This window comes from Bos indicus x Bos taurus, chromosome X (assembly GCF_003369695.1).
Source record: "Bos indicus x Bos taurus breed Angus x Brahman F1 hybrid chromosome X, Bos_hybrid_MaternalHap_v2.0, whole genome shotgun sequence".
Lineage (NCBI taxonomy): Eukaryota > Metazoa > Chordata > Mammalia > Artiodactyla > Bovidae > Bos > Bos indicus x Bos taurus.
In genome coordinates, this window is record NC_040105.1 from 133,265,423 (window position 1) to 133,337,511 (window position 72,089).

The window sequence follows — 72,089 nt, forward strand, 5'->3', positions numbered from 1 at the left end:
CTTCCCAACCCAGGGATTGAACCCAGGTCTCTGGCATTGCAGGCATATTCTTTACCAGCTGAGCCACAAGGGAAGCCCAAGAATACTGGAGTGAGTAGCCTATTCCTTCTCCAGGGGATCTTCCCAACCCAGGGATCGAACCCAGGTCTTCTGCATTGCAGGCAGATTCTTTACCAGTTGAGCCACAAGGGAAGCCTGGACATTGACTTAGGATTTCACAATTCTAGGAAAATATACAAATTCGACCATAACAAGGATCCAGGCTTAAACTGATATACATATGAATGACAGAGAGCCTTGCTACTGCAAAGTGCCTTATAAGTGAACTTTCAGGGTTAGCTCCTTGCCTTTGAATTATAGCTTTAAAATGGCTGAAAGAGGGGACATTATATAGAAGAGAGTAGCACTGAGAAGTCTTAGGAAGCCTTCAAAGTTCCTTGAACTGCTTTAAGTAGGTAGCTACCTGAACCTAGACAAAAAGGGATGAAAAGTACAAGAAGGTGTATCAGCACATTGGGTGCACCAAGAAAGGAGCCAGGGTCCTTTCTTAAAGGGATCAAGGTCAAGTGGGTGTCTGAGTTCAAGACAGATTATAGGTGAACAGTGAGTGAAAACAACCAGGGTTGGGGAAGAGATGAGCTGGACAGTTCCTGAGTAGGAGGCCAATGACATGGGAACCAGCTTAATGGAAGCTCTGAGAGAGATAAATCAAGGGGGCAGGGTCATAGCTTGGGAAAATACTTGGATATTAGGTGACCTTCAGGAGTTAGAACAGAGGAAAGCAGATGGTGGATGTTAGCCTAGCAGTTAGGAGCCAAGAATCAGAGAGTTTCAAACAAGTGAGTCAAGTAGAAGACATAGTTCACATCACCAGTGACATGAGACCAAGCCTTGAGTCAGCCTATGACCTTTGATATGTTTTCTACAAAGGGAGAACCTATTTTCTAAGTCTGAAAGTGAAAGTTGCTCAGTCGTGTCCAACTCTTTGCAACCCCATGGACTTAGTCCATGGAATTCTCCAGGCCAGAATACTGGAGTGGGTAGCCTTTCCCTTCTCCAGGGAATCTTCCCAACCTAGGAATCGAACCCAGGTCTCCCACATTGCAGGCATATTCTTTACCAGCTAAGCCACAAGGGAAGCCCAAGAATACTGGAGTGGGTAGCCTATCCCTTCTCCAGTGGATCTTCCTGACCCAGGAATTTAACTGGGGTCTCCTGCATTGCAGGTGGATTCTTTACCAACTGAGCTATGAGGGAAGCCAATAAGTCTAGGTGTTGACACAGGATAATTGAAAGCTGCTAACTGGAGTGAGGAATGAACAACTGGAATGACAGGTAGTTCTTTAGAGCTTGAGTTATCTATTTTGTCTCCCTTCCCAAAAGAAAAATGTCCCTTTGTCTAGTGTTTGGTACATAGTGGGTGTTTGTTTGCTATGCTAAGTCACTTCAGTCGTGTCCAACTCTGTGCGACCCCATAGACGGCAGCCCACCAGGCTCCCCTGTCCCTGGGATTCTCCAGGCAAGAACATTGGAGTGGGTTGCCATTTCCTTCTCCAATGCATGCAAGTGAAAAGTGAAAGTGAAGTCGCTCAGTCGGGTCCGACTCTTAGCGACCCCATGGATTGCAGCCTAACAGGCTCCTCCGTCCATGGGATTTTCCAAGCAAGAGTACTGGAGTGGGGTGCCATTGCCTTCTCCGAGGGTGTTTGTTTAATGTGGACTAAATAAATGGTCATTTTATGAATAACATAAAGATGTAAAAATAAATGCATCTGCTTTAATTACAAGAGTTATTTTATTTACAGGTGATTAAATTCATGAGGCCAGGTCCGTGTGTGCCCATTGTGTCCCTACTGACTTGCAGAGGGTCAGGCTCATTGTATGTCCTAGATGAATATTTGTTACATGGATAAATGTACATATGTATGAAGGTTCCAGTTGGATCTCATGGGCTGAGGTGAAACTTGGCAACTGTTTAAAAATATTGGACCATATCCTTGATCTTTTCTTGATGTTCTGCTAGTGTCATAGAGGGCAGGAAAACATAGGGTTCTCTAAGTTGGAAGTTTGGATATGGGAAGAGTGCCTATTTTATCTGGGCAGAGAAATAAGACTTTTCTCTGGGGCACAGTGCAGAGTTGTACTGTCTCTAAATCCAATTGCATATAGTAGCTTTGATGATGGCAGACAGGGTGCTGTGGTAGTGGCAGGTAGAGTCAAAGTATGATCCAGTTTATGAAAGTTTGATTTGCACAGAGTACTTTAAGAACATGACTATGGCGACCTCCATGGTGATCCAGTGACTGAGACTCTGTATTCCTAATGCAGGTGGCTCAGGTTCGATCCCTAGTCAGAGGACTACCTCCCACATGCCGCAAATAAGAAAGAGTTCCTGTGCTGCAATTAAAGATCTGATGCAACCAAATAGATAAATATTTTTAGAAAAGAATATGGCTATATTGTAAAACATTTCATACATTTGGATACAACATTATGGATAATGTTTCTAAGGAACTGAAGTCACTTTGTAATTTTGATTGGACCTTCATAATGTACCCTGCTGCTTAGAAGCTAAACTATGATGTGGGAGAACCTGGGGATAAGATTTCAACTTGGGCCTAAACTATTTTAAGATATGCATGTGCTTGCTTGTTCAAGATAGCAGGCAAACGTGGTATACTCATTTTTTTTTTCCCTCAGCCCTTTGCAAGATAAGGGGAGCTGGGACAGGGGGAAAATCTCTGCAGTCAGCCAAGTTTTTCTTGGAAGCTTCAGCCTTCCTATTTTGCTCTCTTTGCCCCTTGGAGTACTCTTCTCCTTCAAGTTCTCAGTGCCCTGCTGCTTTCTACCTTCCTCCCTTAATTAAGCAGGAAATAATTTGATCATGTTACTTTCACTGCATTCCTGTGATGCTGATTTTCTTATGCCAGGTGCTCTTTGCAGTTCAGTTCAAATCAATGGCTACTGAGCATCTACTGCATTTGAGGTACCAACTGGGCTAGATGTGGCGGATATAAAGGCTAATGGGTCATGGCTCCATCCTCAAGAAATTAACAACTTGATATTGAAATAGAAGAGATGAAAAGCAGCTAACAGACAAGACTATAAAATGTGCTATAAACAAAAATCAAAGTATAACAAGCATATGTGAAAAAGGGGTTATTCTTAGCAGGTTTTTAATTGGAATTTGGAAGTTTATTGCTGAGCAAATAGGGATATTGGAGACAGGCATTATGAGCAAAAGGACTCGCAAGGGAAAAGTCCACTGAAAGCAAAGTGCAGGGCATGTTCCAAGAACAGTAAAGAGTTTTTTGAGGGTAGAATATAGAATACACAAAAGAGTGTTATTTGATATGATACCAAGACATTTGAGAATAGTTTCATAGATTTCTTTCTTTATGGAACAGTGAACCATCCGTTGTTTTTTAAGAGAGGAGCACTAATTTAGGAAGGTCAGTCTCATGGGAATATGAATTTCAGATTGAAGTCAGGGAGACTGTAGGATGAGAAACAGTTAAGCTACTGTAATTGTTTAGATGATATGTGATGATGCCCTGGACCAGTCTACTGGCAGAGACATGGAAAGATGGGAAGATGGAACAGATAAAAAGACAGAAGCAGGAAGATCTACAAAATTTTAGTGACTAACTAGAATTGATACATAAGGGGGAGGGAGGATTTAAAGATGAGACCATTTTGTGAGTCCTGATCATCTGGGAGAAGAGTAATTTTATTAATCAAATTTGGAATCATTGGCACAGTTAGAGGAAGTAGGTAATGAAATCAGATTGTGAATGCTGAGATTAGTTCTTCCTTGTATTTCAGATGGAGGTATTCAGGAGAGGGCTAAAAATGTATGTAGTGTGATTCTCAGGAGACAGTTCAGAGTGAAAAAAATTGGGGAGATATTGTCTGATATGAATAATTACTCTATAGGACTGGTGGCATCACACAAAAAAATGAAGGCTAGTGTGAGAAGAGAAGACTGAGGACATCTCCTTGAACTCCTGTATTCAGGAAATAGGATGAAGGAGAAGAGCTCCTGATGGATGTTAGAGCAACAGACTTTTGGACTCAGTGGGAAAAGGCAAGGGTGGGATGATCTGAGAGAACAGCACTGAAATGTGTATAGTACCATATGTTAAATAGATGACCAGAACAAGTTTGATGCATGAAGCAGGGCACCCAAAGCTGGTGCTCTGGGACAACCCAGAGGGATGGGGTGGGGAGGGAGGAGGGAGGGGGGTTCAGGATGGGGGACACATGTATACCTGTGGTTGATTCATGCTGATGTATGGCAAAAACCATCACAAAGTTTGAAAGTAATTATCCTCCAATTAAAATAAAGAAATTAATTGAAAAATAAAAGCAATGGAAAAAAAGAGAATAATCAAACATAGGTGATAGTGAGATAAGTATGTACTGACTGGCCCAGCTGTCCTTTGAGAAGAAGAGTTTTGTTGTATTTATTATTCTTTTGTATTCATAATAATTGCTGAGGAAATTCTTGCCAAATGAATGAATATTACAGAAGCCAATGTGGAAGACCACTTTTCATTGAGGATAAAAACTGACAAATGTGATCTGAAGTTGAATAGAATTGAACCCTGGGGATGGCACTGGTCATAGTGATAAAGAGATCATTTATTGGTAATTTGGTCAGAGCAGTATCTGGAGAGGTGAGGGTAGAAATCGGATTAGAGCAATTTGAGTAGTGAATTGGAATTGGATATAAAGAAGCAGGACTGAGTATAAACTATTTTTTTAACTAAGTTTTGGAGTGCAGAAAATGAGAGTTATGGGATACTTTTTTTTTCCTGGAAAGGATTTTTCACAAGAGGTTTGATGCCTTTAATAAATATGCATTGATTGTCTATTTTCTAGACACTTTGGTGGATGCTGGAATGTTCCAATTAAAGGAAGATTTGAATAGGTTTGCAGGTCAAAGAGAAGGAATCGATGCAAAGAAAAAAGACTGAAAATGAAAGAGGCAGAAAGGCTGAACTCGCAGACCAAGGTATTAAAGGAAGTCAGAGAACTGAAAGGGACAGATTCATAGATTAGTCTCCAAAGAGGTGGACCCTTTTTCCTTTGAGACAAGAAGTAGGAATGAAAAGAAATAAAGGTAAAAGTATAAGGAACTTTTGTGATTGGATCACTGAGAGCTGAAAGAACTCATATGAAAATTTTTTTCCCTCACAAAAGTGGATAGAAGAGGTCATCTGTTCAAGTTTCAGGCTTGGGGGACTTGAGAAAAGTGGAATATCTTTGTATGCTTGTGTGCATGCTAAGTCGCTTCATTCATGTCCAACTCTTTGTGACCCCTATCGACTGTAGCATGTCAGGCTCCTTTGTCTGTGAGATTCTCCAGGCAAGAATACTGGAGTGGATTGCCTTGCCCTCCTCCAGGGGATCTTCCTGGTGCAGGGATTGAACCCATGTCTCCTGTGTCTCCTACATTGGCAGATGGGTTCTTTACCATTAGCATGACCTGGGAAGCCCCATCTTTGGTGTAGGTACCTTGAAAAATTCTCCAAGTAGGCTGAAGTGGTGAAAAGAAAAGCACTGTTCATAGGCCCTGAAAGTCCAGTGTTTGTTGGACAGCAAGTGTTCATGTGAAATACCCCATCAGGGTATTCATATAACTTTCCCCAGCAATGCTTAGCCCCTAGAAGTAGGAAGAGTAAATGAGTATTTGAATCAATTTTATAAACAATTTAATTTTGGGGTTTTGTTGAAACACAGGTGTGAAATACTAAGGAGTGAGCATTTTGAGGGTAAGAGAGAAACTGAATGAGTATATATTTGCAATTTATTGAGGATCTTCCAACTCGAATTCACTGTAATAGATGCTTTTCTTGCATGCTCTGGTTTGAATCCCATCATATATCTGGAAGATGAAGTGGTTATTATAGCATCCAGTTTACAGGTAATGAAATCATGGCTCAGAAAGTTTTTCTACAGTTTCACAGCTAGTTTGAAGGGGAGCTGAGATTCAAACCCTTTGTCTCCAAATTCCATAAATTCTAAGTCTTTAGCAGTAGAGTAAATATAATGTCTTCCTCACAGTTAAAGGGTGAGAGGGAGGTAAGGGATTAAGAATATTTGGGAGCCAGGGAAGCCTTCTTTCTCCTTTGTCCATGGATGAGTTAAACACCTCTCTCTTGTTCTCTCTGAAGGTAGTTTCTTTACGCATAGGTGCCCTGGTTAAAGAATGAACCAGTTCTTATAGTTGTCCTTTAGTTTCCATTTGCTATACTGATATGTTTTAGAATGCTTCAATTTTGAAGTTAGGGTGACCTAGATTTGAATCTTGCCACCGCATTCTATGACAAAACTAGACAGCATATTAAAGCAGAAACATCACTTTGCTGACAAAGGTCTGTGTAGTCAAAGCTATGGTTTTTCCAGTAGTCATGTATGGATGTGAGAGTTGGACCATAAAGAAGGCTGAGCACCAAAGAATTGATGATTTTGAACTGTGGTGCTGGGGAAGACTCCTGAGAATCTCTTAGACTGCAAGGAGATCAAACCAGTCAATCCTAAAGGAAATCAACCCTGAATATTCATTGGAAGGACTGATGTTGAAGCTGAAGCTCCAATACTTTGGCCACCTGATGCAAAAAGCCGACTCATTGGAAAAGACCTTGATGCTGGCAAAGGTTGAGGGAAGGAGGAGAAGGGAATGACAGAGGATGAGATGGTTGGATGGCATCACTGATTCAATGGACATGAGTTTGAGCAAACTCTAGGAGATAGTGAATGATAGGGAAGCCTAATGTGCTGCAGTCCATGGGGTCACAAAGAGTTGGACACAACTTAGCGACTGAACAACGATCACATACTAACTGTGAAACCCTGAGTGAGTTATATAACCTTTTGGGGCCTTAGTTTCCTCTTCCATGTAATGTATTCAAAAACTGCATCATTGAATTAAGCCAGATGGTATCTATCAATCCCCTAGCAGAGTGTTACATGAGCTCAGTCCACCTATCATCATACTGAACCATAATCAGTAATGTTATGTATTTTACAACTTTATTCACACTGGCCTTATCCTCTCCAATAGCTCTGCCCTATGAAATTAAAAGACACTTACTCCTTGGAAGAAAAGTAATGACCAACCTAGATAGCATATTGAAAAGCAGACACATTACTTTGCCAACAAAGGTCTGTCTAGTCAAGGCTATGGTTTTTCCAGTAGTCATGTATGGATGTGAGAGTTGGACTGTGAAGAAGGCTGAGCGCCGAAGAATTGATGCTTTTGAACTGTGGTGTTGGAGAAGACTCTTGAGAGTCCCTTGGACTGCAAGGAGATCCAACCAGTCCATTCTGAAGGAGATCAGCTCTGGGATTTCTTTGGAAAGAATGATGCTAAAGCTGAAACTCCAGTACTTTGGCCACCTTATGCGAAGAGTTGACTCATTGGAAAAGACTCTGATGCTGGGAGGGATTGGGGGCAGGAGGAGAAGGGGACGACAGAGGATGAGATGGCTGGATGGCATCACTGACTTGATGGACGTGAGTCTGAGTGAACTCCGGGAGTTGGTGATGGACAGGGAGACCTGGCGTGCTGTGATTCATGAGGTTGCAAAGAGTCGGACATGACTGAGCAACTGAACTGAACTGAACTGATGATTCTCAGATGTTGGGGAAAATTCCTCCCAGAACTGTGATCATCTTCATTTCCAATACCTGAGGCCTAGAAAACCATTCAAAATCTTGTGGTTCAGAGTATCAGGTGCCTAGGACATCCTGCATCCAGGTTATTTGACTGAGTCCCCTAAGGTTTGGGTCCAGGGCATGAGAGAAGCCAGGCACTTTGGCTGTTAGTGGGTGAAGGACAGAGAGAATTGGTTCTGAAGCAAAGTAGGGAGGACCAGTTGGCTTTAGGGTAAGCTCAGAAGATAAGGGCTCAAATCTGAGACCTGAGTTTCCATTAGTTTGTAAGTTTCCATTGAGTTTCCATTAGTAAGATGATGATTAAGTGTGGTCTGTATCAAATGTCCACAATGAGGCAAAAGAACTAAAATTACAAAGAAAATTGATGAAGGCATCACTCAATTCGTTCTCTCTTGATCTGGCTCTTCTGAATTTTCAGGTGTTATTCCTACTTCCCAGTTAATACTCCCACAATGATGAGCTGCTTGCCTCTTCCTCATATACATTCCACAAAGCTTTGCTGTCACTGTCTTTGCTTCTTAAGTCTGTTGACTCCCTTTCTCATCCTTTCATTTCTGCACTCCTACTTCTACATTAAGAATCGAGTATCACCTCCTCCAGAGACAATTGACCCGTCACCCCCAACACCAGGTTGGGCTTTCAAAGCACACTGTGCATATTTGTACAGCAGTACTTCTAAATCATCCCATCACTTTGTCTCCACCCTGTGGACTTTGAGCTCCTGGAGGGCCGGGATGGCATCTTATTTATCTTTGTTCTCATAACATTTAGTGTGGCATATAGCATAGAGTTAATATTCAGTGAATATATGTTTATAAAAAACGTATGTGTTTGCATGTAGCATAGTAACAATTATGTAGGTCATTTACTGTGCATTTAATGACATCTTTGTTGCAAGTTTTATTGGATTACAGCAGTGATCTCTCTATATGTTTGCTCAGTCTTCATAGTTTATTGCTGATGTAGCATGACTGTCTGTTCACAACTTAAACAAATTACTGGGAACACTGCTTACAAGGCACACATTTTTCTTTATAGTCCTTTGTTCTTTAACCTCTGGGGATTTCTGAATTGCTGTATACTATCACATTTGAAACAAAATCCCAAAGAATGCAGCATCCTGCAAAATAAGTTAAAAATACACACAATATTTCAATGGCCGTATTTAACTGTATAGGTAAGAGCCGATTTACCTGGCCTCCTATCACCAGGAATTTTCCATTTACTGTTCCCTTTCCCCTCTCACTATTCAGAGAGAACTCTGATGCTCATAACATGAACCCTGAGACCCTGTGGCTTCGTGAAGTGACTTCTGAACCATCAAAAGAAAGTTGAAGCCCTCTTCAGTGTTGTTTCCATAAAGAATATATTTTCTCTTCTCATGCTTTGAAAGTTGTCTCAGGCAGAATGGTAATTATCAAGTAGAATCTTAGATTAGCTATGTCCCTTGACCATACCAGAAAACAGAGTTCTGTAAACAGGTCTGATGATAGTAATTGGATTCTTGTATAGAATTTCAATAGCACTCCAGGTGTGATTTCTATGTTAAAAGTTAGGCAAGCGGATGCTGTTTCTTTTCTTTCAGGGAGAGTTATTCTAAGGATTAATTAACTGATACCTGAATCACACCTCTGGCCTTTCCGAGAAGGGTGCTAGATAAGTGTAATACCACCAAATGAAGCAGGCATTGCTTCTCCTAGTCTATAGAAAAAATCTTACAGTTTTCATCTAAGTGATGCAGATGCTTTTCCTCTTACAGTTAAGGTCAACCATCTCTTGTTTCAGTAGAATATAGAATTTTGAATTAGTGTCTTGCCAAGTTTGCTTTTTCTCAGCTCTGTGACTGACATTCTATTTTGTTGTATCCTAGAATGAAATGAGTGCTTCCTAATTAAATGATCATGCCTCCAGATTAACAGGTTAATGTCGTTTTTTGAAAGATTGATGATTTCCTTGTAGGCAGTATGCTTATAAATGGTAGCTATAACTTTAAATGTTATAGTATGTCCTTTGGCTCAGATGTCCAGATTCTTTTCCAGCCAGCTGAGTGCAAGGGATAACAGACACAAAGCTGCAGGTGCCCACCTCCAGGAGAACAGTTTTTAAAGATTCGTATATGGCCTAGCTGACACCCCACATGATACCTACTAAAATCTGTACAGCACAGATTAAGTCAAATACATTTTTCTTTCTTGGGAAATTGGGATCAGGACCAAAGATTCTAACTCATGTCTTTTGGACACTTGAACTGGGACATCATACATGGTTGAGGCTGGGGGTAGACTTCTTTTGGTTATGTCCACATGGAACAGAGAAAGTCAGGAAGAAGAGAATGAGAGAGTTTGTGTTCCCCTCTTAATTTATATGTTGATACCCTAACCTCCAATATTATGCAATTTATAAATAAAACCTTTGACAGCTAATTAGTTTTGGGTGGTTACAAGGGTGGATCCCTTTGATGGGATTAGTATCCTTACAAGATAACACCACCAGAGCTCTGTTTCTGTCTCCACTGTGTGTGGACACAATAAGGAAGACGTCTGGAGGTGAGAAAGAGAATCCTCTCTAGGAGCCATTTATGCCAGTTACTTAATCTTGGACCTCACCACCTTCAGAACTGTGAGACATAAGTGGTGCTTAAGCTGCCCAGTCTAATAGTAACCTGAGCTGACTGAGAGACGGAGAGAGAGATGGAGAGAGATGGAGAGAGATTGGGAGATTAAAAAGTGACAAGATACCATTTGTTTCTGAAGAATAAGAGGTAAAAGAAATCTTTGTTCTGATCAGCTATGTAGTTCCTGGTTCCAAACCTTCATGAAACCTACCTATGCTCCCTAACCTAGGGTTTTTGACATACTCCTGTATTCTTGCAATAAATTCCAACACCTTTTTTGGACTTGATAAGTTTGTCTTTTTGCTCTGGCTCCCATATGAACCCTAAATAAGATATCTACTTGTTATCATCCTATTTACATGGTAGAAACAAACAAACAAAAAAACAAGAGCAGAATCACTGAATATATATTTTTAAAATTTGATGGATATTTTATATTAGAAATCTACCCAGCTTTTATGAGGATAATATAAATAACTGACCTTTATGCATAGACCATTTTCTAGAAAATCTTAAAATACATGTTCAATTTCATTTTTTACCTTAACAATATTGAGAACCATACTGATTTTTTCACATTTCGGGGGATCAGTGCATCTTTAATGGGATAGTACATTATATGTATGTACACACACACACAAAGTTTTCCCATTTACATCCTTAGTGGTGATATTTAAAGGTCATGTTGCCTTTATGATTTTTAGCACACTATTGCTAGAGACTGCTGATCTTTAATTAAAAGGTCAGATATCTCATCTTCCTCCAGTGACTTATGATTATTTTCATTACCAATGAGCTGAATTTGTATTATTTAATAAATCTGGATTCAAATAATTATTTAATCTCTGGAGCTGTGGAAAGATTTATTAATTCTAAAGGCTAAATTGAATTCAAAATATCCCATTTTGTTCAAATACCCCTCCATTAAAGAGCGTTGTTAGAAATCTGCAAAGAATATTTTGATCAGCACCTTTTCTCTATCCCATTTGGACTCTTGAAAGCCATACCATCTTGTATTTCTTGGTTCTTTGAACCAAGGCCAAAGCATATTTGGCTTTGGTACCCAATTCATTCCCTTGAAGCAGAATTTCACTTCCCATTTCAAGAACCTAATACCTTCTGAATCCTCCTGGCTACTGTAGTTGTTGTCTCTCTCAAGCTTTTTCCTCCTTCCACGTGTCAATATTTAGTACTTGCTACCGCATATCTTCATGTAGAATTGTAGTGACTCAAGTTTAATTGTACAAGAGCTCTGTTGTATCTGCTATGATCCTGGGGGCAGATCAATAGTCATGATGGTGTCCATGACTACAAATGATTTGATAGACTCTCTACCATGGTGCAATTAAAATTAGAATTGGAACTCCTGTCCCAACATGTAATGACTTAATGAAAATTTTTGGATTTGTGGTATGAAGTGTTCCAAGGTAGGTTCCTATAGGATTTCCCACTTGACATGGTAGGAGGCTCTGAATCTCTTGAATCCTAGTGTGGACTCTGGGAGTTGTTGTCTTTATCAGTCACCAAGTCATGCCCGACTCTGTGATCCCATGGACTGCAGCACACCAGGCCTCCCTATCCCTCACCATCCCCTGGAGTTTGCTCAAGTTCATGTCCATTGAATTGGTGATGCCATCCAAGTATCTCATCCTGTCATCCTCTTCTCCTTCTGCCTTCAGACTTTCCTAGCATCAGGGTCTTTTTCAATGAATCAGCTGTTAAATAGCCTTTTTGTCTCTCTCTGGAGACAAAGATAGAAATGAACTCATCGATGTGCAGGAAGAAAAATAGAGATGGGTCAGCTGGAGATTCTCTTTTTCTCTGACATTCTAGTGAGGTCTTTGTTCTGCATTAATTAATTCATTCATTTGACAAATCTTTATTGAGCATCTACCCTACTTTATGAGGCCTAGGGCTAGCTGTTGTGTATAAAACAATAGGTAAAATGCTCACTTTGCTCTCAAGAATCATGCAACTAGGGAAGGAGCGAGAATGTACACACATTTTCATGTTAAACATGTCATGTTCTTATTGATGTAAATAGGGAAAACATAGAAGAGGGATACCTAAACCTATACCTGGGTATTCAAGGAAGGCTTCTAAACAAAGTTACCCCTAGGAGAAGCTCTAAAGCAGTGGTCCTCAACCTTTTTCAAACCAAGAACTGGTTTTGTGGAAGACAATTTTCCCATGGACCATGGTTGGGGGGATGGTTTCAGGATGATTCAAATGCATTACATTTAAGGTGCGCTGTATTTCTACTATTATTACATCAGCTCCACTTCAGATCATCAGGCATTAGATCCTGGAGGTTGGGACCCCTGCTCTAAAGGACAAGGAGGAGTTAGCCAGGTGTGTCTGAGAGAGAAAGAGGCAGAGAAGAAAGGTATATTGGAGTTAGTGGGAAGTGTGTGTTGGGGGAAGAAAATGTGCAAAGGCTTTGAACTCTTTCAGAGAATAGAAATTAATTTGGCAAGGTTGGAGCATAGGTAGGGAAAGGCGATACAATAAGCTGAAAAGAATTGCAGGGCCCAGAATGTGCAAGTCTTTTTTCCTCATACTGAAGGGTCTGAAATTATCCTGAGGACAATGGGAAACCTCTAAAAATTTTAAAGGAGGAATGTTGTATCATCATTTCATTTTCAAAAAGTCACTTTGGGTGTAGTAGACAGGATGCACTTGATTGGGGCCAACAGAAGAATGTTTTCATTGGCCAAGTGATGGCAGTGGGGGTGGAGAGAAGTGAATTGATTCATAATACATCAGAGCTGAAGTGAACTCTTGAAGACTATCTCTATCCAATGTCAACAAAAGTAAGTAGCACAGGGTAGGTATTCAGTTAATATTGTCTTAGTATGCAGGTCAGGAAGCAACAGTTAGAACTGGACATGGAACAACAGACTGGTTCCAAATAGGAAAGGGAGTACGTCAAGGCTGTATATTGTCACCCTGTTTATTTAACTTCTATGCAGAGTACATCATGAGAAACGCTGGACTGGAAGAAACACAAGCTGGAATCAAGATTGCCGGGAGACATATCAATAACCTCAGATATGCAGATGACACCACCCTTATGGCAGAAAGTGAAGAGGAATTAAAAAGCCTCTTGATGAAAGTGAAAGTGGAGAGTGAAAAAGTTGGCTTAAGGCTCAACATTCAGAAAACGAAGATCATGGCATCCGGTCCCACCACTTCATGGGAAATAGGTGGGGAAACAGTGGAAACAGTGTCAGACTTTATTTTTCTGGGCTCCAAAATCACTGCAGATGGTGACTGCAGCCATGAAATTAAAAGACGCTTACTCCTTGGAAGGAAAGTTATGACCAACCTAGATAGCATATTGAAAAGCAGAGACATTACTTTGCCAACAAAGGTCCATCTAGTCAAGGCTATGGTTTTTCCTGTGGTCATGTATGGATGTGAGAGTTGGACTGTGAAGAAGGCTGAGCGCCAAAGAATTGATGCTTTTGAACTGTGGTGTTGGAGAAGAGTCTTGAGAGTCCCTTGGCCTGCAAGGAGATCCAACCAGTCCATTCTGAAGGAGATCAGCCCTGGGATTTCTTTGGAAGGAATGATGCTAAAGCTGAAACTCCAGTACTTTGGTCACCTCATGCGAAGAGTTGACTTATTGGAAAAGACTCTGATGCTGGGAGGGATTAGGGGCAGGAGGTAAAGGGAACAACAGAGGATGAGATGGCTGGATGGCATCACTGACTTGATGGACGTGAGTCTGAGTGAACTCCAGGAGTTGGTGATGGACAGGGAGGCCTGGCGTGCTGCGATTCATGGGGTCACAAAAAGAGTCGGACATGACTGAGCGACTGATCTGATCTGATCTGAGTGAATCAAGGTGACTAGGTGAGGCCTCTTGGTATATATAGTAGCTTATCTGGGAATAAGTATATAAAAAGAAGAGGAGAGGGTCTAGTCTCAGCCTGGGGTTCTGCTCATGCTCATAGGTGATAAAAACCAATGAAAAGCTGAAGAAGAACTGAAAAAGGAGTAGGATGAGCAATAAGGAGAAGAGAAAAGGGAGTTCAGGTTGAGGAATTAGAAATAGCAAGTATAGCTTTTTCTTCCAAGATGATTGGTAATTTGAAATATATGAGAAATCGGACCAAGGGATAGAATGGCCCAAGGAAGGGTTATTTTTAGTGAGTGAAGATATGCACACTTTTAAAATTCAAATATCAAAGGTAAGAAACAAGATGTCCATGTCCTAGTTTCTGGAACCTGTGAATGTGTTACCTTACTTGGTGAAAAGTACTGTCCATAGATGATTAAGTTGAGGAACTTGAGATGAAAATTATCCTGGATTATCTGGGTGTGCCCCATATAGTCATGTTGTTGTTCTATCGTTCAGTTGTGTCTGACTCTGTGACCCCATGGACTGCAGCACACCAGGCTTCACCGTCCTTCACTATCTCCTGGAGTTTGCTCAAATTCATGTCCATTGAATTGATTATGCCATCCAATCATCTCATCTTCTGTTGCCCCTTTCTCCTCCTGCCCTCAATATTTCCCAGCATCAGGGTCTTTTCCAGTAAATCAGTTCTTTGCATCAGGTGGCCAAAGTATTAGAGCTTCAGCAATACAGTCATAAGGTGCCTTAAAAGAGTGAGAGGAAGGAGATGTGATGAGGAAGGCAACATGTTAGGATCAGAAAAAGATGTGAAGATGCTACACTGTTGGCTTTGAAGATGGAAGAAGGGGTTTGGGAGAATGGAGGAATGAACTAAGGAAGGATTGTATTCTATGTACCATGCAAGTGGTCTCCAGAGCTGGAAAGGACAAGGAAATGGATTGTTTGTGCCCTGAGCCTTTAGATTGGAATACATCTCTGCCAGTGCTTTGATTTTCACCAAATGAGACCAGTGTTAGACTTCTGACCTCTAGAACAATAAGATAATAATTTTGTATTGTTTAAGCCACTAATTTTCTAGCAATTTGATGCAGCAGCAATAGGAAACTACTACAGGCCACGGTGGACATGTGTGCATTGAATCTAGGACTTCATGTCTTCATGAGACTGGAGAAAACACAGAGAGTGAATAATGCAGCAGCGAGATTCTCAGGTATAAAGGGCCATTGAGAGTTTATATGTGTCCAGACAGGCCCTTTCCAACATACTCAAGGTTGGACTGAATGAATCAGGTTAACTAATCAATTAACTCAGATCTAAATGTTAAAGGCAAGTATTATCCATCATTGGTTGTGATCATTTTAATGTGGATTGGCTTTCTGTAAAGTAAACGTAATATACAATGGTTAAAATATTACAAATCGTTATATGACTCAGGATTATGTTTTAAAGTGTATGTAGATTTTCCACTACATTTTAAATTCCATGAGGGCAAGAAATACACATCTTTTTTCACTATTAACTTCCTTTGCCTAGTACAGTACTTGGCATGTCACAGGTGCTCAGTCAATATTTGGTATATGAGTGAATAAAAGAAAAGGCTTTACCATAGGGAGTTTCCAACATATTAAAGAACTTTTAATACATATTTGATTTTACACGGAGGTTTTCATGAAGATACATTTTGTGTAAAGAGGGCTTATGCCAGCCATGAGATTTATAATTGACTCAACATATTGGGTATTTTTGGACTTTCACTCTCCACTCTAGGAATAGGGTACACAGAAGTGAAGAAAACCAAATACCTGCTCTCATGTAACGTATAGAATTTTAGTAGACACAGTAACCAGATACACTATGGATTCACAAGTATTTCTGTACTTTCTACAAGGAGATGTCATTCTTTATCCAATATTAATGGGATGTAAGCTTTGACTAACCACCCCACCAAAAAAAATGAAAGGTTTAGAGCCACCCATATTCTTATTTTGTCCCCTTTTTGTTAGGTTATTTGATACAGCAGAGGAGGAAAACTAGCATCTGTTGAATGCATTCTGTATACCGAGCACTGTGCTCAGTTCTTGGTCTCATCTACCTACCTATGATGAATGTTCCATTTACCCTGTCAAGATAAATTTAAAAGCAGTTTACATAAGGTGTTTTCTAATATCTTCATTTTGCACATGAAGGAACAGTCTCAGAGATGTAGGAAAATTGTTAAAGAGCCCACAGCTAGTAAACGGTGGAGACGGCATTTGAACACTCATTTACTGGCAGAACCCATCATGCACAAACCATCACATCACTGTGTTGAACATGACCTCAACTTCTTTACCTCTGTATTGCAGTAAGCCACGGTAAAAGGCTCCTGAGTTGTCAATTTGTATTGGAGTTATAACGAGCTGCTGTAGAACATAATACTGTTGTGGAGGAAGGCCTTGATTCACTAAACCAAGTGATTTGAGGGAGTGGCCGATGGTGGAGATGTGAAGAAGGACCAGCACAATTGAGGGCAAGTCTTCCAATGTGCTAACTCGCGTGCAGCTCTGGACAGTGTTTCTTGAGGGTGTCTGAGGCATCCCGGTCTCTGAGCTCCCCTTCTGCTGTCTCAAAATTTACCTTTGCTTGTACTTGTGGACTCTCTGGTCTTCGCGATCTCATTAACTGTCTGGTCCAGGCTCCTGATGTGCTGCTGTGATTGTGGAAGTATTCCAGTCTTTGCCGGTCATGAGGAGGGGCTGGAACTCCAGTGTGGGAGGCAGCGCACTGCTTTTAATTAGCTGCAGCTGAATTCCCATCACCTGGATGCAGTTTTAGTGTACTGCCGCTCACATCATTTGAATAACGGGCTGCATTGACTGAGAGCTCCCATCCCCTTATGGGAGTCTGTCTAGTTTGAGCTCAGGAAGCTGATGTGATTAAGTGCGGGGGTTTTGATTAGGTGGACTTTGACAAGGCTTATTTGATTGTGTCAGGCTGGGGTTTCTTGAGGAATTGCCTCTGTCTCAAAATTGAACCACAATTTGACATGTCTGGGAACTTGGGATTTCTGGGCTGTGAGGCCAAAGGAATTAATTTTAATTGGCTAAAAGTAAAGACTGAGGAATTCAGAATACCTTGCACACCCCCATTATCTCACTCAACCATTTGTTTTCCTATCATGGACACTAATTTATATGACATCAGCAGGCTCTGCAGATCATTTTTATCTATGCACTAGACCTGAGAGTTACAAATGGACCAGCCAGAGGAGATTCTTATCCTTGCCCTACAGGATTCATACCTAGATGGTGTCTTACTCAAGCACACTTAATAGAGCCTCTAGGCAGGACATCTGGAACAAGGCAACGGAGCAGTAATGGAGGTCATGAGTGGGCTTTATATTTATACCATGTACAGCTAATTATTCATTTCACTAAATGCCATAACATGATGTCCTTTCCGGCTAGTGAAGGCCTAGGGGATTTGCCCTAAAGATCGAGTTCAGTAGTTCCTTAATTACTGCAAGGCTGTATCTTGTTGGCAATTTCAAAGGAATTCCCAGGCTACCTCCTCTATGAAAGCCGAGAGTGAGTCAACATTGTGGGGAATTGAGCTTCAGTATGTACGTATTTCTTGTGTTTGAGGGTTGCTGACCATGTAACCTATATTAGTATAGGAAATGCTGCATCACAGTTTGCCTGGGCAAGCCATCTCAGTATTTAACCTCTGGCATGGCACTTAGGATAGTCTGGAACAGAATGGGGCTCTCTGAGACTAGGGAAGTCGATCTCATGCTGTAAGCACCTCTCTGTTGAGCAACAGGTTGTTAACACCCACCTCAAAGTTCTTAGATGAACCCAACGTTTCATCGAACTCATTCCACAATGATCTCCCATTACTAGTAGCATCTTACTAATGACATAGAGCCCTGAAGCTGCTTTTAAAAAAGGACATGAAATCTGTTGAATGAGAGCTGTTTCTAAAGAGGAACAGATGTGCTAGCCAAACTCAATTCCTTGGATGCTTCTGTAGTAATTGTGTGCCAAATCCATATGCTTCCCCCCTCCTCTACTCCCAGCTTCTAAAAGGCAAATGCCTAAAGTAATACAAAAGCTTCAATAACTCCACTCAACCTAGGAACCAGGTCAGCAAAGGACAGATTGTGAGGAAACGTGGTTCCTTGTGTGATGCGCTCCTAGTATTTCTAACTTCCTGAATGTTGGGAGAAATAGACAAGCAGACACACACGCTCTTCCATGCTTCCCTGGCTGCAGCATCTTCCTTATGAATTAAAATTAAGAAAGATTAATTAGCGTGTTGCTGTAGAGCATGTGGAAGATGGCTGCTCCCCCGATGCATGTAGAGAGGGTGCTACAGGCCTGTGATTCATTGCTCTGTCAGCAGCGTGAGATATACTCTATGAAAATGCCATATAAATGCAAATACAAATACAAACACCACCTTCCCCTGTTGGCTAGTGATAAGGTGCTCATCCAGATGAGACATTAAGATTTAAAAGCAGAAAAGTAATAGCTGGGAGGGGGGAGAGAAACACAATTACTCTTCAAACAAAGTTTCCTTTTTAAGAAAGTCATTAAAGTGTTTTGTTGCCCCACCCCCCACCCCCAACCAGTGACCATTGTTCTACAGCCTTAATGGGGAGACCATATTCAGAAATGATGCATTTGTGATTCAATTAGTAAGGGGACAAATTTGGAAATAGGACTGGGAGATGGGGGATTTATTGTGCCAAGGAGGGGTGTGTTTTTCCCAGGGGTGAGGAGCTCATTACCCAGAGGCTGAGTTACCTCTGATATGGGCCCTAGTCACTGACTTAATAATACCTTTGGATCTTTATATAATCCCTTATATTTTTTCAAGTGCTTATGTGAAAGTGTAAAAAAAAAAAAAAGGCAACCCAGTGAAGACCTAGCCATGTGCCTGGCACTTTCTTCTTAAGGAAAAAAAGGGTTTGCAGAGAGCCATTTTCTCAGTTGTGTTTCCCAATTGTATTGCAGCTTGATGGCTTACTGTTGATATATGGAGAGGTCCCTTAAGATAGATGTGAAAGGAGAGTGAATAATGGAATCATAGAATTTTAGGGCTGGAATGAGCCTTCGAGGATTCTATCATTGTTTCAGAACTGAAAATTTAGCCAGACCCTGTCAGTAGCAAAGCTTTTCAATCCCATTAGAATCCTTGTATAAGAGCCTGAAAAGAAGTCCCACTTGGGTTTCATCCAGTCTAGAATTACAGAAACTGGGATCCCAAAGCAAATGATATCTTGGGGGTAGACCTGCTTGTCCTTCCTGACATCATCCTCAAAAGTTGAGGGACCTCCAAAACAACCCACATTTCCCTTTATAACCCATTGGAGAGATGGCACTCACTGAATTATTGAAACTCTTCTTGAACTAGTTTATATTATCTGCCTGCCTCCTGTCTTGGAACTGAGTGTTCACTACAACTGTTGTTTATTGATCCCAAAGGTATTTTCCTAGAGTTTCACATTTGGACTGTGGCCAGGAAGCTTAGTTCTAAACTTCTGGATATATGTGAGTCTTTCAGACTCATGAACAAGAAAAAATACCAGCAATGTCATTCCAACTGTCTTTGTGCTGTCATTTTCCTCTGCCCAATACTTCCAGTGAATTCTAATTGTCTTTTGTATCTTAGCAGCCTTGGGCAATTTGGCATGCAGGACCTGCCACTAATTTAATTATCTTGTATCTATTGGAGGGCTCAGCAAACATACTATGGCCCATGGGTTGGGCACCTGTTTTTGTAAATAAAGTTTTATTGGAATGCAGTCATGCTCTTATTTATGTATTGGCTTTGGCTGCTTTCCCACTACAACAGTGTAATTGAAAATTGCAACGGTGATTGTGGCTCACAAAGCCAAAATATTTACTGTCTCATCCTTTCTAAATACTTCCCAGGTGGCTCAGTGGTAAATAACCTGCCCACCAATACAGGAGATGCAGGAGACCTGGGTTCGATCCTTGGGTCACAAAGATTCCCTGGAGAAAGTTATGGCAACCCACTCCAGCATTCTTGCCTGGGAAATCTCATAGACAGAGGAGCCTGGCCGGCTACAGTCCATAGGGTCGCAAAGAGTAGGACATTACTGAGCAACTAAACATGAATGCATGCACACAGTTCTTTCCAAAAAAATGGTTGATAACATCTGCTCTGTATCACTGGTTTTTATTTACAGACATTGAACACAATAATAGAAGCTTTCTCAAAATACAGATTGCTAGAACATACTTGTTAAATAAGAATATCTGTGGGTGGTTCTTGGGCTTGATATTTAGAAAAAATGCAGTCCAGATGATATTGATACATCTTGGTTAGTAAGCACTGTTCTCTGTGAATACTTTAGTCATGTAAACATTTTATTTATTTATTTGTTAGTTTGTTTTTGGCTGTGCTGGGCCTTCTTTGCTGTGCATGGACTCTCTAGTTGCGGCAAACAGGGGCTTTCTCTAATTGTGGTGCATGGGCTTCTGATTGTAGTGACTTTTCTTCTTGCAGCTCTTGGGCTCAGTAGTTGTGGCGCATAGGCTTAGTTGCTCAGCGACATGTGGGATCTTCCTATACCAGAGATCCAACCCATGTACCCTACATTGGTAGGTGGAGTCTTAACCACTGAACCACCAGGTAAGTCTCCACTTTGATCATTTTATTCATTTTTATTTCTAAGAAACGATGGACTGGAAGAAACACAAGCTGGAATCAAGATTGCCGGGAGAAATATCAATAACCTCAGATATGCAGATGACACCACCCTTATGGCAGAAAGTGAAGAGGAACTCAAAAGCCTCTTGATGAAAGTGAAAGTGGAGAGTGAAAAAGTTGGCTTAAAGCTCAACATTCAGAAAACAAAGATCATGGCATCCGGTCCCATCACTTCATGGGAAATAGATGGGGAAACAGTGGAAACAGTGTCAGACTTTATTTTTTTGGGCTCCAAAACCACTGCAGATGGTGACTGCAGCCATGAAATTAAAAGACGCTTACTCCTTGGAAGGAAAGTTATGACCAACCTAGATAGCATATTGAAAAGCAGAGACATTACTTTGCCAACAAAGGTCCGTCTAGTCAAGGCTATGGTTTTTCCTGTGGTCATGTATGGATGTGAGAGTTGGACTGTGAAGAAAGCTGAGCGGTGAAGAATTGATGCTTTTGAACTGTGGTGTTGGAGAAGAGTCTTGAGAGTCCCTTGGCCTGCAAGGAGATCCAACCAGTCCATTCTGAAGGAGATCAGCCCTGGGATTTCTTTGGAAGGAATGATGCTAAAGCTGAAACTCCAGTCCTTTGGCCACCTCATGCGAAGAGTTGACTCATTGGAAAAGACTCTGATGCTGGGAGGGATTGGGGGCAGGAGGAGAAGGGGACGACAGAGGATGAGATGGCTGGATGGCATCACTGACTCGATGGACGTGAGTCTGAGTGAACTCCGGGAGTTGGTGATGGACAGGGAGGCCTGGCGTGCTGCGATTCATGGGGTCACAAAGAGTTGGACACGACTGAGTGACTGATCTGATCTGATCTGGTGGGTACAATTTGAGTCACAGCAAAAATAGCAGCTCAGATTTAACTAATTCTTGCCAAATTGATGACACAGAATTTCCATATCCCCTCCAGGGTCATGCCTAAGATATTGTTGGGAGTCGGAGGGTTTTTATCTATAGTCATGAATGAATAAGTTTTCCATTCCTCATTGCCACCTATCACGTTATCACTAAATATGGATGCTGTATGTTTCTGTCTATAAAGCACTGCCCCCTCTGCCAGGTGTTGCCATGGCTGCCAAGTGGCACAGTCTTCTTTTACAACTGGTATACCAGAATACCCAAGGTATTAATGATGCTTTGTGTTTCATTGCCAAGTACAGACTGATCCTCCCTCACTCCTCTGTGCTCCATTATGTACAGACTTACCCTAGTCCTGATACCACAACATCTTACAGAGATCTTGTCAAAGCATTTCAGTTTTTACTTATTCTCCATAAGTCTCAAAAATGAACAAAATATGGACTTGGTCAAGAAACACACCTGATGTATTCAGATTAAGCTACTCTTTGCTTCTCTCTTAAGTTGGTTGTGTCTGGCTACTTCTTCACTTAGGACAAATTCTTTCCTAGAAGGTCACTCATGATGGGAAGCCATTTACTGCTCTAGCCTCTAACTTTTACTGTACAATCCCCAAAACACTTAGAAAACTTTCAATTCTGTAATTAGCATGACATTGAAATCCGTAGAATGCTTACGTGTACATCTCTTCTTATTAGGAAGTAAGTCACATAGTCCTGAAGGAAAGTATTAGCTGGGTAGATACTCTCTTTGAATGAACAAATAAAAAATTGTATATTGAGAGATATTGCAAACGTTGAAAGTGTCTAGAGAATGCCATTTACGGTGTTTAAAGTGTTTAGGAAGTGTTTTAACTGAGGGTATGGGGATATTTAACCTCTAGAAGAGGAGGCAAAAAGGAGATACAATAGATATTTTCAGATATTTGAAAGCATGCTGTACAGAAGGATTTAGCTGCTTCTTTGCAACTGAATTGGGCAGAACTAGGACTGTTGAATGAAAACTAGAATTAGACAGAGTTAAATTAAATCTAAAAAAAGGACTGTGAGATTAGAACAGACTGTTATGAGAAGTAGGAAATTTACTTGTGCTGTATAAATCCTAGTTAAGCCTGGGTGGCCAACTGCCTGGGCTTTTGAATAGAGGACTCCACCAGATGGGAGGATTAGCTAGGTCAGTAGATTTCAAAGTGCTCTGAGAGCCCCTAAACTGTTCCAAATCAGTGCATCAGAAGTAGCTACCTAGGTGAGGGATGGGGAAGGTAGGACAAAAGATGGAAGTAAGACGATAAAACTGAGAAGGCAGAGTAATATTATACAGTTTTTCTTTACCACCATTGCAACCCCTGTGGGACCACTTGGCATATAATAGGCTCTAAGTAAATAGTCAATGAATAAATGAGCAAATAAATGAATATGAGGAAATAACTTGTTTCTAATAACAGTGACAAAGTGACCAAATACAAGAATACAGCATTGCCAGTAGTACATGTTTGTGTGTGTGTCTGTGTTGGAGGAGCAGTAAATCTATTATTGAAGATTCCTGGGGTAGAGGAAAGTGAATTTTTAGGTGAAATTGAGTTTAGAAGGAGATGAAAAACATAGGATGGCAGAGGGTAATATAAGAGGATGCAGAATAACAATGCAAGTTTCCTAAGGCAGGGTAATTTATCTGTCTTGTTTAGTCCTAAATTCTCAGTGCAGAGTAGAGTTCCTGGCATGCAGTCAGTGAAAACATCATTTGTTAAATGAATCCATATATATATATATATATGATGATGGAAATGAGTCATATACACAACAAATTTGGTTTATCTTAGAATAAACTTGAAAGGTATCAGTAGCTTTGAAAGTCATTGGTGCCAAACTTCCATCTTTGATTAATATTCTAGAATTTTCTTTTTCTGGATAAACATTCCTAGTGTCTCCAAACATTCTTCATGTTAGACTTTGCTTATACCACTTAGTAGCTGTGTGTCCTTGGGTAAGTTCATAACCACTCTGCGCTTCTGTTCCTTTTATCTGTGAAACAGAGATAGTGACAGTTATACCTCATCAAGTTGTTGTGAGGGTTCAATGAGATAATAATAGAGCCCCCACTTTTTTTTTCACAGAAGTCCAGCATAGTATAGTGGAAGCATTCAGACATTGGTTCAAGTATTGGCACCAGATCTTATTAGCTGTTTGAACTTGGATATGTTATTTAACATCTCTGAGCCTCAGAGAGTATTCTTGCTCAAAGGACTGTTGAGGAGACTAAATGAGATAAAATATATAAAGCATTAAGCACGTAGCATGCAAGCATAGTACATGATAAGTAGTTAATAAATGGTAGCTATTATGATTATGATTATATGGCTGTATCTCAAGGGCTTCTGTTCTGATCTCCCTCTTCGGAACACATTCCTAGTTGGTGCCCAGCCTTCTGAAGGTCAGAAGTCAATAAAATACTACAAATGTCCTCTGATCAGAGGATAATTGGCCAGTCTCCCTATTCTTAGTTTATATATCACACGTTTAATACTGCAGGTTAGACAGCATTAGCTTTTTGGTAGCCCCTGATGAATGCTGGTTCATATTGAGCATACTTGAAGGAGCATCGAACATGATTCTAAACCATCTTCTCCCTACCTTCTCTTGTTTGTGCATCTGGTTTCTTGGACCACATTTATGACTTCTTTGGGTCATGGGTCCCATCTGTTTCTTTCTTAGCCATGGACTAGCTGTTTCTCTTTAGAGCACTCAGCTTCTCATTAGTATGGGTACAGTAGCTTGCATCTACCCCAGTAAGATGCCCAAAGGGTTGATAAATTTGAAAAGTCCTTGGAGATTTCTTACAGAATATGAAAAAAGAAAAACTTGTTACATGAAATAGTAATGTTTCTTCCAGAATGGTTAGCTCTATTTCATTGCTTTCTCTAAATAGACGCTGCTGCTGCTGCTGCTGCTAAGTCGCTTCAGTCATGTCCGACTCTGTGCGATCCCATAGACAGCAGCCCACCAGGCTCCCCCGTCCCTGGGATTCTCCAGGCAAGAACACTGGAGTGGGTTGCCATTTCCTTCTCCAATGCATGAAAGTGAAAAGTGAAAGTGAAGTCGCTCAGGTGTGTCTGACCCTCAGCGACCCCATGGACTGCAGCCTTCCAGGCTCCTCTGTCCATGGGATTTTCCATGCAAGAGTACTGGAGTGGGTTGCCACTGCCTTCTCCGAAATAGACGCTGGAACAATTCAAATGTTTCTGAAGGACACTGTTTATTCAATGCTCCATTAGGCTTGCCTTGGGTGGTTGTATTGATGACACTTGATTTTGTGCCCTAAAAAAGTACATAAGAGGCCACAGAAGTTCATGACAAGGACAATGAAAAGTTGAGTTAATTGAAAATATTCTTTTTAAATAGTGTATTTTCAATTAAGAACTCAACTTTTCATTGTCCTTGTCATGAACTTCTGTGGCCTCTTATTCTTTTTAAATAGTAGGCAATGAGAAATTTCTATCCTTATGTGTACATGTATTTGTGCAGTATTGTGAACAATAATAAACAATGTATCATAGCATTTAAGAGCATGGGCTCTGAAATCAAACTGCTTGGATTTGAAATCTATCTGTACCATATACTAGCTGTGTGACCTTATGAAGATTATTTAACCTCAATTTCCTTATCTATAAATTGGGGTGAAAGTAGTACTTTTCTCATGTGGCTGTGATGAGGAGTAAATGAATTTATGCACATATAGCACTCAGAATAGTGCCTGCTAGGTAGTAAATGCTATGTGTAAGCTATGATTCTTATTCTAGTATGGTTCTCCTCCTGGGTTTTCTATATCTGTTAATTGACAGAAGACCTCCAATCAACATCTCAAACCATTAGAAAATCCTCTTGGCTCTGCCTTCAAAATACACCCAGAATTTGAATAGGTCTCATTACCTCCACCTCTACTGAACTGGTCCAAATCACTATTATTGCCTTTCTTAGTTACTGCAGTAGCCTTCAAATAATTCTCTACTTTCACCCTTGCTCCCAGTTCCCACCAGTTCTTCTCAACCCAGCAAGCAGAGTGACTACTTAAACCTCAGTTGGTTATGACTTGCCAATGTTGAATACCCTCTAATAACCGTCATTTCAGAGCAAACCCTAAAAAATCCTTACATGGTCTTATGAGGTTCTTGATGTTCTAATCCCAGTGACCTTTCTGACCTGCTCTCTCAATCTCTCCTGTTAATCACTCCAGTCTTGTCATCCTGTCTTGTCATTAGCTACTTCTCAAGTATGTCAGGCATAATCCTCAGGGACTTTGCATTTGCTTTCTTCTCTGCCCGGAGGCACTTTTCCCAGATATCCACTTGACTCTTGCCTCTTTCAGGTCTTAGCTCAAACTTCATTTTCCCACTGAAGCCTTTCATGAACCTATGTTTAAAATTGTGTCCTCTCGTAATCAGCATTCCATGCTTCCTGAATTTTCCTACCTCACACTGCATACCATCAGGCAAAATGTATGGTCTAATTTATTTGAATATAATTGTCTCTACTCTTTCCTGTTAACATATATGTTCGTTGAGGTCAGGTACCAAGTTCCATCCAGTGCTATGTAGATCTGAACTTGACCATGAATGTATACAATAAATGTTTAAGCTATCCTCTGGATGTTGTATGAAAACATTTCATAATGCTTAGAATAATTATATACTAAGTGCCTTAGGCCTCACTATACTTCCTAATGATCTTGACGTTTCCTTTTTATTTTCAGAAAGTGTTACCAGTCCCAGGAGATCTGTGTATCTCATCAGAATCTAGAGTGTGAGTGAATCTCTGCTAGGGAAGAAACAATAGTGTGGGTACCTTGGTGGGAAGAGCATCACAGAGCAGTAAGAAAACCTTATAGAAATCTTAAACTGTAAGAGGCCTTGAAGACCTTAGAGAACATATAATGCTTTATTTAACAGATGGGCAAATTAAGGTCTAAAAGCTTCCATGGTTTGTTAGCAGCCCATTGAGCTTTCAAATTGTCATCTAGATATCAAGTTCAGTGCCATTTTTGTTATGTGTGATCCTTATCTCTAGGTGGGAGCCACTGCACCATCTAGTGAAGGTACACTCAACAGGTAGAAACAAAAGAACGTGAGAACAACTCTAAAACTAAGTGTAGTGAGAGCAAAATAACTATAAAACTTTGATCCTGAAGGAAGAGCAAGAATGGTCAGAATTCATGTAGGTTTATCAGACACTTCTGGAAAGATGCATTTTTATGTTCTTTTGAGGCAGATAAAGGCTTGAACTGAAAGAAAAGCTTAAATTCTAGATGAAAAGAGGAATAAACTGCTTGGAATTATAAAGCAGAAATTAGTAGTTATTTTTGTTTTATCTGTTTCTTTGTGGAGATCAAGGTTATGGCAAAAGAACCTCAGCTGGAGGAAAATGGTCAGTTCTTCACAAAGTGTGGCTTGTTTCACTGAAAATAACTTACTCTTCATGCTTATCATTGACTGCTGTCCCATTGATGCTAAGAGATGTTGTCTGTTATGCAATCTTAAATGGCTGTGTAAAAATGAGGTTAGTGGTTTGTGGTTACAGAGAGAAGGAATGAATTGGATGGATTGTTTTATATTTGGGGTAGGTAAAGGCTGACCAAGTAGATGTTAGAAGGGGAATGGGCTTAGAAGTTTGGGAAGCAGGACCTAATTTTTGGAAGCGAAAGGAAAGAAAAGAATTTTGAGCACCGTTGTCTACCTCATCCACAGGTTTTTTTTTTTTTTTTTTTTTTTTTTTAACACAGTTGTGACAAATCTATATGCCAGAGTTCTGCCACTTAGTAGATGTTTGACATTGAGCAAGCTGCTTATCCTCTCTAAACCTCTCTGAACCTTTGTCTTTAATACAAATCATAACTATGGCCATCTCTCAGGGAGACTGTGATGACTAAGTGAAGTTACATTAAAGCATTTAAAACACTACCTGGTTCATGCTGCTACTGCTACTGCTAAGTCGCTTCAGTCGTGTCCGACTCTGTGCGACGGCACTAAATGATATGTAGATATTATTCTGTATAACAAAGCTCCCTACTTGTATTATATTTCACCAAATAAATCATATGATTATATACATTCTTATTTGTTCCTCACATAAACCCGGTGATGCAGATGGCATTTTGGTGGTGGTTGTTATTGTCAATTTTATTTTTTGAAGGATTATTGCTTGCCATTTTCATCACTTAAAAGCTATTGCTAGCTTATATGTAGAAAGCATACTTTTTTTTCCTGTTGCTTTTTCTATGTTGAATCATTCTCTTTACTACACTGTTTCAAAATCCAGGGCCAATGTCTATTTCTATGGCCAGTTATTCCTTCTTCGTAGCAAACAGATGCAGGACATTTATTGAGAGGAGCTCTTTAAAGGGCACTATTATATTTCTGCTTTTAGAGATGGACTTTTCTGACCTTTTAAAGATAAGGCCTTTTATCCAGAGGGAAGATGATGTCTGTTTACATTGATGATTTCTCATCTGTGAGTGTCCAGTTGAATAATATAGAGGGCTGTTGAAGTGCCACACACACTGTCCAGGCTGGGCTTACAGCTCATGTAAGGGTGTCAGAGGTTTACATGTTGGCAAAGAGCCAATGACATATGTTCCCTGTGTCATATCCATCAGGACACCATGATTCCCACTCTGTGCAAACAGGATTCTGGGCAAGAGAAACGAAAGACACAGTGAGCACTGAGGTGAAGAAATACATCTCTGAACACTCTTAGAGCTCAATTACTCAGAGACTTGACTCCCCAAAATACTTTCTGTGTCATCTGAGACAGTTTAAGACAGTGTGCTTGAGAGAATCAAAGTGAAAAACCACACTCACACAGTCACAGACCAAAGGAAAAAAAAAAGTGAAAAACTAAGACAGATTGAGTTAGAGACAGATTGAGGAAAATATAGGCAGAGACGGGCCATGGAGGACTCCATTATTCTCTGCATTAATGTAGAAGTCTGCTTCGGCTGAAGTTCAGAGTGAGACAAACAGCCTGCCATGGGGACTGCTTATAAAACCAGGCCCACAATGTGTCCTGGACAATATCAGTGTCTGCTGAGAGTTACTGGGGCTACTTGGGACATATGAGGGAATCCATAACCTGGAAAGTCCATGATGAGAAATGGGAATAGAGGTTCCTAAATAGCTATGGAGTGTGCAACACCTCTGGAGTCACCAAAATGATCAGACTCCAGCAGCCAAGAGTCTTACTCTGCATCTCAAAAGCCAGAGGCCAAAGCCTGTCAGGTGAAATCATATCCATACCCTGAAAGAAACTGGCTTTCCTATGCAACAAAATGGAATGATGGGGAGATAATTGAATGATTATGGTCAAAAGTTTCAGATGCACGTGTGTGTAGTCAAATGGGGTGAGGGGAAATGAGGCGTACAGAAAACATGGATAGAACTAATCTAAAAATATGAGAAACCTGTAAGTAAGTTTATATCCTAGCAATAATTCAGAAAAATGACAAAATAGTAGACAGTCTAACATTGAGACCAACAAAACCAAAAAGATCTCAACCTACATATCTTTGTGGGCAGTTGTTCTTCTAACAGATGAGCAGTTTACTAGATCTGATAAATGCTTTAATTGTCTTGAAAGTGACTACCTTCAGTTAAGAGTGGGCCTAATATTCCCATGATGAAGGTGAAAGATGAGAATGAAAAAGCTGGCTTGAAACTCAGCATTCAGAAATGAAGGTCACGGCATCTGGTCCCATCATTTCATGGCAAATAGAAGGGAGAAAAGTATAAGCAGTGACAAATTTTATTTTCTTGGGCGCCAAAATCACCACGATGGTGATGGCAGCCATGAAATTTAAAGACGCTTGCTCTTTTGAAGGAAAGCTATAATAAACCTAGACAGCATATTAAAAAGCAGAGACATCACTTTTCTGACAAAGGTCCATATAGTCAAAGCTATGGTTTTTCCAGTAGTCATGTACAGATGTGAGAATTGGACCATAAGGAAGACTGAGTGCTGAAGAATTGATGCTTTTGAACTGTGGAGCTGGAGAAGACTCTTGAGAGTCCCTTGGACGGCAAGGAGTTCAAACCAGTCAATCCTAAAGGAAATCAACCCTGAACATTCATTGGAAGGACTGATGCTAAAGCTGAAGCTGGAGCCCCAACACTTTGACAACTTGATGTGAAGAGCTGACTCATTGGAAAAGACCCTGATGTTGGTAGAGACTGAAGGCACACCCATTTTGTGTCACATGTTAATCTGAACATGTATATATCTATTCTTTTAGATTCTTTTCTCATATGCCCCATTCCAGAGTATTGAGTAGAGTTCCCCGCCCTACACAGTAAGTCCTTATTAGTTATGTATTTTATATATGGTAATGTGTATATGTCAAATGGGCTTCCCAGGTGGCTCAGTGGTAAAGAATCTGCCTGCAATGCAGGAGATGTGGGTTCGATCCCTGGGTCGGGAAGGTCCCATGGAGAAGGAAATGGCAGCCTATACCAGTGTTCTTGCCTGGGAAAGCCCATGGACAGAGGAGCGTAGCGGGCTACAGTTCACGGGATTGCAAAAGAGTTGGACATGACCTAGCGACTAAACAACAACAAGTATGTCAATCCCAATCTTCCAATTGATCCCTCCTCCCTTACCTCCTGATAAGCAAAAGTTTGTTTTCTACATCTGTTAATTCTATTTCTATTTTGTTGATAAGTCCCTTTTGACCCTTGGTGAAGGTTTTGGTTTACCTTGTTTTCTAAATTCCACCTGAAGTTCTTGTCTAATTTGTTAGGAGTAAGAACAATTTGCCTTAGTCAACATATTTGATTTAGATTGGAGCATCTCTTAGAAATGAATGCCAGAGCAATTGCCCAGCTGGCTTTTCAGGCTCTATGGCTGACATGGAAAAGTTTTTTTAAGTTATACATCCCAGCAAGCCCCTTGCCTTTGAACAGTTTCTTTGTCAACATTTTCCCAGTTCTGCCTTAGGTTGCAGGGTGACAAGAGGTGAATGACAGTGGGAGATGGGATAGAAGATCCTACAAGCAGACAGAACTAGTTTCCTTGGTGGTATTTATCTCCCCAAGTGTGAAATTTGCATCCATTCAGATCACCAGTGACCTTCTCACAAACCCCACTCAAGTGAACTCAAAAATTACACAGATATAAGGAGATGGCCCAAACCTTTGTCCTGTCCTTGATAAGCTCTTGTTCCTCTTTCTTTTCCATGCTCTGTCTGTTATGCTTCCTTTTATCACATCCTGCATCCCTTCCCACTGTCTGTGTGTGCCTAGATCACACCATAAGACCTAAAGTCCACTTAACATTCTCCCAGTATCAAAGTACACTATTCTCACAGCATATATCCAAAGAATAATTGGTATGTCTGGGCAAGTATGCAAGCCCATGGCCTATTGTCCTATTTGTCTTTGATAATGGGATTAAGCCAGGTTATCTAGTTAATAAGTCAATTTATTTTAGGACAAGTCAGTTGCTCTGGACACATAGCCCTATAGCTTTGGGATTTTATTTTATTAAGACTTCTTTTCTTCGGGGCTTGCCTTTTCCATGGGGAAGCTCTTCATGAGAGTCAGAGGCTAGCACTGCAGGTACTTAACTTGAAGCAATGTGACATATGAATGTTTTGAGTCCTCCAAAAGATAAAACAGGAAACTCTAAGGAGGAGATTGCTTCTGTCTCTTTCTCTCATACTCTCTCTTTATACACACACACACACACACACACACACATGCAAGGACATGTACCTATATGTGAAAGTGATAGTTGCTCAGTTGTGTCCAACTCTGTGTGACCCCATGAACAACTGCCAGGCTCTTCTCTGTCCATGAGATTCTCCAAGCAAGAATACTAGAGTGGGTTGCCATGCCCTTCTCCAGGGGATCTTCCTGACCCAGGGATCGAACTTGTGTCTGCTGCCTTGCAGGTGGATTCTTTACCATCTAAGCCACCTGAGAAGCCATATACGTACCTATATATACACACATGCATAAACAGATGTGTGTGTGTGTGTGTATGCACACATACATACACACATATGTGTATATATATATACACACTTTTCCTTCATAATTTGCTTTAATATAATATAAAACTGAAAATGTACATATCCTTAGCCCGTGTCATTCTACTTTGAGGAACTTATGCTAATGAAATTAAGCATGGATATGTGGACAAAGATTCAAGTTGAAAGAATATTCATGTAAGCATTATTTAATTTTATTTAATTGAAAAATCCTAAATGTTCAGTAATATGGGGCACCATGTACAAATACATTGACATCATTAAAATGTTAAAATTTATTCCTGCATATTGTTTGGTGAAAAATACAGGTTACATGTTATACACAGTATGTAGTATGAGTGTGTGTGTGTGTGTGTGTGTGTGTGTGTGTGTGTATAATGATCCGACAGATATGCAGCATAATATTTGGGGTGATTTTATCTGGGCGTTGGGGCTCTTGGAGACTGAGTGATAAAAAGTAGGTCAATTGTTCTTATATAAGTTCCTTAGAATTTTCTATTATTAACATTCTGTTGCTTTATTTCATCTTTTTATAAATAATAGAAATAAAATCTTACTAATATCAATTCCCTATATTCTTCCCTCACCCCCGATCCTGAATGTTACAAAATAATAAATTCTTTACATATCTTTCTAATCACTGTGAATAGTATTTTTCTTTTTTCTTCATTTTCTCATTTGTTACAATAAAATAATATTGCTTTGGTTATGAGGGAAAGTTATTAAATTTTCTTCACTGATGCATTTACATTTTGATATAATTTGCAAGAGCATTGTATATAAATGATGTCTTCCTGGCATGAAATTACATGAAGTATAAACTGTATACATTAATCTATGTATATGTAAATATATCTTGCTAATTGACATTGTTACTTATAAACTCTGAGATCTTGGACAAGTTGCTTATTCTCTTTATCCTTCAGTTTCCTCATCTGAAATGGGGATAGCAGCAGTTTTCACCTCATTGGGTTATAGTATGGATTGAATGAGAAAATACATGGATTTAGGCTAGTGTCCAGAATATGAGGAATTTTCAATACAGTGTATACATTATTATTACCATCTTTACTAGTCTAAAAGGAATCTAATGGATTATATATATGGCAGTTTTAAAGCATGGCCACAAATTCTTGGACCTTCTTCATATCACAGAAAACTGAGCTTCTCTCTCTTAATCTGGGTAGACTTCAGATTGCTTTAAACAACAGAATATGGTGAATATTATCCTACATGGGCTCTGAGGCTGGGTTTTAAAAGTCATCTAGTTCCACTAGTTTTTCTTGGAACACTGTGAGGCAAGTCTTAAGAACTTTGTAGAAAATTCAACTGTTGGAACACTCCTATGCTAGAGATACCACATAGGTGCAATATCAATGAGACATAATAAAATGGTCGTTGTTTTAAGTAACTTAATTTTAAACAGTGTGTTAGGCAGCAGTAGTAACTCGTAGAGATTTTACTATTAGTACTATGGTAACACCATAGCACTGAAAACCCCTTGTGTGTCTTTGCAGTCAGGCAGCAAATGGAAACCAGGAGGACATTGAGGAGACTGTTAGTGTGAACTGTGTTGTAGCTCCAGGAAGCTGTTAGTGATGGCTTAAAAGAAGCAAGGAAAATGTTCTTGGAAGCTAGAGGAAAGAAGATATTTTGTATGCTGTAGCAGAAAGTTTAATAAAACAGAAAATGTACCTGAACTGATGCTTCTGGATAAAGAGGTTTCCATACAGAATATCAAAGATATCAACTGGTTCCTTTTAGTTGCATCTCATACAGTATAAACAGAGGTGAACTAAAGAAAGAGCTCTTCAGTTCTCAAGAAAAATTTACAGGATATAGAGCCAGGACTTAGTAGATTCAACAATAAAACTATATCTCATCCCCCATCAATATGAGGAGAAGATCCTCAAACTAAGAAAGGACCTGAAGACGAAGATCAAATCTAAGGAATATGGGCTCCAGGGGGGAAAAATGAAGCTAAGGATGTGATCAGAAAACTATTTGTTAAGTCTTGAAAAAACTTGAGATGTGGCCTCATAAACTCTTTAAGACAGACAAGAGGCTTTCTAAGGATCCAGTTTCACAAAGAGTAAAACATATGAAGGCTTACTTTGAAGTAATATAGGACTTCCCTAGTAGCTCAGAAGGTAAAGAATCTTCCTGCAATGCAGGAGACCTAGGTTGGATCCTCAGGTCGGGAAGATCCCCTGGATGAAAGGCTACCCACCACAGTATTCTTGCCTGGAGAATTCCATGGACAAAGGAGCCTGGTGGGCTACAGTCCATGGGGTTGCAAAGAGTTGGACATGACTGAGTAGCTAACACTTTCACTTTCACTGAAATAATATGGGGATATGTCTTTAATGGAATGGGTCATAAATTAATGCATATAAAGTTTTTCAGTTTTTTAAAAAATAATTATGCCAGCTTGGACTGAAAGGGGCTGAGAAAATATAATATTAAAAGAGAGCCTTGGATACAAAACATTTATAAGGAAGGCTGAGGAAACTACTTAGTTGCCAACATAGATGACTTTAAAAAAAATTAATTTATTTATTTTAATTGGAGGCTAATTACTTTACAATATTGTAGTGGTTTTTGAATACATTGACATGAATCAGCCAGGAAGACCCAAGAGACTAGAGAATAGAGTCAAGATCCAGAGAGTAAAACTGGACCCTAATAAAGATACCGTATGGGAATTCTGGATTTCAGGATTGCCCTGAACTTAGACGTGCTGCTATGTGCTTCCTGTCTCTCTCTTTAAATGGAAGTATCTATTCTAATTATGTTGTACCCATCTGTTGTATGTTGGATGGAATATAACTTGTTTCATTTTATAGGTTTTCACATTGAAAACCTGTCTAAGGAACTGAATCCAGGAAGCCTCATCTTCACCTGGACTTGATTAAGATCCTGGACAAAGTCCTGGACTTTAAACCTGAGCTTGATGCTCAGATTATATATTTGATATAATATATATTATATATTTGCAAATATATATATTATATATATTTGCATGTGTGAGAAATATAATTTTTAGTGAAAGAGTGCATTGTGGCTATTTTAAATAAATGGTTCCAACTTCTGTGACATTTCTTATATGGAGAGGAATAATGTGTACCTCTTCTCTTGAATCAGGTTGGCTTACAACTTTAAATATGTGCCTGTGATGCTAGACCTTAAGGGGCAATGTAGCTTTCTTTCTTTCTTTTTTTTTTTTGAAGCAGGATACTCAGTCTGGGGGAAGGTTGCTGCCATGTAAGGAGTTCCACCACCCCTAGACCACATTGCTGAAGCTGCCATGTGTCAGTTGCTCTGGTTGTCAGTCTCAGCTAGGCTTAGCCTCTAGACTTTGACAAAATGCAAGATGAGTAAGTGAAGTCATCTTGGTTCTTCAAGACTACATAGTTCCAGCTGACTACCACTAAGTGATCCCAGTTGATCCACATGGAGCTACAAATAACTCAGCTTTGTCCTGATAGAATTTTTGACCTAAAGAATTCATGATGTATAGTAAAATTCACACTATTTCATGCCAATAAGTTTTGGGATATTTGGTTATGCAGAAATAGTAACTTAAACATGTAGTTTTAGTGTTATCTGTAAAATAGAAAATATCTTCATATATAAGAGAAAGAAAAAGTGATATCCAGGATACCTCCATTGTTCACTTTAAAATGATTCCTCCTGTGGCTAACAGTCATTGACATTCTTGATGTCAACAATAGATATTCTTTGATATCTGTAGTGTTACATGGGAGCCAGAAGTCTTTACAGGAATAGACTGCCCATGACATACTTTTGGGCTGTAATATGGAATACCAAGAAATGTTTCTAACTTCAAGATATCTTCTAGCCACCCTCTGTTAGTGACTGAAACTCCTTTTATCTAAGTCATTGCTTCATATATAATATCCCCTGTCTAGGTGGACTGGAACAATGAGGAAACTGCTGCAGATGGGATGCGCTGTGCTGTACTTAGTTGCTCAGTCATGTCCGACTCTTTGCGACGCCATGGACTGTGGTCCGACAGTCTTCTCTGTCCATGGGGATTCTCCAGGCAAGAATACTGGAGTGGGTGGCCATGCCCTCCTCCAGGGGATCTTCCCAACCCAGGGATCAAACCCAGATTTCCCTCCTTGCAGGCGGATACTTTATTGTCTGAGCCACCAGGGAAGACCGCAGATGGGATGGGGACCTATTCTTAACTACTGGTAACCCATAGCAGATACCTTTTAGATACTTTCCTATTGGAAAGCAGAGAGAAAGGCTATGGAGAAGGAGGTGTAAAATAGGAAGGTTTATGAATGAGAGGAGAGAGAGGTCCCATACCTGTGATCTGTCCTTAGTCGCTCAGTTGTGTCCAACTCTTTGCAACCCTGTAGACTGTAGCCCGCGAGGCTCCTCTGTCTATGGGGATTCTCCAGGCAAGAATACTGGAGTGGGTTGCCATACCCTCCTCCAGGGGATCTTCCCAACCTTGGCATTGAACCCAGGTCTCTTGCATTGCAGGCAGATGCTTTACCACCTGAGTCACCAGGGAAGCCCCTATACTTGGGATGGAGAGAGAGTAATTGATAAAGACAGCTCTAGGTGGATTTCTACAGAGGTGAGTCATAACAGTTGGGAACAACCTGAGAATACTAGGTATCTGTGGATGAGTTTGCAAAAAGCAAGGTTAAGTTATTCATCCTTACATCTCAAGGACTAACCCTACACAGACTTCTTTTGTGGAAACTCTCAATTGGTAAATGGAGTCTTTGTGTACGTGTGTGTGTATGTATGTATGTGCGTGTGCCTGTAAATAGATATTTATATAGAGAGGGGGGAGGTGAGGGAGAAAACATTTGAGTTTGGGTGCTTATTACCCTAATAATAGTATTTATTTACATCTGTATACTGCTTCCCAGTTTATGAAACATATTTACATGCTGGGAAAGAGCAAAATAATAATACAGTCCCTGACCCAGATAATCACGATGGTGTGATCACTCACCTAGAGCCAGACATCCTGGAATGTGAAGTCAAGTGGGCCTTAGAAAGCATTACTATGAACAAAGCTAATGGAGGTGATGGAATTCCAGTTAAGCTATTTCAAATCGTAAAAGATGATGTTGTGAAAGTGCTGCACTCAATATGTCAGCAAATTTGGAAAACTCAGCAGTGGCCACAGGACTGGAAAAGGTCAGTTTTCATTCCAATCCCAAAGAAAGGCAATGCCAAAGAATGCTCAAACTACCACACAATTGCACTCATCTCACACGCTAGTAAAGTAATGCTCAAAATTCTCCAAGCCAGGCTTCAGCAATATGTGAACCGTGAACTTACAGGTGTTCAAGCTGGTTTTAGAAAAGGCAGAGGAACCAGAGATCAAATTGCCAACATCCGCTGGATCATCAAAAGAGCAAGAAAGTTCCAGAAAAACATCTTTTTCTGCTTTATTGACTATGCCAAAGCCTTTGACTGTGTGGATCACAATAAACTGTGGAAAATTCTGAAAGAGATGGGAATACCAGACCATCTGACCTGCCTCTTGAGAAACCTATATGCATGTCAGAAAGCAACAGTTAGAACTGGACATGGGACAATAGACTGGTTCCAAATAGGAAAAGGAGTACGTCAAGGCTGTATATTGTCACCCTGCTTATTTAACTTATATGCAGAGTACATTATGAGAAACGCTGGGCTGGAAGAAGCACAAGCTGGAATCAAGATTGCCGGGAGAAATATCAATTACCTCAGATATGCAGATGACACCACCCTTATGGTAGAAAGTGAAGAGGATCTGAAGAGCCTCTTGATGAAAGTGAAAGAGGAGAGTGAAAAAGTTGGCTTAAAGCTCAACATTCAGAAAACGAAGATCATGGCATCTGGTCCCATCACTTCATGGGAAATAGATGGGGAAACAGTGGAAACAGTGTCAGACTTTATTTTTCTGGGCTCCAAAATCACTGCAGATGGTGACTGCAGCCATGAAATTAAAAGACACTTACTCCTTGTAAGGAAGGTTATGACCAACCTAGATAGCATATTCAAAAGCAGACACATTACTTTGCCAACAAAAGTCCATCTACTCAAGGCTATGGTTTTTCCAGTGGTCATGTATGGATGTGAGATTTGGACTATAAAGAAAGCTGAGTGCCGAAAAATTGATGCTTTTTAACGGTGATGTTGGAGAAGACTCTTGAGAGTCCTTGGACTGCAAGGAGATCCAACCAGTCCATCCTAAAGGAGATCAGTCCTGGGTGTTCATTGGGAGGACTGATGCTGAAGCTGAAACTCCAATACTTTGGCCACCTTATGCGAAGAGCTGACTCATTGGAAAAGACCCTGATGTTGGGAAAGATTGAGGGCAGGAGGAGAAGGGGAAAACAGAGGATCAGATGGTTGGATGGCATCACTGACTCAATGGACATGGCTTTGGGTGGACTCTGGGAGTTTGTGATGGACTGGGAGGCCCAGTGTACTGTGGTTCATGGGGTCTCAAGGAGTCAGACACGAATGAGTGACTGAACTGAACTTACATTTTTACATGGGTGAACACACTTTTAAAAAGATGAAATAACTTGCCCCAAATCACAAACTTGGTTACAGTGGAAAAATTATTCTCAAATTCCATGACTCTTGACTACTTCTATGACACTGCTGTTAGGACTCAAAGTTGCATCTTCTTTGTATATGTCAATTTACATTGATATAGAGTGCATACAAAGTGAAATACTCTGTGTGCAGGTACTGCTAATGCATTTTTTTTCTCCTTACTAATTGAAACTGAAATGCTCACAATACATCATCATAACAACCTGAAAACAATTGTCCAGATTGAATTTGGAGCCTGGAATGCACATCTTTAAGTATTGTATGGATCTTGGAAGACTTTCAATTATACCAGGAATTCAGTTTTAATTTTTGATGGAATTACATATGTCAGAAGACATAAGATTTAGGGTATAGATCAAATGCAGTTAAAATAAGGTAATTATGAAAAATAGAACTCCTCTGGTTTTAAGGCTGCCATGGTACATGCATACAGATAACATTGGTAAAGGCTTCAAAGCAAAATGAATTTCCAGGGATGAAACCATTGGATGACTCAGTCCAGCATCAGAACCCAGTTTTGGATCACATGGAGGGAGAAGCAATATGGAAGGGCAGCAGAATATATTGTTGTTTAGTCCCTCATTTGTGTCCAACTCTTTGTGATCCCATGGACTATATCCCACCAGACTCCTCTGTCCAGGGGACTTTCCAGGCAAGAATACTGGAGTGGGTAACAATTTCCTTCTCCAGGGGATCTTCCCAACCCAGGGATTGAACCTGCATCCCCTGCATTGGCAGGCAGATACTTTGCCACTGAGCTACCAGGGAAGCCCAGTGGGATATCTGCTGCCCTGTAATTCAAGAATCCTGATTTTTAAGTCCTTTATATTTTGACTGGCTATGTGGTTTGGACAAGAGATTCATTGAGTTTCAGTTGCCAGCAAAGTGGAGATTATTTTTTTACATGTCTGAAGGCAGGCAGCTAGAGCAGATGATCTCCTGAGATCTGTTCCCATTTTAAGGTCTTGCATTGTAATCTTTCCTCTTTGGTTTCCCTTTCCCTTCTATGGATCTTTCATTCATGAATTTATCTAAGCCCTTTGTAACTGATATATACTTTGAAGCTTCATGGCAATGGGTTCCCCTGAAGCTGTGATTCCACTTTCTGTAAAACCCACACTTTCAAGTACCATAAGAATGTGGAGTCAGATTAGTACTCCAGTTCTTGGTCCAATCTGCTAAGTTTTTTTGGTGACACAAAGTCTCAGGCTGATTTGAAACACCAGAAATACAAAAGAAGAGCTGTGGGTAAAGGGGGAAATAATTTAAGCCCCGTCTTCATTTCTTTCCTAAATCACTTGCATTTACAATCGATGAAGCATTTTCTTCATAAATTCAAAATTGACTCCTCCAATCCTTTGCTTAATAAAAATTCATTTCATTTCATTATTGTCAGACAGCTTACATTTCTTAGGGCTGTATATTTGCTTTAATTTTTAGTTACATTATAAATTTTTGCAATCATCAGAAAATAACCAGTAGTGGTATTATATAACATGAAAGTGTTAACCTAAGTCACAGTGGAGAAAGGTACTGTTTGAGTAAAGTATAGTCATAATCCAAGAAAATGGAAGTTGTTTGCAGCAAACATTAATTATAAGAACAATCATCTGAGCAACATCACCTATTTGAGGGACAGTCAATAACTCTGAATCTCATGCCAGTATTGTTTTACAACCCAAATTATATTTGTTTTGATTCAGAAGACAATGTGGGTTTTTTTTTTGCCACTTTGTTTATTTTTTAATTGAAGGATAATTGCTTTACAGAATTTTGTTGTTTTCTGTCAAACATCACAAGAATCAGCCATAGGTATAAACGAGTTATTACTTTTAATTACATTTTCTTTCATATTTTAGTAAGTCAGGACAATGAATAACTCTAATGGATCTTCCAGTATATTCCTATAGCTAGCATCAAGTCACCTCAAATCTTAGGTGGGGTTTTCAAACTGGAATTGTACTTCATAATTTATTTTATATGAAGCAACCATCAACCCATATTTATTCTTTCATTTATTCAGCAAATATTTTTAAACAATTTGCTTTGGAGCAGACACTGTGCCAAACACTGGGGATATCATGGTGATCAAGACAGATACTGTTCCTGTCCTCATGGGATTTAATGTCTATCAAGAAGACAGTCACAGAACAAGTAATTACAAGTGTTTGTAGTATTGCTAAGGGCAATTCAAGATGAGCTTTAAACCCATGCTCTGGCTACACATTACCAGTTGTGTGCTGAGTTGAGATTCCTTCTCACGACCTCACTTTCATGTTTCTAATTTCACTGTTCTAAAACACTGTCTCACACAATTGTTGTGATAATAGAATGAGATATTTGATAGAAAAGTATAATGTGAAGTGGCCCATACATGTTAGTGCTGCCAGTATTATTCTTTACATGCATCAGTCAGTAGGCATACTTAGGCCATTTAGATTCAGAATCCTCTCACTTGTTCCTTCATTCCTATCCCTGATCACCAATTGCCACCTTCCTTTATTCCTAATGCCTTCTACTCACTGCCCACACTGACCTTGGCCCCTCCTCAAAGGTCTCTTTGGCTAGATTAGATATGTGAGTTTCCAAGCATTAATAGTTCTATTCTTGTTAGGATATGTTTCCAAGCATTAATAGTTCTATTCTTGTTAGGATACTCCATGAGTGGCTACCCCTAACACATTACTCATGTCTTTTCTTAATTCATTTATTCTGTTAGCATAGTAGGTAATGATAATTTTTCAAGGATATGGCATTGCCATTTTTTCCAGTAGTATACTTGACCCCAAGCCTAGTTTCTCTCAGCCTCTTAATGCTGGTTAAAGTTCTTTTAATACAGACTCTAAACTTAAAGAGCATTCATATTACCTTCATGGAAAATAGCAACTTACAGAAGACTGAACATTCTAATGGAAGTGGACCTGAAATAAGGTCAGGGTTATTTGAAAGCACAGTGAAAGGACTATTATGAGAATTTGCTTCTGTCTAAACGTATCACTGGGGCTTCCCTCTTGGCTCATATGGTAAAGAATCTGCCTACAATGCAGGAGAACCACGTTTGATCCCTTGGTTTGATAGATACGCTGGAGAAGGGAATGGCTACTCACTCCAGTATTCTTGCCTGGAGAATCCCATGGTCAGAGGAGCCTGGTGGGCTACAATCCATGGGATTACAAAGAATTTGACATGACTGAAGTGACTTACACTTACACTTTCACTCTTCACTTTCAAACATATCACCATCATTTATTTTGCCAGTGTGTGATTCCCTGTTAGAACTAAAGCATTGAAATTACAAATTCATAAAAAAAAATATTTTTTAGAGGTGTGTTTGAGATAGGGTTTCATAGATAAGCAAAATAGATTGGTTTAATGAGAAAATGTTTTTCAAGGTGGGGTGATTTAGTGAAAATGGAAATCTAAGAAAGGTTAAGTAGGCAGTGTCATGTGGGATATTCTGAGGTTGGAGCAGTGCCAGAGAAGCACAATGTAATAATAATAATAATAATAATAATAATAATAAAAGCTTGACTGAGAGTTGGGAAATCTGACTTCTACCCCTGTCACTGATTGTGATTAGCTTTGACACCTTGTGCAATTATCCTCTTTGGTTTTCAGATTTCTAATTTGAAAAAAAAAAAAAAAAACACATATGGGGAAGTTGGGGTTGGATTCAAGAATCCCTTCTGAAATAAGTAAAACAAATATAAGGTATTAACATAATCTAATAACACTACAAAGACTAGATGCATAATGGTGGCAGTGGAAATGAGGCAGAAAGGACAAATTGGAGAAAGAACTATATTTTCAGTCTTATTGTTTAGATTCAATGACTATGTATAATACATGGGTTAGAGGGAGGACTCAAAGCTGTCTTCAAAGTGTCAGTTTCGAATGACTGGGTGAATTAGACTGACAATAACAGAGATGATGGAAGAGAGAAAGAATTATGTGAGTGTAGAGGATCAGCTGCCAATGAAATGGGAGGAGATTCAAGATTATATGATACTCTGTTGGGATGTTAACGTTTACAGAAGAAGGGAGAGGGCAACCATGCCCATATTATTGCAATCTGAAAAGAGGTTTGAAAAAAGTATTTGGTGTTTAGAAGATGAGTTCACCTAAGCGAAGATGAATGAGATAAAAAATAGGCAAATGTGTACATGTACATGTACCAAACACATTTCCTTCTCCATGATATGCCATATTATCTCTGAAGAAATGGAAAAAACTCAAAACACATGTCGGAGGCCTTTCATTGTGTACATACACTGGTTGGGAAAGAGTAGACTGTAAACTAAATATTCAGGAGTTGTTAACACATTTAAGGTTAAAAATTGTGAAGCAAAGTGGAGGGCCCTGTGATCCCCCAGTCTTATTTCTAGACACTTTTTAGTTCAAATGAGATCGTATTTCATGGTCAGTGAGAAAGTCTACTTTTTACTTCTCTTGATTTCTTGGTTTTTCTATACACACAGGCATCTAAGAATCTGTTTAGTAATTATCTACCTTTTCTCTCTTCCTTTCTCCCTGTCATGCTTAATTTCACAATCATTTTCCTGCAAATGAGGTTGGATAGAGCAGAGATGTGTTGTACATCATCTGTCATAACATATCGAAAGGAACTCACAATTGTGTACAGATTGTATAACACCTTTAGATGAATCTTATTTCCTTCCCTTGGATGGTGCTAATAGAATATGAAAGCAAAACATGATTCTATAAGATGATTATTATGGTATTGTATAAAGGCTTGGAGACACTCAAATGATTTGGAATTAAAAACAAATGTGTTCTCTGAGAAGTCCATATTATTGTCACAGAGATGAAAACCTATTTATTTTATCAGCTAGGGTCCCATGATATTTACCTTCTTGTCTCTTCTTCTTTATCCAGAGACTTCTCAAAATCTCTCCAAAAATAATTGCAGTGCAAGTGAATAAAGATATCTTATCTAGTGCAAATATTAGAAAAGGTTGGTTTTCCTCTCAGATAAAAATAGTCTTGTTATCTATTTACACTGTGTCTTGAGTGTTGGTAACACGTGTGAGAAGTGTAGCATACCCAGACTAGGAAACCATTGTTAAAGTCTTTTTGTGGAAGGGATGTCAGTTAATTTGTCTCTCACTCTGGGTACCAGAACCTTGACTGCAATTGTCAGGTGGGTGTGACCATCCCAGGTAACAAAATGTCACAGGTTTAACACATAACTTGAAGAGACAACTAAATGTCTAGCTGAACTAAACAAACACAATATGATGACAATTTTCAAAATGGTTAGGTATCTGTGATATAGTATTCTGTAAATGATAAGTTGTGCTCAGATATGAATATCTAATTTCCATGTACAAGGAATTTTTAAGGCTTTAGCCAATTGAAGGTACAGACATTTCTGTCTTCTTATCAGATCCACATTTCTTTAATTTTGGAGTTGTCCAAGTCCTTCTGATGCTTGTCAGAGTGCCTGGAGCTGTTTTTGCCCTGTGCTGCTCTGCCCTGGGGGCGTTCTATATCAAGGCTCTTTATTTTAGCCTCTGATGAAGCACTTGCTCCAAAATCATTTTCATTTCAGAGTACTTATCAGTTTTATTCCTAAAGAATCATGGAATCTCTCTGAAATGTCTCCCATGTATTGTATATTACATTGGGGATGATTTCTTATATGTTTATTTGGCCCTTTGGCTTTCTATTTCTCTACTATGAATATTTTGTGTTTTCTGGGAAGATGTCTCTGTCCATATTGTGAAGATGGAAAGTTCTAGATTCTTCACTTACTGTGTTGGAGAAACTAACTTCCAGACTGCATCTAAGTTGTAATGGTCGAAGCTTGGATGCCATAGCATTTTCTATTTAACACTATTAAACATTTCTCCCTCATTACGGCAATTTAGGATTTTATTGTTTTATATCCATTGTTAGGTACACTATGCTTGGTTTCAGTGAAACTTAAAATCAGGCACGACTTCTGCTTTCATGATCCAAAACTCCAAATGGACAAATTTTGAGCTGAAGGAAATAAGATACTGTAAGAGGTAAGAATTTTTCTATTTACATTTTTTTCAGTGTGGTGGCACTTGTAATTGAAAACGGAACCCTCTTGCACTGATGGTGGGAATGCAAACTGATACAGCCACTGTGTAGGACAGTATGGAGATTCCTTTCAAAACTAGGACTAAAACTACCATGCTGCTGCTGCTAAGTCGCTTCAGTCGTGTCTGACTCTGTGCGACCCTAGAGACTGAAGCCCACCAGGCTCCCCGGTCCTTGGGATTCTCCAGGCAAGAACACTGGAGTGGGTTGCCATTTTCTTCTCCAATGAATGAAAGTGAAAAGTGAAAGGGAAGTCGCTCAGTCATGTCCGACTCTTAGCGACCCCATGGACTACAGCCTACCAGGCTCCTCTGTCCATGGGATTTTCCAGGCAAGAGTACTGGAGTAGGGTGCCATTGCCTTCTCCGAAAACTACCATATTACCCAGCAATTCCACTACTGGGCATATACCCTGAGGAAACCATAATTGAAAAAGACATGTGTACCCCAATTACAACACAATTTACAATAGCTAGGACATGGAAGCAACCTAGATATCCATCAACAAATGAATGGATAAAATATTTGTAGTACATATACACAATGGAATATTAGTCAGCTATAAAAAGGAATGCATTTAAGTCGGTTCTAATGAGGTGGACAGACGTAGAGGTGGACAAACATAAAGCCTATTATACACAGTAAAGTAAGTCAGAAAGAGGAAGACACATATCATATTAATGCATATATATATACACATACACACAAATATATATGGAAGCTAGAAATATGGTACTGATGAATCTATTTACAGAGCAGTAATGGAGGGAAGGTGACTTCCCTGATGGCTCAGATAGTAAAGTGTCTGCCTGCAATGCGGGAGACCCGGGTTTAATTCCTGGGCCAGAAGATCTCCTGGAGAAGGAAATGGCAACCCACTCTGGTATTCTTGCCTGGAAAATCCCATGGACGTAAGAGCCTGGTAGGTTACAGTCCATGGGGTTGCAAAGAGTCAGACATGACTGAGTGAATTCACTTTCACTTTCAATGGAGATTCAGACATAAGACAACAAGACTTTTGGACACAATGAGGGAGAGAGAAGGTGGGATGGTTTGAGAGAGTAGCACTGAAACATATATATCACCATATGTAAAGTAGATAGCCAGCAGGAATTTGCTGTATGACAGAGGGAGCCCAAAGCCAGTGCTCTGTGACAACCTAGAGGGGTAGGATGCAGAGGGAGGTAGGAGGGAGGTCTGAGAAGGAGGGGAGATATGTATACCTATGACTAATTCATGTAGATGTATGGCAGAAGCCATCACAATAGTGCAAAGTAATTATCTTCCAGTTAAAAAGTAAAATTAAATTTAAAAATTTTTGCAAATTTCTTGTTTTAGTGCTACACTGCTGCTGCTGCTGCTGCTGCTAAGTCACTTGTCAAAGGGTGAAGTCTAGCTTAAAGAATGGCTCCATCACTAGATGAAGATATTTGCATGGAAAATCACATGAAAACTTTAAACAACTAAAGTCCAATTAAGTACACTCCTTAATTAACTGGGATAAGTGATGCTTCAGGTTTAGGAGAAAATGATAGATAATTAGAAATAACTCCATGTCAAGCAACCAGTGAATGAATTATTTATTCATTCATTAACTTAGCAGTTAGTCAGTTCAGTTCAGTTGCTCAGTCGTGTTCAACTCTTTGTGACCCCATGGACTGCAGCATGCCAGGCTTCCCTGTCCATCACCAACTCCTGGACCTTGTTCAAACTCATGTCCATCGAGTAAGTGATGCCATCCAACCATCTCATCTTCTGTCGTCCCCTTCTCCTCCTGCCCTCAATCTTTCTCAGCATCAGGGTCTTTTCCAATGAGTTAGCTCTTTGCATCAGGTGGCCAAAGTATTGGAGTTTCAGCATCAGCATTAGTCCTTCCAATTAATATTCAGGACTGATTTCCTTTAGGATAGGCTGGTTTGATCTTGCAATCTAAGGGACTCTCAACATAGCAGTAGGCACTGGTTATACTGACAAAGGACATAGTCTTCCCATTCAAATTAGAAATAGGGAAAGGAATGATTGCAATGAAATGTTCTAAAATTCTCAGCACAGAATAGTATGGGATACATAGGACAGACAACTAAGGGGCTCTTGGGGAAGAAGTCCTGAGGTGGTGGGGTATGAAGTTCATTTTGAAGAATTAAGAGAAGTAGCTTCCCTGGTAGCTCAGCTGGTAAAGAATCCACCTGCAGTGCAGGAGACCTAGGTTTGATTCCTGGGTAGAGAAGTTCCCCTGGAGAAGGGATAGGCTACCCACTCTAGTATTCTTGGGCTTCCCTTGTGGCTCAGATGGTAAAGAATCTGCCTGCAGTGTGGGAGACCTGGGTTTGATCCCTGGATTGGGAAGATCCCCTGGAGGAGGGCATGGCACTCCAGTATTCTTGCTTGGAGAATCCTCGTGGACAGAGGAGCCTGGTGGGCTATAGTTCATGGGATCGCAAAGAGTCAGACATGACTCAGTGACAAAGCACAACAAAGGTAGGCCAAATGAAGTGGTAGAAAAAGGGCACAGGGCACTCTTGGGCAAAGGATAAAAATGAGAGAAGAAAGCATATATTAAAAACTTCCAGAAGTTCAGTATGACTGCAGCACACAGGAAGACACAGGCTGTGACAGAAGTGGAAGTTGGACCAGTAGGCAGAAGCAGATCATTAAGAATGATCTTAATCATCAGGTTAACACGTTTAAAATGTCTCCTGAAGACATGGGGAAGTTACTGAAGACTTTTCAGATACAAGGAGTCATGGCTGTATTTGCAGTTTAGAGATACTTCTGGTGCAATGTGGAGGCTGAATTTAAGACAAGAAGAAAGAAGAATAGTTGGGTATTGTATTAGACCAGGTGAGAAATGAGGAAGTAGTAATAGAATGAATGGGGGCAGATATCCAAAAAAAAAAAAAAAACAAGAAAGATTTACAAGGTTGAGTGGGCAAGATTTGATGTACCAACTGAGATGTAGAAAATAAGATATCTAGAAGAGTAGGACATAATGATGCTGATAAAACCACTTTTGTACATGAAAAAAATACCTGGAGATCAAAATTCTGTTTTCCAGGTGCTTGGACTTCTTTGGCCAATGGTGTAAAGTATGCCAATCCAAAGATCCTGTACCAGTCTCATTTAGTAAAGAGAGACACAAGTATCCTCACTAGACAAGATTGATTGAAGAAAAGCTCACATTAAGCTTCAGTTACACAGGAATTTAATTAGCTGGAACCCACCATTCCTTTCAAATCTCTCTTATTGAAGCTTTATTGTGTTTCTTAGATGATAAATCTATTCTGGAGTTGTCTGTTATATGATATCACTGTAACTTTGGCCCTTTCATTATTTTGAAAATGCATCATGTTTCCCTAATCACTGCCAAGGAGACAGGGAGCAGTCCTCCACTCTACAGTTGATCAAGTTCTCTTTAGTCTGATATTTGCATTCTCTGATACCCTCAGAGTGGATCTGTTATTTTTTTCCTTGACTCTTCACTCATATTCATTATTGATTTTTCTTGAAGGATACCAAAGCAATTACTGCTTACCTCTTTCTTCATCCTCTATGAAAGGATCTCAAATGCCTTCTTCGGGCCCTCCAAAATCAAGAGTTATTTATGCCAATCACACAACTCAACATTTTTTTCTCAGCTTTTCATGAGAAAAGTTTAAAGTGCCTCCTGATTAAGGTACTTGAGAGAGTGATTGTTGCTCTGAATCAAGTTCTATACTTTGCTCTTCTTTCCTTAGAGCTTCCTTCACCTTCCATGAAGCAACATGGGGCACAGCCTCAAGTCAACAAAATGCTGAGGAATGGAGGTGTTCAGATTGCTGGTATTTCCTAGTTATTGTCTAAAAACTAGTGGAAACACCTTTGATTCTTTTGTTTTTACTGACAGTCTGTTTTAAAGTATCTAAATCTACATTGTTTTCCATTGTACCTGTGCTAGTGAATCAAACTGAATTGACTTTTGATGTTTCCTCTGATAAATGGTCTTTTTAGGACTGCTGCCATTATTCTGAACTTTATCGATCATTGTCAGTTAAAGATTAAAAGAACATGGCAGCATGGTCAAACAGAGGTGGATTTGACTTGTGATTCAGTCATTTACTAGCTGTGTGACCTTAGCTACATCATTTATTTTTTCTGAGTTCCTTCTTTTCCTGATCTGTAAAAGTCATACACATTCTGCTTTCTTCTTGGTCTTGGTGTGGGTTTCAAATCAGAAAAGTATATTTTTTTCCAGTTTCCACAAACTAACACAGGTAACTTGGTTGCCTGTATTATGAAATATGGGCATATAGCTTAGAAAATATGGGAGAAAAAAGTGGAAGATTGTTACTGTTATTCTCTCAAAGATCCAGTGAATATTGTCTGATGATTTGGCAGAATTTATATGTTAAAGAAAGATATCTACAGAAAGTTCATTTTTAACAATATAAATTTATTTATTTTAATTGGAGGCTAATTACTTTACAATATTGTATTGGTTTTGCCATACATCAGCATGAATCCATCATGGGTGTACACGGGTTCCCCATCCTGAACCCCCCTCCCACGTTCCTCTCCGTACCATCCCTCTGGGTCATCCCAGTGCACCAGCCCCATGATACCATCCTGTATCCTGCATTGAACCTGGACTGGCGATTCGTTTCATATACGATATTATACATGTTTCAATGCCATTCTCCCAAATCATCCCACCTTCTCCCTCTCCCACAGAGTCCAAAAGACTATTCTATACACCTTTGTCTCTTTTGCTGTCTCGCATACAGGGTTATCGTTACCATCTTTCTAAATTCCATATATATGCGTTAGTATACTGTATTGGTGTTTTTCTTTCTGACTTACTTCACTCTGTATAAAAGCAGTTTCATCCACCTCGTTAGAACTGATTCAAATGTATTCATTTTAATGGCTGAGTAATACTCCATTGTGTATATGTACCACAGCTTTCTTATCCATTCATCTGCTGATGGACATCTAGGTTGCTTCCATGTCCTGGCTATTATAAACAGTGCTGCGATGAACATTGGGGTACACGTGTCTCTTTCCCTTCTGGTTTCCTCAGTGTGTATGCCCAGCAGTGGGATTGCTGGGTCATAAGGCAGTTCTATTTCCAGTTTTTTAAGGAATCTCCACACTGTTCTCCATAGTGGCTGTACCATTTTGGATTCCCACCAACAGTGTAAGAGGGTTCCCTTTTCTCCACACCTTCTCCAGCATTTATTGCTTGTAGACTTTTGGATAGCAGCTATTCTGACTGGTGTGAAGTGGTACCTCATTGTGGTTTTGATTTGCATTTCTTTGATAATGAGTGATGTTGAGCATCTTTTTCATGTGTTTGTTAGCCATCTGTATGTCTTCTTTGGAGAAATGTCTGTTTAGTTCTTTGGCCCATTTTTTGATTGGGTCGTTTATTTTTCTGGCATTGAGCTGCAGGTGTTTCTTGTATATTTTTGAGATTAATTATTTGTCAGTTGCTTCATTTGCTATTATTTTCTCCCATTCTGAAGGCTGTCTTTTCACCTTTCTTAGAGTTTCCTTTGTTGTGCAGAAGCTTTTAATTTTAATTAGGACCCATTTGTTTATTTTTGCTTTTATTTCCACTATTCTGGGAGGTGGGTCATAGAGGATCCTGCTGTGATTTATGTCGGAGAGTGTTTTGCCTATGTTCTCCTCTAGAAGTTTTATAGTTTCCAGTCTTATGTTTAGATCTTTAATCTATTTTGAGTTTATTTTTATGTATGGTGTTAGAAAGTGTTCTGGTTTCATTCTTTTACAAGTGGTTGACCATTCTTTCCAGCACCACTTGTTAAAGACATTGTCTTTTCTCCATTGTATATTCTTCCTTCCTTTGTCAAAGATAAGGTGTCCATATGTGTGTGGGTTTATCTCTGGCCTTTCTATTTTGTTCCATTGATCTATATTTCTGTCTTTGTGCCAGTACCATACTGTCTTGATGACTGTAGCTTTGTAGTAGAGCCTGAAGTCAGGCAGGGTGATTCCTCCAATTCCATTCTTCTTTCTCAAGATTGCTTTGGTGATTCACAGTTTTTTGTATTTCCATACAAATTGTGAAATTATTTGTTCTAGCTCTGTGAAAAATACCATTGGTAGCTTGATGGGGATTGCATTGAATCTATAGATTGCTTTGGGTAGTATACTCATTTTCACTATATTGATTCTTCCAATCCATGAACATAGTATATTTCTCCATCTATTAGTGTCCTCTTTGATTTCTTTCACCAGTGTTTTATAGTTTTCTATATATAGGTCTTTTGTTTCTTTAGGTAAATATATTCCTAAGTATTTTATTATTTTAGTTGCAATGGTGAATGGAATTGTTTCCTTAATTTCTCTTTCTATTTTTTTATTATTAGTGTATAGAAATGCAAGGGATTTATGTGTGTTGATTTTATATCCTGCAACTTTACTATATTCATTGATTAGCTCTAGTAATTTCCTGGTGGAGTCTTTAGGGTTTTCTATGTAGAGGATCATGTCATCTGCAAACAGTGAGAATTTTACTTCTTCTTTTCCAATTTGGATTCCTTTTATTTCTTTTTCTGCTCTAATTACTGTGGCCAAAACTTCCAAAACTATGTTGAATAGTAGTGGTAAAAGTGGCCACCCTTGTCTTGTTCCTGACTTTAGGGGAAATGCTGTCAATTTTTCACCATTGAGGATAATGTTTGCTGTGGGTTTGTCATATATAGCTTTTATTATGTTGAGGTATGTTCCTTCTGTTCCTGCTTTCTGGAAATGTTTTTATCATAAATGGATGTTGAATTTTGTCAAAGGCTTTCTCTGCATCTATTGAAATAATCATATGACTTTTATTTTTCCATTTGTTAATGTGGTGTATTACATTGATTGATTTGTGGATATTGAAGAATCCTTGCATCCATGAGATAAAGCCCACTTGGTCATGATATATGATCTTTTTAATGTGTTGTTGGATTCTGATTGCTAGAATTTTGTTAAGGATTTTTGCATCTATGTTCATCAATGATACTGGCCTGTAGTTTTCTTTTTTGGTGGCATCTTTGCCTGGTTTTGGTATTAGGGTGATGGTGGCCTCATAGAATGAGTTTGGAAGTTTACCTTCCTCTGCGATTGTCTGGAAAAGTTTGAGTAGGATAGGTGTTAGCTCTTCTCTAAATTTTTGGTAGAATGCAGCTGTCAAGCCATCTCGACCTGGGTTTTTGTTTGCTGGAAGATTTCTGATTAGTTTCAATTTCCGTGCTTGTGATGGGTCTGTTAAGATTTTCAATTTCTTTCTGGTCCAGTTTTGGAAAGTTGTACTTTTCTAAGAATTTGTCCATTTCTTCCAATTTGTCTATTTTATTGGCATATAGTTGCTGATAGTAGTCTCTTATGATCCTTTGCATTTCTGTGTTGTCTGTTGTGATCTCTCCATTTTCATTTCTAATTTTATTGATTTTATTTTTCTCCCTTTGTTTCTTGATGAGTCTGCCTAATGGTTTGTCAATTTTATTTATCCTGTCAAAGAACCAGCTTTTGGCTTGTTGATTTTTTCTATGGTCTCTTTTTGTTTCTTTTGCGTTTATTTCTGCCCTTCTACTAACCCTGGGGTTCTTCATTTCTTCCTTCTAGTTGCTTTAGGTGTAGAGTTAGGTTATTTATTTGACTTTTTTCTTGTTTCTTGAGATATGCCTGTAGTGTTATGAACCTCCCCTTAGCACTGCTTTTAGAGTGTCCCATAGGTTTTGGGTTGTTGTGTTTTCATTTTCATTCATTTCTATGCATATTTTGATTTCTTTTTTGATTTCTTCTTTGATTTGTTGGTTATTCATCAGTGTGTTGTTCAGCCTCCATATGTTGGAATGTTTAATAGTTTTTCTCCTGTAATTGAGATCTAATCTTACTGCATTGTGGTCAGAAAAGATGCTTGGAATGATTTCAATTTTTTGAATTCACCAAGGCTATATTTATGGCCTAGGATGTGATCTATCCTGGAGAAGGTTCTGTGTGCACTTGAGAAAAAGGTGAAATTCATTGTTTTGGGGTGAAATGTCCTATAGATATCAATTAGGTCTAACTGGTCTATTGTATCATTTAAAGTTTGTGTTTCCTTGTTAATTTTCTGTTTAGTTCATCTATCCATAGGTGTGAGTGGGGTATTAAAGTCTCCCACTATTATTGTGTTAATGTTAATTTCCCCTTTCATACTTGTTAGTATTTGTCTTACATATTGTGGTGCTCCTATGTTGGGTGCATATATATTTATAATTGTTAATCTTCTTCTTGGATTGATCCTTTCATCATTATGTAGTGTCCTTCTTTGTCTCTTTTCACAGCCTTTGTTTTAAAGTCTATTTAATCTGATATGAGTATTGCTCCTCCTGCTTTCTTTTGGACTCTATTTGCATGGAATATCTTTTTCCAGCCCTTCACTTTCAGTCTGTATGTGTCCCTTGTTTTGAGGTGGGTCTCTTGTACACAACATATATAGGGGTCTTGTTTTTGTATCCATTCAGACAGTCTTTGTCTTTTGGTTGGGGCATTCAACCCATTTATGTTTAAGGTAATTATTGATAGGTATGATCCTGTTGTCATTTATTTTATTGTTTTGGGTTCAAGTTTATACACCCTTTTTGTTTTTCCTGTCTAGAGAAGATCCTTTAGCATTTGTTGGAGAGCTGGTTTGGTGGTGCTGAATTCTCTCAGCTTTTGCTTGTCTGTAAAGCTTTTGATTACTCCTTTATATTTGAAGGAGATCCTTGCTGGGTACAGTAATCTGGGCTGTAGGTTATTTTCTTTCATCACTTTAAGTATGTCCTGCCATTCCCGCCTGGCCTGAAGAGTTTCTATTGAAAGATCAGCTGTTATCCTTATGGGAATCCCCTTGTGTGTTATTTGTTGCTTTTCCCTTGCTACTTTTAATATTTGTTCTTTGTGTTTGACCTTGTTAATTTGATTAATATGTGTCTTGGGATAGAGTGCCTGATGAACTATGGAATGAGGTTCGTGACATTGTACAGGAGACAGGGATCAAGACCATCCCCATGGAAAAGAAATGCAAAAAAGCAAAATGGCTGTTTGGGGAGGCCTTACAAATAGCTGTGAAAAGAAGAGAAGCAAAAAGCAAAGGAGACAAGGAAAGATATAAACATCTGAATGCAGAGTTCCAAAGAATAGCAAGAAGAGATAAGAAAGCCTTCTTAAGCGATCAATGCAAAGAAATAGAGGAAAACAACAGAATGGGAAAGACTAGAGATCTCTTCAAGAAAATTAGAGATACCAAAGGAATATTTCATGCAAAGATGGACTCGATAAAGGACAGAAATGGTATGGACCTAACAGAAGCAGAAGATATTAAGAAGAGGTGGCAAGAATACACAGAAGAACTGTACAAAAAAGATCTTCATGACCCAGATAATCATGATGGTGTGATCACTGACCTGGAGCCAGACATCCTGGAATGTGAAGTCAAGTGGGCCTTAGAAAGCATCACTATGAACAAAGCTAGTGCAGGTGATGGAATTCCAGTTGAGCTATTTCAAATCCTGAAAGATGATGCTGTGAAAGTGTTGCACTCAATATGCCAGAAAATTTAGAAAACTCAGCAGTGGCCACAGGGCTGGAAAACGTCAGTTTTCATTCTAATCCCAAAGAAAGGCAATGCCAAAGAATGTTCAAACTACCACACAATTGCACTTATCTCACACGCTAGTAAAGTAATGGTCAAAATTCTCCAAGCCAGGCTTCAGCAATACGTGAACCGTGAACTTCCTGATGTTCAAGCTGGTTTTAGAAAAGGCAGAGGAAGCAGAGATCAAATTGCCAACATCTGCTGGATCATGGAAAAAGCAAGAGAGTTCCAGAAAAACATCTATTTCTGCTTTATTGACTATGCCAAAGCCTTTGACTGTGTGGATCACAATAAACTGTGGAAAATTCTGAAAGAGATGGGAATACCAGACCACCTGACCTGCCTCTTGAGAAATCTGTATGCAGGTTAGAACTGGACATGGAACAACAGACTGGTTCCAAATACGAAAAGGAGTACGTCAAGGCTGTATATTGTCACCCTACTTATTTAATTTCTATGCAGAGTATATTATGAGAAATGCTGGACTGGAGGAAACACAAGCTGGAATCAAGATTGCCGGGAGAAATATCAATAACCTCAGATATGCAGATGACACCACCCTTATGGCAGAAAGTGAAGAAGAACTAAGAAGCCTCTTGATGAAAGTGAAAGTGGAGAGTGAAAAAGTTGGCTAAAGGCTCAACATTCAGAAAATGAAGATCATGGCATCCGGTCCCATCACTTCATGGGAAATAGATGGGGAAACAGTGGAAACAGTCTCAGACTTCATTTTTTTGGGCTCCAAAACCACTGCAGATGGTGACTGCAGCCATGAAATTAAAAGACGCTTACTCCTTGGAAGGTAAGTTATAACCAACCTAGATAGCATATTGAAAAGCAGAGACGTTACTTTGCCAACAAAGGTCCGTCTAGTCAAGGCTATGGTTTTTCCTGTGGTCGTGTATGGATGTGAGAGTTGGACTGTGAAGAAAGCTGAGTGCCGAAGAATTGATGCCTTAGAACTGTGGTGTTGGAGAAGACTCTTGAGAGTCCCTTGGACTGCAAGGAGATCCAACCAGTCCATTCTGAAGGAGATCAGCCCTGGATTTTCTTTGGAAGGAATGGTGCTAAAGCTGAAACTCCAGTACTTTGGCTACCTCATGCGAAGAGTTGACTCATTGGAAAAGACTCTGATGCTGGGAGCGATTGGGGGCAGGAGGTAAAGGGGACAACAGAGGATGAGATGGCTGGATGGCATCACTGACTTGATTGACATGAGTCTGGGTGAACTCTGGGAGTTGGTGATGGACAGGGAGGCCTGGCGTGCTGTGATTCATGGGTTCGCAAAGAGTCGGACACAACTGAGTGACTGAATTGACTGACTGACTGATTGGGGTGTTTTGCCTTGGGTTTATCCTGTTTGGGACTCTCTGGGTTTCTTGGACTTGGGTGATTATTTCCTTTCCCGTTTTAGGGATGTTTTCAACTATTATCTCCTCAATTGTTTTCTCATGGTCTTTCTTTTTGTCTTCTTCTTCTGGGACTCCTATGATTCGAATTTGGGGCGTTTAGCATTGTCTCAGAGGTCTCTGAGATTGTCCTCATTTCTTTTAATTCGTTTTTCTTTTTTCCTCTCTGATTCATTTATTTCTACCATTCCATTTTCTACTTCACTAATCCTATCTTCTGTCTCCGTTATTCTACTATTTGTTCCCTCCAAAGTGTTTTTGATATCGTTTATTGCATTATTTCTTAAATATTGAATCTTTTTTATTTCTTCTAGGTCCTTGTTAAACCTTTCTTGCATCTTCTCAATCCTTGTCTCCAGGCTATTTATCTGTGATTCCATTTTGTTTTCAATATTTTGGATCATTTTCACTATCATTTTTTGGATTTCTTTATCTATTATTTTATTGTTTTGGGAACAAAACAATAAACAAAATTCTTTATCTAATATTTTATTGTTTTGTATCTATCTCTTCCTATCTCTTCCTCTTTTGTTTGGTTTGGTGGGCATTTATCCTGTTCCTTTACTTGCTGGGTATTCCTCTGTCTCTTCATCTTGTTTATTTTGCTGTGTTTGGGGTGGCCTTTCTGTATTCTGGCAGTTTGTGGAGTTCTCTTTATTGTGGAGTTTCCTTGCTGTGGGTGGGGTTGTACCAGTGGCTTGTCAAGGTTTCCTGGTTAGGGAAGCTTGTGTTGGTGTTCTGGTGTGTGGAGCTGGATTTCTTCTCTCTGGAGTGCAGTGAAGTATCCCGTAATAAGTTATGAGATGTCAGTGGGTTTGGAGTGACTTTGGGCAGCCCGTATATTGAAGTTCAGGGCTATGTTCCTGTGTTGCTGGAGAATTTGCATGGTATGTCTTGTTCTGGAACTTGTTGGCCCTTCGGTGGTGCTTGGTTTCAGTATAAGTATGGAGACGTTTGATGAGCTCCTGTCAATTAATGTTCCCTGGAGTCAGGAGTTCTCTTGTGTTCTCAGGATTTGGACTTAAGCCTCCTGCTTCTGGGTTTCAGTCTTATATTTACAGTAGCCTCAAGACTTCTCCATCTATACAGCACCGTTGATAAAACATCTCCTTTCAAAGACAATGGGCTGCTTTTCTGGGTGCCTGATGTCCTCTGCCGGCATTCAGAAGTTGTTTTGTGGAATTTACTCAGCGTTCAAATGTTTTTTTGATGAATTTGTCGGGGAGAAAGTGGTCTCCCCGTCCTATTCCTCCGCCGTCTTAGCTAAAGTTTGTTTTTTGAAAACAGAAACATGAGTGCTAACATTTATTGGGCACTTAGTAAATGCCAAACACTGCTTGCTTTCGATCAAATGCTTTAGATGAATATATCATTTGCTGGTCACAAGAGTGATCTAGGTATTTTTATTAGGGCAGTTTTTACAGAAGAGTAGACTTGTGTCAGTTCACCCAGACACAAAACAGAAGAGAGAATTTAAATTTCAACCTGATCAAAGAAAGTATGAGTTTAGCCACAATGTGGTTGGACTTCATAATCTTGATATAGGTTTGTTTTATTTCAACTGTCAATTTATCCTACACCTACATTGCAGCATAACAGTCTAAGTTAATTGGGATACCAGTTTTTACTGTGTGGAGGGGAAGAGATAGACAAGTTCCAGCAGCTGTGCAATGTACTGTGAGTGATGGTTCCTAAATTTTAGAAATTACTTTTTCCCTGATTTCTGTGTCCACTGTAGGAGTAGATTTAACAAAGTCCAGAACAGATACTTGGAGAGAGAATACTTGAAACCACTTTTTCTCCTTGGACTTTAAAATCCTAGAAGGAAAGGCAAACATGCCTAGCAAATAGGCTGGCACATAGTTTGTATCCAGTGAATATTTGCTTTTTGTCTCTTATTTCTCAGCTGAGATTTCATCTACCCTGAACCTCCATTGACTGTGGATAGCTGTATAATTAAGCCACTGAGCAGAAACAAGCATAAAATGAGATTCAAATATAGTTTGTGTCTACCAAGCACTTCTTAAAGTTTCTGTATACAAGAGGATTTATATTTAATCCATTGTCAAGCATGACCGAGATACAAAAAAATATCTGGTTGCTGAATGTTTAGGAAATATAAGGTGTATTACATTGAAACTGAATATAGCTTAACTTATTTTACATAAAGTGACTTAGATTAAGATAACTGGATGGAATCTTGAGTGTTTAGGAAGATTCCCCCTACTCTTTGAGGCAACATGTGCCTAAACTGTACAAAATCTCTTTCTAATTACATGACAGTTAAAACAAATTGGAAAGGGATTATACCAGTCTTCTTATTAAAATAATTCCACATATTCCTGCCTTTACCATTAGGGTGCATGTGGGCTGAGTTATTTCAGTTGTTTCCAACTTTTTGTGACCCTGTGGACTGTAGCCCACCAGTCTTTGTCCATGGGATTCTTAAGGCAAGAATGCTGGAGTGGGTGGCCATGCCCTCCTCCAGGTGGTCTTCCTGACTTAGGGACCGAACTCACATCTCCTACATTGGCAGGCATGTTCTTTATTGCTAGCACCACTTGGGAAGCCCTTTTGATTTTTAAATGTAGTCAAAAATCAGAATCACCTAGAACAGCACTTTTCAAACTTTTTGCATCTATGATCCCCTCAAATTATGAAAACTCCTAATTTTTTACCCATTACATAATTACCTAAATAACACAGTTTCATGAAAATTTCTTTTCTAAGTTCATCTCAGTTCAGTCACTCAGTAGTGTCCGACTCTTTGAGACCCCATGGAGTATAGCACACCAGGCCTCCCTGTCCATCACCAACTCTATCTCCTGGAATTTACTCAAGGTCATGTCCATTGAGTTGGTGATACCATCCAACCATCTCATCCTCTATTGTCCCCTTCTCCTCCTGCCTTCAATCTTTCTCAGCATCAGGGTCTTTGCAGATGAGTCAGTTCTTCACATCAGGTGGCTACAGTATTGGAGCTTCAGCTTCAGCATCAGACCTTCCAATGAATATTCAGGACTGATTTCCTCTAGGATGGACTGGTTGGATCTCCTTGCAGTCCAAGGGAGTCTCAACAGTCTTCTTCAACACCACAGCTCAAAAGCATCAATTCTTTGGCACTCAGCTTTCTTTATAGTCCAACTCTCACATCCATACATGACTATTGGACAAACCATAGCTTTGACTAGATGGACCTTGGTTAGCAAAGTAATGTCTGCTTTTTAATATGCTGTCTAGGTTCTTTTCTAAAAAATAGTAAAATAATGGATTTCTTTTATATTTTTTTGTAATTCTCTTTAATGTCTGATATAACAGAAGGCAATTGTGCAATCATATCTTTTTCTGCATTCTATCTGTTGCAATATGTTGTAGATGATTGTGGACATTTTTTCTTGATACTATCCCAAAATTCAATGCGTGGTAGTTTTTTTAAAGGTTTGTTACAACATTCCATTGTAAACCGTATTAATGAACTTTTCTTACTATGTTTTATCAACATCCATTAGTTCATTTTGCACTCTGAATAGGTACTCATCATGATTTTATAATATCATTTATTGGTTATTTATAAATTTTTAATTCAGGTTTATTTATTCTGTCCAAAAGGTCGCATTGATAGTTCTTTGTGTGTATTAATTTTCCATCTTCCATCTCCCATATCCATCCACTTCTTAAACTTTTGTTTTCTTTATTTTGAACCCACTTGGACTCTGTCTTTCTTTGCTAGGTTGTGAAAGTTAAAATTGGACAGACATACTGTCCTTTTCAGAGAAGGCAATGGCACCCCACCCCAGTACTCTAGCCTGGAAAATCCCATGGACGGAGGAGCCTGGTGGGCTGCAGTCCATGGGTTCGCTAAGAGTCGGATATGACTGAGCGACTGCACTTTCATTTTTAACTTTCATGCACTGGAGAAGGAAATGGCAACCCACTCCAGTGTTCCTGCCTGGAGAATCCCAGGGATAGGGGGGCCTGGTGGGCTGCCGTCTATGGGGTTGCACAGAGTCAGACACGACTGAAGTGACTTAGCAGCAGCAGCAGCTATCCTTTTAGGCTCTGGCCATGTTAAGAAGTCCCTGCTGTGTTTTCATATCTTAAAACAATCAAACTGTTCTTCCCCTTAGCTATTCCTTCTCACCTATAGCTTTCTAGATGTCTGTCTGCCTTTGGAATTCTGACCATGGCTGAGTTGCCTGGGGAAAGTCAAAGAATATAAATGAGTCTTGCCCTAGACTTTTGTAGTTGAACAGCCTGTGCTCTTTTCCTTAGGGATGAAACACTGAGGTATTCTGTCAAAGAGGAAAAGAGTAAGCATGAGTTGGAGAGAAAGGTTGAAAGTGAGTATGAGCATCCCTTATGTAACTGGCCTACTTCTGTTCCCTTTCCTAACAATGAAATATATAAAACTGGAATTCAGCCACTCCTTTGATCTGTCTTCATCTTTCTCTCTTCAGATATTATGAAATTGGCAGCCTGGCTTCAGAGCTTCTTTTGAACTTGAGAGATTTCAAGCCCCGGCTGAGTAATCCTTGATGCCCCATTGTCTTGTCTTGCTAAAATGTACAAGTAAGTTGCAGAGTGCAACCCTTTAGGCTTAAAATCTTCCCAGGTGAGATTAGACTGCATTGGTCTTGTTTGCGTTTTTGGTTTGGCCTATTCACCTCAACCTTTAAGCCATTTTTTTTTTTTTATTTTGTGGGGCTAGGTTTTAGGACTGCTAATACAATTATGGATCACTATTAGTTTCCAAAACATTTGGGTCGTGCTAAGCAAAATTTTCTATTCTAAACGCTCAAGCTGACAGTATGACACATCAGCCAAACAAGCTTTCAATTGTAAAGTTGCTTTGGTTTAAATCTTGCCTCAGGGTCATAATTTGTATGATGGTGGTGTTGGCATAATTTCACTGAAAATAACTTGGTGTATGATAAAATTCATTTTTAGAAAAAGCTGGCTTCATCATAGTTGAAAACATTACAGGGAATATAATTTTCATGTTCAAAGATTTTTAGGTAATGGGTGTGTGATGCTGAAACATTTAGTACTTTATTTTTGAAGTCTCACTTTTAAATCTAAATATTCTTGTCATATTTACTGACCCAAATCCATGCAGAGCTATTAATATATGTAGAGAGTTGTTTAAATTTTAAAGATCAAGCCATGGTGCATGCAAGAAATTTACAGCAAATAAAAGCTCCTGATTATACTTCTATTCCTAAAACTAATTATATATTTGTGCAACTAATACTTTCAGACTTTATCAGGCATTAGCAAATACATATGTTTGTGGAGTTTACCCTCTCTGATATGAAATTCATATCCATTTGTGACAGCAAACACTTTTTAAAATTAATTACTCCTATCAAGTCAGGATCTTTCTTACTTAAACTTAGCAGCAACAACAATAAAACAACATTTAGCAACAGAAGAATCAACCATAATACATGCATTTGCAATTTTTTATTCTATGCAGTAGAATTTAAACTGAGTTGTATTTTTGTCCATGACATCCACTGATTTATATGTGACAGGATAATTAATTATGATATTAATTTCTATATTATTCTCACTGAGGGGGATATTTTTTTCTTCCCCATCCTTAAAAATAGTCAGAACTCTTTGGTTTTTGCCATGGTAGAAGTGACAGTAGAGGATGGTTAAATTTTAATTCACTGAAGCGGGTAGTTTTCAGAAATGCAGCAGGTGATTTCCTTCCAGACCCTTTAATTTTCAAAAACATAGTTTCCTGGAAAGATTGTTTATGAGGACAAGTTCCAAGATATGGAAGGAGGGGAACAAGGCCATCTGGAGAGTGGAGAGTTTGTGTACAGTTTTCCTAATTCTGATAGAGATCTTTAAGTTTTCCAGGAACTGAGGAAAAATAATTTACTGGCTCACAGGTCTCTAGATGAGTAATTACTACATAATGACTCTAGAAGCTTGACCATATGTATCATGGACTTGAGACCAATGGTGAGGCTACTTGTGAGTGAATCTTTGGTCAGTTAAGCAGACTATTTATTATAGGAGGCAATCTCAATCCATCACAGCCGAATGACTAAATTAACTTAGATGGCCTCCTTGACAGCAGAATTATGTTGCCTAAAATACAACTTAAATGATGATAACTATGATATAGTTATATAACTCTGAATTTCGAGTTACTGATTAAGCCTGGGATTCTGTTAGAATCCTATGAGGGTTGAGGGGCATACCCCCAAAATGACTAACATTAAGTTTAGTAGACCAATTTGACAGATTATATAATTTGGAAACATAATGAATTCCTTAAATCCAAATATTGTCGAATAAAGTCATATGTGTAACAAATACATTTATACAACCAGTAATCAATGAGTAGTATTTTTCTTATTAGTCTTCTGATTTTCCCAATTCACATTTAGCTCACTTTTTATTAAAGTATAACACTAGTTATAGTTACATGAAATCCTGCTACTGAAGAAAAAGTACTCCTGGCCCATTTGAAATAATTTGATTGAATTTTCACTTGTTTTTATTTTCTGACCACCTATTAGAATGACATAACTAAACAGGTTAAAGTACTTGTAAAAGATTGGTCAGTGTTGGGAGGATTGAATCTTGTACATAAAATACTGATTTTGATTCAGGTTATTTGGAGAATTGAATGACAGAAATCTGGACTTGAAAAAAAACAGAGGTATACAGTATATCTCAGTGTTGTCTAAAGGTACACTTATTCAGAAATTCCCTGAGAGCATAAAGTGTGTTTTATGCTTGTCCTTTCCTCAGTGACTTACAGGATTTGTTACTATATATTATAAAAATTGTAGTGTGTGTAGATTGCAAACTGACCACCTGAAAAACCTATTTAAAATTAGTGGAAAATTGCCCAGTTTATGACATGGATATAGGAAACTTCAAGGAAAAGATCTCACAGCTAATCTAGTTTATTATCATTTTTTGGCTGCTACTTGCCTTCCTTATAATAAACCCCAAATTGAAGGCTTTAAGCATCTGTATTTCTATCTCTATACCATGTAGTAAGTGGTAAACCAGGGACTATACATAAATACATGCATACACATATACAAACGCATCTCCAAATCAGAGAAAAGGTGGAGGAGGACCATGAGCCGTCATACTTCTTTGCCCATATTCGGTAACAAAAGACTCATTCAGGAAAACATCAAATACATTTTTTACCCTTTTCTGTCTCTCTTCTTCTGGGATGCTTATAACGTGAATGTAAGTGCCCTGGATGTTGTTTCAGTGGTCCTTGAACTCTCCTCGTTCATTCATTTTTTTGCTATTTTGATTGGGTGATTTTCATTATTCTATCTTTCATGTCATTTACACATTCTTTTATATCACCTAATCTTCTGTTCCTTCTAGTGTGCTTTTTATTTCAGTTATTGTGCTATTAAGTTCTGTTTTTTTTTTTTAATCTTTCTCTAGTTCTTGTTAAAATTCTCAGTGTGTCCACCTATTATTTCCCCAAGTTCTGTTAGCATTCTTATTACTAATGCTTTGAACACTTTATTTGGTCACTTATTTGTCTGTTTCATCAGTTATTTTATTCCTTTTGTTTTTGTCATTTCATTTGAAACAAATTCCTCTCTCTTATTTTGTTTTACATTCTATATCTCTTTGAAATTAGATGAAGCAGTTACCTATCTTTCTTGAAGGTTGTCCTTGTGAGAGAGTGCTCCTGTGCAGTTTGCTTGTCCCAGATCACTTTCGTCCATGAACTAGATGTGAAGTGAGCATTGATCATGTTTTCCCTGGGGTGTGTTAAGAGATATCACCTTGATCAGAAACGGGACTGGAGATGGAGAAACTAGGGGCCAGCAAGGTGTGAGCTAGGGCTTTGCCTCTGCTCAGTGACTGACATTGCCCTAGTAGAGACTGGGGTGAGTCTATGGTGCTGAAGCAGAACCTGTGAGGTACAAACTAGTTCCATTCTGTCCAAGGGTGTGCTGCCCCTCTCCAAGCACTTCTATCTTTGCCCATTGCTGAGTAAGAAGTGCCAGATTGGCACCCATTGCAGGCTAGGGCATATAATGGGGTGATCCCTGCATGCCAGTCAGGCTTCCAGACTTCTCCTGATCTGCTAATTCAACAGGAACCAGTAATGGCAGTCCCTGCTGCTTTCAGATGCAGTGCCGTGTCTGAGCTTGTTCCATCCCCCACAATGCACACTTCCCTCATCACCAATGGCACCCAGCCTGGTATGGAGGTACACCAGAGCCAGAGTTACTAGAGTAGGTTTGCGTATTGTGATGGAGCTGCAGTGGTTGCTGTAAACAAGCCAGTGTTCCAGACTGTTTCAGTCAGCTTCCTCTGCCTTGTTTTGGATACAAGAAATAGGTGCATGCTCTTCACAAGTGGTTTCTCCCAGCACGCGTACTAGTTCTACTGTCTTTAAACCAGTCAAAGGAACTCATCTGCTCATTGTCAGATCCCACAGCTGGGGTACCCAGTATGTGACTCCCCATGGTGGGTAGGTCTCTGAGACCATATAATCCCTCTCTTCTTTTTGTCTCCTCCCAAGGGTACACATCCCAACCCAATTACTTTTCTTCCCTTCTCTGTGTGGATCTTTCTTTATAGCTTTGGTTTTACAAAAATCCTTTTCCAACCTCCAATAGCTCAGCATTCTCCTACTTTGCCATCTTGTTCTCCTCCCTTATGGGGAGGTTGTATTTAGTCTTTTTAGGCATTGGAAAACCACCAGAGTTTCTTGAGGTGGAGAGATCGAAGCGGCACTTTAGGGAATAATCTTGTAATGGTTTACATAATAGATTGGAACATAAAAGTGATAGAAACATGGGGAGACTATTGAAAAGGTACTATTAAATTTAGTTTAAAAATTTTTTGACACTATCATTTACAATTTATAATACTGGATAGAAGTGCATGCCCATGTTACGCTGCTCAAATGTTTATCCCTCTTGATTTCAAGTTTTAAATATTTTTTTTCTCATACAACTACTTGAATTTGTGACTTGTGTGTCAAAACACTGTAACTGTTGAGAAACAAAGGAAAACATGCTATAATAATATAATTACTCATTTTTAAAGAGTACGTAATCTCAAATGTGCCTCATTAATAATAGAACACAGAAAAAAATTCCCTTGTGGTCTAATCTAAATTTTAAAAAGCAACAATTTATTTCATAGAATAAATTAATTTAGTGCTATAGATAGACTGACTAAAGTTGATTTCAGATTGAAAAATGGATTTGATAGAATGACACTGCCAGATAGTAGGAATGAAATTTTGCATTTGGATTTAGGTTGTGTCAGATATGCTTAGAATTTGGCATTAGAAGGTCAGTGTTCTAAACCCAGTTTCATTGTTAATGTATTGTGTTGTTACTACATAGTAATCACAAGAGTAAGTTAAGATCTCAAAGGCATTGATTTTACCATTTAGAAAAAAATATTAAGGAGTAAACTGTAATATCCCAGATGACAGGGGTGATGATTCATTTGGCTTTTGCATGTTGTTTATTTGGGCCACTTGTATCCCCAATGCATACCTAGAAGGGGTACATAAATACTTTCTTGATGAATAAATAAAAATGAAAAATTAGCATAATTCAGTGCTGTACCCTCAAAACTTAGTATAGTGTATGGTACCTGACAGAAGAATGAATCAACTACAAATTTCTTTGAATAAAATCAGCAACTTAGTACATTTTAAACAAATGTGTATAAGATTATATCTCATTTATGGGAAATGGAACTTTATAATGAGGTTAATATATATAATACAAATGTATCATTTTTGGATATTTAGTAGCAATAGGATGCCATGCTAACTGGTCACCATACTTTAGGGGACACATATAAGAGCTCCTGAAATTTCGCTGGCTACCCAGCTGTTATAATTGTCCTCTGTGGCATGGTTTCTGAAGCCCTGTTGAGATCTATGTATTTGAACTTGTTGACAAGGGGCTTTTTAAATTCAGAGCTATGCAACTACAGTGATTTCCAAGATCACTTGTATGAGTAAGAAATGGAGTGATATCCCCTGAATTTTAGGTGCATTCTGGGGCATCATGTGTTTTATAGCAAATCAAAACCAAGGTATACTACATGAAAAAGGTCTATTAGGCAAAGTACCCACAACAGTCTATGCTAAGACACAAATATTCCAGGAAATTTATATCAATGATGATGATAATGATGATGATGGATTGAGGTAGGACTAAGAGGAGGAGCTACCATTTATAGAATGCCTGTGATGTGTTCAGTGCTCTTATATGTCTTGCATTTAATAGCTATAATGCCCTGTGAGGTGGTGGTAATTATTAAAATCAGTATTTTATAAATGAGGACACTTAAGTGCAAATATGTTTCACAAGTTGACCAAGGTCTTATAGATAGTAAGTGGACGTGCTGGGATGTAAAACCAGGCAGTCTGGCTTTACACTCTTAACCCTCTTCCAAACTGCTTCCCAAACAAGTGTTTTTCAGACATAATTTCCTTGAAATAATAAATGATTACCATTTTACATAGAATGCCAAAGTTTCTGGTTTTTCAAATTCTCTACCTCAGGGATCCAAAATCTACCTGAAATCTTTCTTTTATGTGTTTCTAAAGTAGCTATGCAATTATTTCATTTACCACCATTGCTTCCTTGAGGCCATTCCTGGAATCATTGCTTCTTATTTTGCTGTAAATGTTGTTTGGAAAGTATTCTCAAAGCTGAGGAAATTTTCAGTCTACTTGATCTGTTTAATCATTGTAGTTTTTACTTTAAGCCAGTGAAATAAAACCTTAAACAACCTGTTGTGTATCTGTTTGTATTAGACATTTTGTATGAAATTCATCATTAGTAGTTCATTAGAAATATTTTTACTTTCTAATATTATATAATAAAAAATGTGTTGCTTTTTAAAAGACTACTTTGATTATGTCTGGATGCAAATTATCTTCCAAAGAAGCACTTAATTAATTTTTGCAATGAAAAAATTAAAATACTTGATATATATTTGTGCCTTGCAGGCATATTTTGGCACATATATCTCCTTAAAAGAGGGAGAAATTTTCAAATTCTCTATAGTTCCCCACTTGGCAAAGTATAGTACATATAAACTTTTGCCTGTTTTTGCTTCTTAGGGAGCAGTGTTTTGCTTTGGATGTGAGCTTTAGTCAATGATGTTGCAGTGAGATAGAAAGCAGGTAGACAGAGAGCTGGGATACTTCACAACACTATGGTGGTGTGTGCTAGCTCAGTCGTGTCCGACTTTTTGTGTCCCCATGGACTGTAGCCTGCCAGACTTCTCTGTCCATGAGATTCTCCAGGCAAGAATACTGGAGTGGTTTGCCATTTCCTCCTCCAGGGGAATCTTCCCAACCCGTGGATCAAACCCACATCTCCTGTATTAGTATTAGGTTTTGTGAGCCATATGACCTCTACTACAACTACTCAACTGTGACATTATAGCATGAAAGCAGTGATGGATCAGTTCAGATAAGTTCAGTTTAGTCCCTCAGTCGTGTCCAACTTTTTGCGGTGCCATGAATCACAGCACGCCAGGCCTCCCTGTCCATCACCAACTCTCGGAGTTCACTCAAACTCACATCCGTTGAGTCAGTGATGCCATCCAGCCATCTCATCCTCTGTCGTCCCCTTTACCCCTTGCCCCAAATCCCTCCCAGCATCAGAGTCTTCTCCAATGAGTCAACTCTTCGCATGAGGTAGCCAAAGTACTGGAGTTTCAACTTTAGCATCATTCCTTCCAAAGAACACCCAAGGCTGATCTCCTTTAGAATGGACTGATTGGATCTCTGTGCAGTCCAAGGGACTCTCAAGAGTCTTCTCCAACACCACAGTTCAAAAGCATCAATTCTTCGGCACTCAGCTTTCTTCACAGTCCAACTCTCACATCTATACATGACCACTGGAAAAACCATAGCCTTGACTAGACGGACCTTTGTTGGCAAAGTAATGTCTGCTTTTCAATATGCTATCTAGGTTGGTCATAACTTTTCTTCCAAGGAGTAAGCATCTTTTAATTTCATGGCTGAAGTCACCATCTTCAGTGATTTTGGAGCCCAGAAAAATAAAGTCTGACACTGTTTCCACTGTTTCCCCATCTATTTCCCATGAAGTGATGGGACCAGATGCCATGATCTTCGTTTTCTGAATGTTGAGCTTTAAGCCAACTTTTTCACTCTCCACTTTCACTTTCATCAAGAGGCTTTTGAGTTCCTCTTCACTTTCTGCCATAAGGGTGGTGTCAGCTGCATATCTGAGGTTATTGATATTTCTCCCGGCAATCTTGATTCCAGCTTGTGCTTCTTCCAGCCCAGTGTTTCTCATGATGTACTCTGCATAGAAGTTAAATAAGCAGGGTGACAATATACAGCCTTGACGTACTCCTTTTCCTATTTGGAACCAGTCTGTTGTTCCATGTTCAGTTCTAACTGTTGCTTCCTGACCTGCATATAGGTTTCTCAAGAGGCAGGTCAGGTGGTCTGGTATTCCCATCTCTTTCAGAATTTTCCACAGTTTATTGTGATCCACACAGTCAAAGGCTTTGGCATAGTCAATAAAGCAGAAATAGACGTTTTTTTTTTGTTTTTTTTTTTTTTTTAACTCTGTTGCTTTTTCGATGATCCAGCAGATGTTGGCAATTTCATCTCTGGTTCCTCTGCAGTGATGGATAGTATATGTAATTTTTGCTTGCCGTGAAGTATCCAGTGTTTATTTTTTACAAACATTTGATAATATAAAAAACATTCTTAGAGGGCAGACCATATGTAGATTGCAGGCCAAATTTGGCCCATGGGTTACAGTTTGCCATCCCCTGGGATATATTAGATGTACTTTCACTATAAGCTTTTCATCTCATCTCATCTCTGGTGCTTGTTATCCCTTCCCATAAAATGGCACCAAATCTTGTCTCAAAACTGAAGGTACAAATCATTGGATAACCTATATGTACTTTCTAAATAATCTAATCAAACCCTAATTTCAAGAGATGGCACTGGTAATAGACTTTTCATAATAGAAGCTGGTAAAATAACGAGTGTGAGTTAGATAATTGGAGACTACACGGTTCTGGGTATCTTTTCCAGCACATACGTCCATCACAAGCCCAGCAACTGGAGTTCATGGATTACCCTATGAAGGCTATTCTTTTGGAAAAAACACTTTAGACAGCTAAAACTGTATTATTGCAGATCTTGGGTAAGCTTGCTCAGTCCATCCCCTTCTAAATTGTTATCTTGTGTGTGTGTGTGTGCAATCATGCACACTTGTGCACAAACACATGTGTGATGTGAAGAGATAAGTTTTGTCTGACTGGTGCATCAATTCTTTTTTTTAATTTATTTTTAATTTTAATTGAAAGATAATTGATTTACAATATTGTATTGGTTTCTGCCATACATCAGCATGAATCACCCTTAAGTATACATATATCCACTCCCTCTTGAACCTCCCTCCCACCTCCCACTCGATTGCACCCCTCTAGGTTGTCACAGAGCAGTGGTTTGAGCTCCCTGCATCATACAGCAAATTGCCACAGGATATCTATTTTACATATGGTAATCTGTAAGTGTTTCCATGATGCTACTCTCTCCATTTACCCCACCTTCTCCTTCCCTGCCCTGTATCCATAAGTCTGTTCTCTGTGTCTGTGTATCCATTGCTGTCCTGCAAATAGGTTCATCAGTGCCATCTTTCTAGATTCCATAGATATGCATTAAAATACAATATTTGTTTTTCTCTTTCTGACTTACTTCACTTTGTATAATCAGCTCTAGTTTTGCCCACCTCATTAGAACTGACTCAAATGTTTTCCTTTTTATAGCTGAGTAATATTACATCGTGTAATATATCACAAATTCTTTATTCATTCATCTGTTGATGGGCATCTATATCGCTTTCATGTCCTAGGTATTATATATAACACTGCAATGAACATTGGGTTACATGTGTCTTTTTCAATTATGATTTCCTCAGCTACAGAGGATGGGATGGTTGGATGTCATCACCGACTCAATGGACATGATTTGAAGAAACTCTGGAAGATAGTAAAAGACAGGGAAACTTGGTATGTTGCAGCCCATGGGGTTGCAAAGAGTTGGACATGACTTAGTGACTGAACAACAACAGAATGTATGTCCAGTAGTGGGATCGCTGGGTCATATAGTAGTTTTGGGCTTCCCAGGTGGCACTAGTGGTACAGAACCCATCTGCCAATGCAGAAGACATAAGAGAACCAAGTTTGCTCCCTGGGTCAGGAAGATCCCCTGGAGGAGGGAATGGCAACCCACTCCAGTATTCTTGCCTGGAGAATTCCATGGACAGAGGAGCCTGGTGGGCTACAGTCCATGGGGTTGCAAAGAGTCAGACAAGACTGAAGCGACTTAGCATGCATGGTAGTTTTATTCCTAGTTTGTTAAGGAATCTCTACACTGTTCTCCACAGTGGCTCTATCAATTTGCATTCCCACCAGTAGTGTAAGAGAGTTCCTCTTTCTCCACACCCTTTCCAGCATTTATTGTTTGTAGACTTTTTGATGATGGCCATTCTGAATGGAATGAAATGATACCTCATCGTAGTTTTGATTTGCATTTCGGGATTGGGGGCAGGAGGTAAAGGGGATGACAGAGAATGAGATGGCTGGATGGCATCACTGACTCGATGGATGTGAGTCTGAGTGAACTCTGGGAGTTGGTGATGGACAGGGAGGCCTGGCATGCTGCGATTCATGGGGTCGCAAAGAGTCGGACACGACTGAGCGACTGAACTGAACTGAATAATGAGTGATGTTAAGCATCTTTTCATGTGTTTACTAGCCATTTGTATGTCTTCTTTGGAGAAATATCTATTTAGGCCTTCTGCCCACTTTTTGATTGGATTATTTGTTTTTCTGGTATTGAGTTCCATGAGCTGATTGTATATTTTGGAGATTAATCCTTTGTCAGTTGTTTCATTTGCTATTATTTTCTCCCATTCTGAGGGTTGTCCTTTCACCTTGTTTATAGTTTTCTTTGCTGTGCAAAAGCTTTTAAGTTTAATTAGGTCCCATTTGTTCCTTTTTGTTTTTTACTTCCATTACTCTAGGAGGTGGGTCATAGAGGATCTTGCTGTGATTTATGTCATAAGAGTGTTCTGCCTATGTTTTCCTCTAAGAGTGTTATAATTTCTGGTCTTACATTTAGGTCTTAATCCATTTTGAGTTTCTCTTTGTATATGGTGTTAGGAAGTGTTCTAACTTCATTCTTTTACATGTAGCTGTCCAGTTTTCCCAGCACCACTTATTGAAGAGACTATTTTCTCCACTGTATATTATTGCCTCTTTTGTCAAAGGTAAGGTGCCCTTAGGTGCTTGGGCTTATCTCTGGGCTTTCTATCATGTTCTATTGGTCTGTATTTCTGTTTTTGTGCCAGTACCATACTGTCTTGATGACTGTAGCTTTGTAGAATAGTCTGAAGTCAGGACAGTTGATTCTTCCAGCTCCATTCTTCTTTCTCAAGATTGTTTTGTGTATTTGGGGTCTTTTGTGTTTCCATATAAATTATGAAATTTTTTCTTCTTGTTCTGTGGAAAATGCCATTGATAATTTGATAGGGATTGCACTGGATCTTTAGACTACTTCTGGCAATATAGTCATTTTCACAATATTGATTCTTCCAACCCAGGAACATAGAATATCTCTTCATCTGTTTGAGTCATCTTTTATTTCTTTCATCAGTGTCCTATAGTTTTCTATATACAGCTCTTTGCTCTCCTTAGGTAGTTTTATTCCTAGGTATTTTTTTCTTTTTGTTGCAATGGTAAATGGCACTGATTCCTTAATTTCTCTTTCTGATTTTTCATTTTTAGTGTATAGGAGTGCAAGTGATTTCTGTGTATTGATTTTGTATCCTGTGACTTTGCTAAATTCATTGATTAGCTCTATTAATTTTCTGATGGTATCTTTCTGGTTTTCTACATATAGTATCATGTCATCTGCAGTGAGAGTTTTACTTCTTCTTTTCAATCTAGATTGCTTTTATTTCTTTTTCTTCTCTGATTGCCATGCGTAGGACTTCCAAAACTACCTTAAATTATAGTGGCAAGAGTGGGCCAATAATTCTTATATTCAATCTTAATCTCTCTCTCATTTGATCCCTCTCTTCATCTTCTTTCATCCCTAATCCAACTGCCTTGTGAAGACTTGAAGACATCTCTTTAGGGCATGCAGATTCATGGAAGTGCTGAGTTCCCTAGTGGAAGATTGGTCTGTATTTGTCAGCATGAGCTCTAAGGATTGGAACTATTCCCAGGGCACAGTAATAGTCAATTTTGTGATTATGTGGCACAGCTTCTGAGCATCTTATAGTTGGAAGAGGTCCTTTGGGAAAGAAATATCAAGCTGCATGGTAGAGTCAGAGTTCGGGGGAGCCTTTCTTCACTTTATATAGAGGAGTCACTGATTTTAATTGTTTCTCATTTTGTCCAGTACAGAACCTGAACCCTCTGGATTTGCTGATCATTATGTAGGATATTTCTCCTGGGTGACCCTGTATAGTCCCATGATGCTGAGCTATGTAATATAGCTATACATGTCATAAGATAGAAATTTGATATTTGATTTTTGGGGTAATTCATTATC